Source organism: Camellia sinensis, chromosome 6, assembly GCF_055761805.1.
Source record: "Camellia sinensis isolate YWXY chromosome 6, ASM5576180v1, whole genome shotgun sequence".
Lineage (NCBI taxonomy): Eukaryota > Viridiplantae > Streptophyta > Magnoliopsida > Ericales > Theaceae > Camellia > Camellia sinensis.
Window position 1 is genome coordinate 185419638 of NC_138966.1, and position 72089 is coordinate 185491726.

Here is a 72089-nt window from a genome sequence, read left to right on the forward strand (position 1 = left end):
GAGTAGCCAGTATGAGCAGTGTTTTGCTCTCTACCCAATTATTGGAAGTGGATGGAGCAAAATTTCATGCACTATAATAGTGTGTGTTGAAATATCACGTGAAGTTAAAAGACTAGCACTTAGAAGCTGCAAAATCTATTAACACTATGTGAAAAGATTAGCGTTTAGAAGCTGCAAAATCTATTAACATTAAGCGACAAGATTAGTGCTTAGTGGCTGCAAAATCTATTAGCATTGCCAACTTGTCTAAGTCTGGATACTTACTGTTTCCACACTTGAGTGTGAGACATGAGGAGGGGCTTCTTTGTATGATTCCTTTGCTAGAGTAACGTTTTTGAATAACGTTTACCACTAAGCGCAAACGTTGCAGGATAATAATGAAAAGGTTAAGGCCGACAAGGTTGTTATGACTCTAAGAATTTGACGCATTCCTCGTGAGAGCATTGTGTTGAATTAGACTCTTTAGCCTAATTCACGCTTAAGTTACTTCAGGAACTGTCATAGTTGATAGCTTATTCTCTCCTTCTTGTGAATAGTAGAATTAATTGCAAGTAACTATGAAGCGAGAAATAGATATGGCAAGAGGAGTATCGTCATCTTTCAACTAGATGTAGTAAAGTGTATGGAGAATAAAATTGACTTGAGGGTGCAGGGGATTAGCACTTACTAGTTAAATTTGCGACTTAGGCGCACTTGATATCTCCATGACATCCTTTTATGATCTAGTGAATATGAATTAGTCGTGAGTCATTACCTAGTTGGGCCTAAACCTTTAAAACTTGTCTTCGAGAACTCACACATTAAGATGATTGGAATTAGTTTATGACATTGGTCATGAATCAGTAGCTTATTATACTTAATCACATTAATGAGATGATGACACGATGGTTTGAGTAGGCCTTCTCGGGCCCACTCGCTTATGACATCCTGCTCTCATGTGAATGTGTAACTTTGTTCGCAATGGGTGCGCACAAGTAAGTAGAAAAGCCGTAGAAGGTCATTTGTTTTGGCGCATTTAGTCCACTATGATATTTGTGACTATATATGTATAACGGTATGATAGCTAAGCCTGAATCTCGACACATTTATAGATTACGATACGCATCTGAGTCAAGACTATTTGATCTCCCATAAGTTAAAAGTTTTGAGATGATTTTTGACATTGCACATATAAGGTTGAGATCAATTAGATAACAGTTTTCGTATTTTTAGTTTTGACCAAGGTGGCGAGTATCTATTTGAGTTATTTTAGAAAACTCTGTGAAGAGAAATCGATGCTTAGGAAATTGATTATTCCTAATACTCAACAACACAATGGTGTAATAGAGATAAGGAATTAAGTTTTGTTAATGTTAGGTGGATGATAGCGCAAAATGTTTCCCAATTGGGAATTGCACTTTAGTTTGTTGCCTATATCCCTAACTAAATGCCCTTCATATCAGTTTTTACACTCCATTTGAGTAATGGGTTAGCGGAGAGCCATTTATGGGCTATCTGTAACCGTTAAGCAGTTTATCTTTATTTTACTTCTCATAAGGTTGCGAAGTTAAGACCTAGGGTTCAATAGCGCATTATTGTATGCTGTCTTATAAACACATAGGGTCGTGTGGCGCATTATTGTATGCGGTCATGTAAACCCTCTGGGTCATGTATATATAGGTAAGCAGCTTTATGGTAGTGTAACTAAGTCACACAAAGTTTTCTTAGTAAAGGTGACGTGAATAGAGTTTTGGAACTCTATAAGATAGAGAATTCTAAGCATAGTGCTTTATGTAGCCTAGTTGAGAATGGAAAGAAATTTTTAATATCCTAAGGACAGTGAGAGCGGTGTGCCTACTAATGGATTACTCCATTAGAGAAGAATACTCTACATTCTTAGTTGCGTGATAGCGAATGTGAAAATTTTCCACGTCATCACTGGGTGATTGAGAGGGAAACATTCATGATTGCTCCGCAAGATGATAAAGAGTCTAGGATAATGTCAAAGGCTCTAGTTCCCTGTTTTTAGAAAGTAGATTAATGTTGTGCAGTTTAAGAAAAAGTCTTTGAGGATTAACTATTTCTATAATTTGGTTGACTTCCCATTATGACGCGAAACTGTTCTAAAGTTATGCGTAATTTGGATAGTCATTGTTGAGACATAAGGCTCGCTAGATACAGAAAAGTCGCACCATTGAGAAAAGTGTAGACTATGAGAAGACTTCCTCCTGAGGAGTGAGGTTATTTCGACTTAGGCTATGATTGACATAAGTTCGGAACATTGATTTGTGGACATTGTGACCCAACTTTCTCGTTAGAGAATTTGATAAGTAGATCTATAGAGATTTACCTTCTGTTTTTATGGTGAAAAGTTAGGAGTGCAAAAAGGTTGCTAGTTCCAATAAATCTTTTACAGCCTAAAACAGTTATCCAAATAGTGGTTCTTAGATTTCATCAAGCCATGATAGACCAACGATGATCGATGAAGACCATTGAGGCATGATCAATGGTCCAAAAGAAGTTTTTTCTTACTTAGTCATTATGAGCCAGGAATTTATAAGGTTGTCGCCACCTAGGGTGGGCAGTCCTCTATTTTAGATATGATGGACATGGGTGATGTAATTTATATGCTCGGATGTACGATCCTTAGGGATTGTTTTGGAAAAATTCTCGGTTTGTCTTCAATGACTTACATAAGGAATTTCCTAGAACGATTCTAGATGCAAAATTGCAAACCCATTGACTTAGCTATCAGTAAAAGCCAGAGCCTTAGCTATTGAGTGAATCCTCAGATTGTCTTTGGGAGAAACAGATGACCTATATTCCTTGATCTTTTCTTTGTTGTGGGAGCCTAAAGTACGCTATGTGGGCGTATTCGGCATGATAAGTGTTATCTTTGGTAAATGGTCAACTGAGTTGTTTAGACATTGACCTTGCTCATTAGACTGTGGATAAAATGCTTTACTAGTAGTATATTAATTTGCTCCTTGCAAGATTCAATTCGCTAGTTGAGCGCATTTGCGCTAGTTGGGCGTATTAAGAATGAACGCAAATTAGTCACCAAAATATCTTTAGAGAGGTTATTGCGCAAGAAGTAGTGATCTTAAATCACTTCGTGTAAGGCGCACATGGTGGATTTCGTTGTATATACTTATCGCAAGAGGTGCTGATAAGGCTTACGTTTGGAATCTAGAATTGTGATCTTGAATCACTTCATGTGAGGCGCACATGGTGGATTTCATTGTATATACTTATCGCAAGAGATGCTGATAAGGCTTATGTTTGAAATCTAGAATTGCGCAAGCTGGGGTCAAATTTTTTTTTTTAAATCGATCACTTATTTTGAGATGATAGGATGTTGACACTATTATGGTTTGTGTCATAATGATTAGCAGATGATGATGTCAGCAGGCAAGATTAGCTTACTCACACGAGCAATCGCCCTTGGCGCTTGGGAGCAAGTAAGGATGAGACTAGTGATTTATTTTTATTTGGAGCCAAGAGAGGCTTAAATAAATCCACTATGCATGTCGCCTTGGTTACAACCAAGATGGGGTCGTGTTAAGGACCAAACATGAATGTTAGTACCCACTTTCCATGTTGTGCCTATTATGATTAGCCAGATGCGAGATCTCATTTGGCGCCTAGAAGGCGAGCAAATAGAGAATTCGGGTTAGGCGCTAGAAAGCGACTAGACTAATATCTGTACGGTGTATCGAGTATGACGTCACTCTTTATGGAAGAGTTACTCCACCGTAGCATATATTCATACTATATGTGCTTGGCGACTGAGTAATGAGGTGAGAGAATGGATCCCTGTTTCCTCACCGTGTGAGTCTTACGTGTCATTATTGATATGACTTTCATTTATGTACCCTTTTGTGACTTTTGACTATGTCATAAGATAAGGGGTTGATGTTCTGCTACTTTGGTATGTTGCCTGCGGTCATGTATGATTAGAGATGTTTTTTGGACCGGTGTAATTAGATGAGTCTGGGGTATATGAGACACTATTTCTGTTCTTTTTGGGTTGATGTCTCTATGCTGGCTCATTTTGAGTTTCTAGTATAGAGCTCCCACATGTAGGTGTTCTCAACAGTCGCACGGTGCAGTGGCTAGTATGAGATTGTTCATTTTTTAGGGAGATTGAGATAGAGATGTGGCAGTGTCATGCCAACTTATGTGCGAGTGAGAAATGTTAGAAATTGGGCGCCCATGTGGCATGACCCTTTTCTGAACCTTTTGAACCTTATCCAAATAAGTTTGAATTTGAATTCAAAACTTATTTGGATAATCACTCAGGATATCTATATCTATCATATCAACTGATATGGATAGATTTATTATTATCCTCTATAGCTGATCTAATATGAGATATGGGTGATTAAGAGAATAATAACGTATGTCGTATGTTTTACCCATATATTGACTCTCTCCCAAGATACAACGATCAAGAATCATTTTGTACTGTGACTTGTGTGGGTGATATTTATTCTGTAATATCACTCCATTGCTGGGTTAATTTATCAGATTTAGAAAGTATGTGATTTACTTACAAAATCCTTCAATTCAAACTCTGCAGAAAAAGATATGATCATAATTTTCCATCCACTGCGTTTATCTTTGATTTACAATCATCATATCTAAAAGCTATCTATACCTTTCCAAAGCGTTTACCTTTGATTTAGGAGTTATTTGGGATGATCTAAATAAGTGCACTTTTTATCTTTTTACGAAAAGATATGCAGAAAAGTAGAGAGGTGATGTGATGAAAAAAAAATAAAAAGATAAAAATATAAATTATTTCTCGTATGCCAAACTTGGCCTTACAATCATCATATCTAAAAGCTAGGGGTGTGCGCGGTGCAGGTCGGTGCGGTTTGAGAGAAAAATAGAAACCGTATGGCGGGTGGCGGATTGATAAAAGTGTCACTAGAATTTGCCATTTTCCTTATCAAAAACCGGCGGTTCGGTTGGCAAATAATGGCGGATTTGCCTTGGCGGTTCAGGCGGATTGGCGGTTTATAAAAAATATAATTCAAATTACAAAACTTAAATCAAAGAGTAAAAAAAAGACGAGAGACATCGTGATGTTAAGCATCTTGCGAAGCTTTCTTCTGATGCAGCAAGTGTAGCAACAACATGATAATATCAACGACTATGCCATCAGTTCATTACAAGTATCTGTGGAAGCTGCAATGATCAAATACAATACATAAAATTCCCCTCGAGCATTAATGTAATACTATATTCTAAGGTATAGAACAACAAGCAAATTTAAGTAAAAAAGAATTTTTAGAATCCTATAAAACATGATTTAATAGCGGTGCGGGTCGGTGCGGTTTGGAAGAAAAATAGAAACCGACGGATTGATAAAAATGTCACTAGAATTTGCCATTTTTCTTACCAAAAACCGGCGGTTCGATTGACAAATAATAATGAATTTACCTTGGCGGTGCGATTCGGTGCAATTTTAGCGGTTTCGGCGATTTTGGCGGTATTATGCACACCTCTACTAAAAGCTATCTATACCTTTCCAAAGCTAAAGTGCGCAAACGTAGATTAATTTTGAAAAAATGATTAAGAATTGACTTTTTATTTATTCTATTTTTATTTTGTGACCTTTTCTGTCATTAGCAACACTCCTACGGTTGATTGATATATCTACACCTGAGCCAAAGCTATAAAGCCTACGAGTATCAGAGAATTGAGTGATTGAAATGAGTAGTGAGTTTGTATTATGTGTTGTTTGTGTATAGTGTGGTCATGTTAGGCATCTTCAACCGTCAACCGTGTATTAATTTTTCAACAATAATATCTCTCTAAATTAAAGTGTAATAATGAGTTATAATGACATGAAAAGTCAAATAAAAAAAAAATTACAAGACACAAATATCACTATCATAGTGAGATTCACATCCTATTAAAGTTATTAAAACTCCTTCATTAGAGTTTTAAAATATTTTTGTTAATATTTTTATTAAATTTAAATAATTTTTTTTTGATATCAAGTGTTTCAACGAAGAGTTTTATAGTTTCATCAAATTATCGGTCGACCGGACGGACGACCGACCAGTCGATCGGCCAGTATAATTTTGTCACAAATTTTTTACCTTGAGGTGATCATTTGAGAAACATCCGAAAAAACATCCAGTCATGAAAATCTAATGACAATGAACAGTGATCTGATTAAAGGCACATCGATTCTCAATTTGATAAAATAAAAGTGAAATCTTAAATTTGATACATATTTGATGAAACTAACAGAGTAGAAAAAGAAGTTATTTTTTTATTAAATTTAAATTTAATAAAAATTCTAAATAACCATTAGTGATGATCGGAGTTGGATGAAATTAATCAATGAAGTTATATAAAAAATTTCATTGTATAAAAAGTATTTTCGTTATTTTTGTTAAATAAGGATAAAATAGTCTTTAGGTTTTTAATTAAATTGGTAGTCATTTATTCTCGCGGAAAGATTTTATTTCTAAACACCTAGTTACCTCACTCCATACGCTTAATCAAATATTATTTTAATGACAATTATATCATAAATTAAAATTATTATAATAGACATTCACTTATGCTCATAATATTATATCCAAATATTCTCTATACATATCTTTTAAAAACAACAAAAAAATCTCAATGTACATTTTTGAGTAAAAAAAACTAAATCCTAATTTCTTCATTATTTGTTACCTTTTTAATTGTTTCTCACTTTGCTTGCTACACACTTTATACTCCTCTATTACTTGCAAAGCAATACTCTCAAGTAAAAATATGCTTGATAACAGTAAAAACAATAATGAAAATTTTAATTTTTTTCATGTAGAATTTTTTTTTTCACGATTAATTCAAAAAATCAGTGTCAAAATATTCTATTTTATTTGGAATTTCAGTTTCTATAAGCTACTATTAATGTAGCCGCAGAACTCTATAGGCTAATCTCGCAGTCAATCAGAGGCTGATACTTGGAACTTTCATTACAAAGCAAAACTACTGGAAAAAAAACTCTCCTACAGAAAAGATCCTCCTTTAATTGTTGCAGGCATTGACTCATCAAAGTATACATCTCGACGGATGATCACTTTTTTCGGTCATATATATTTTGAACTACCGTGTTGAACAAATCAATCTATTTTAAAAATTAAGTGTCAAATAAAAAATAAATTTTGAAAAATCAGTGCTGACTTTTCAAAATCACAACTTGTTAAGGAAAAAACGAGGGTTTATTTTAATTTATCAATGCACTCAACAGAGAAAATAAAATGGTACCAAATGCAATAATGATATCGAAACAGAGTAATAGCTAACTCCAATAGATTTCGGAACTAGAGTGTCGAATGCAGGAGGAGGGGCTTCAATGGAGTTAAGAGTACGATTGGAATAATTAGTGTGGAAAGAGGGTTGAAGTGGTGTGTACAAGATATGAGTTAAGAGTATGATTGGAATAATTAGTGTGAAATGAGAACAAAAATTAATAATTAAATTACTAAGTGTGTGCATTGAGAAAAGATATGCATTGAAATAACTAGGTGCGTAGAAATAAAGGTTGCGTTTGGTAGAATTTTGTAAATATGATTTGAGAGTATAAGTTATATTTTGAGTTTGTGAGTTGTGGAATTATGATTTGAGTGTAGAAAATTTGTTTGGTTATGGTTTTTGAATAGAGTGTTGAATTGAGTTTTGAATTGAGTGTGGAATTGAGTTTTGAAAGTTTGATTTGACATGTGAAGTAAGAAAATTTGTTTGGTTATAAGTTTTGGAAAGAGTTTTCAAAACTTAATTCAAATTGTTATAACTCATAACAAAACACATTACTTTCACACTATTGAAAATTCTGATCAACACTTATAACCAAACTCTTTTTAAAATTCAATTAAAAAAATTTACTATTAACAGAAAATAACATTAATCAATTTTTTAATTGAAAATACTACAAAGGAATAGGGATGGCAATTTGAACCCGGCCTGACGGGGACCCGATCCCCCAACCCCGATTTGAATGGTTTTTCCCCGAAAAATACCCCCGCGAGGACGGGGATGGTATTCGAAATTAAATCCCCGTTCAGTTTCGGGCCGGGGACGAGGATCAGTGTTCAAGCCCCGGCCCGTCCCCGTCCCCGTCCCCGGCCCCGAATTTTCCCCGAAGTAAAATTACCATTTTACCCCCTTATATATATAGAAAAAAATCAACCATTTTCCCCAAACACAACACAGCAGCAGCACCACTTCTCTCATCACCGATTCTGTCGTCTATCTCTCTCTCTCTCTCTGTCTCTCTCAAAGACGCTCTCTGCCGATCTCTTCTCTCTCTCATCGAGTCAAAACCCTAAAACAAAACCCTCTTTGTCGCCACCACCGTGGTCTCCCTCCGAGAGCAGTACAAGCCCTTTGGATGCGATTCACCAAATCGATCAAACTCACCATGGTGGCCATCTTCTCAAAACCCCAGCAAATCTCAATTCAAAACCCTAGAAACTTCAACACGAAGAGCCACTCTCTTCTCTTTTCTCCTCTGTCCCTCTCGGTCTCACGCTTTCTCTCTCAGATTTGATCACACCCCGTGAATCACCAACAGATCTTGAATCACCACATCACCGATCGGCAACAGATCGTGAATCACTCTCGGAATCAGATCGTGAATCAGCCCTTAGATCATGATTCATGGAGTGAACCGTGAAGCTCTCTCTCTCTCTCTCTATATATATATATTTTAGATGATGAACTTGTTGATGATGAAATTTTCTGAAACGTTTCTGAACTTGTTGTTGTTGATGATGAGTTGTATTTTCTGAAACTTTTTTCAGATGATGAACTACTTGTTGTTGATGATGAAATTTTTTGAAAATTTCTGAAACTTTTCTGAATTTTTTTTTTTTAGATCTGTTTTTAGATTATGAACTTGTTGTTGTTGTTGTTGTTGATGATGAGTTGTATTTTCTGAAACTTTTTTTAGATGATGAACTTGTTGTTGATGATGAAATTTTCTGAAATTTTTTTTTAGCCGGGGAATGCTCGGGGTCGGGGAAACCCGATCCCCGTTGGGGGCGGGGGTGGGGGTAGTGACAGATTCCCCGTCGGGGATCGGGGCCGGGGCCAGGGAAAATTCGAGCATCGGGGATCGAGGACGGGGAGTGGGATCCCCGGCCTGCCCCGCCCCGTTGCCATTCCTACAAAGGAAATAATTTTTTTCAAAATAAATATTCAAAAAATTTAAATCATAAATATTTAAATAATTTAAATAATCTAAAAAATTTAATAAGTAAAAAAATAAAATAAATATTCAAAAAATTTAAATCGTAAAAATTTAAATATTCAAAAAATTTAAATAATTTAAAATGTTAATATTTTAAATTTAAAAACAACTTCACACTCAAATCGTAACCAAACACATAAAATAAAACTTAATTAATAAATTATTTTTAAAACTCATAACCAAACACATAACTCGAAACTCTATTCTACTTTCACAACTCTACACTTAAATTGTAACTAAATACATAACAAAAAATTAAAATATTTAAAAATATTTTTATAAAATAGAGTTTGAATTAATTTTTATAATATATTTTAAAATTTTAAAAATTAAAATCATAATATTTTGAAATTAAAATATTTTAAACTATTCAAAAAATTAAAAAAATCGTAACATATTTAAATATTAAAATATTTAAAATCTTAACAAAATTAAAATATTTTTAAAATATTTAAATATTTAAAAAATTAAAATATTGATTTGAATTGAATTTTGAAAAGTGTTTTAAATTATGTGTTTGGTTATGAGTTTTGAAAAGTAATAATTATGTTTTGAATTGAGTTTTAAGAAAAAATATGTAGAATTATAATTTAAAAGTTTAAAACAAACGATACACTCAAATCAATAAGTAAAACTATAATTTGAGAGGTTTACCAAACAGAACCAAAATTTCCCATTCTTGTGCCATTGGATAAGGCAGGTTACATTTCATCCAATCAGTGAGAAAATTACTTTAACAAACAGTGATTATTCAACCTTTTGATACATAAATCACCAATAAACCCACCTATGATGTACCTCGTTTGGCATTTATTTTGAGAACTCTGTTTTCACCGCCCCAAAAAAAAAAGTTTGGCAAAATTGTTCTCGAAAACTGATTTTGAGAAAATTTGCCAAAAACAGATCGCATTACAAACTGTTTACTAAATTCTCAAACATCAAAATTATAAGAAAATGCAAATGACAGGAAAACAACTAGGTTGCAAGTCCCATTGTTTGATTCTCACACACACACACACACACACACACACACACACAAATTACAATAAAAACAATGAAAAAAAACCCATAAAGGCTCTAAAGCTTCTTGATTAATTTGAACTACTAGCAATAAAGCACATGAAGGACATAATGATACAGACTTGTATGTGAATAATGGTTACATAAAATGGAAATAAAGCACATGAAGCCGACAGAAGCAAACAAGAAGGTTCAACCAATCCCATGTAGATTTCAAAAGTGTTACTTGTAAATGTGTTTCCAAGCATATCATCTAAGGTAAGCAACACTTTATACTGACTAGGAAAGTCGACATCGTTCGTGTTAACAGTTCATTTTCATCAGTTTCTACCAACTCACGTGATCCCTTCTAGGTTTTTGTAACAAGTTTCTAGTTCAACCAAGCAATATGGTGTCAACTGGTGTCCATTTGTTGCCCATCTGGAATTTCTTGTTTGTCCTCAACACCAGCATTGTCAGACTCCGTTTGTGTTGGAGGAGCGGGCAATACCTCTGCCACCAACTCTACCAGTTCTTCAACACTATCTCCCAAACGCGATTCACATTCCTCTATAATCTGCAAAACAACGGAGAAATAACTGAAAAACAGATTTGCAGACGAGCCCCTCTTGTCCACCAGAAACATGTTTGCCACTTATTCACAGAAGCAAAAGAGTACGATGATTACATCAACTAGCATTGGCTAGATATTCATTCACACAGTTGATCATAATTACTTCTTATAAAAATACAATAGAACATATACACTTCATTAAAAAACTAAAAAGCAAAGCATCAAGAAAATACTGAGACTATAATTTTTTAACCATGTTTAGTGACGTGAAAGGAAATTGTAACAGCATTCTATAAGAATTACCGGGTCGATTTCAACCACAGAAGAGGGTCTAATGTTGACGATGTTGAGAATCTCGGCTTTCGCTAGGTTGTACTTTTTACATTTTTCCAGAAATTCTGTAATTCTCTCTCTCGTCTGATTGCAAGCAGCGCTCTGCTCCAAATAATCAAAAACCTACAATGCAATAAAAAACAACAAACCACATGAAGATTCCCAATACTCTATCCTAATAGAAACAAAAATAAGATTTTTTGCAGGTATGCAACTTTGAATTCTGATTGTGCAACAGAAACAATAATCCGTGTAGAATCCTTTGCAGCCCCTCTAGATCGTAAAAAATCAAGCACTTCGAAATTGGTAAGTGCGCCAGCATTGGCTCTTAGTCTGCAAAACATTCAATGAAACAAATTACAATCACCCAAAAAGTTCAAAGATGAAAACAAAATTTGTAGAGAGCCAGCTCATTATTACAAGAGAAATACATTAGCAGAACTAAAATCAATCGGTTCTAGGGGATGATCCATTTAAAGGTAATTACGTACATCTTCATCACCGAGGAAACAAAGATCAAGACCAACTAGCTTTGAAACATTATCAATCTCCAAATATCCACGAGAAGGAGTCAATTTGATACATACCTGCAAATTTGAATTGTGTATAATAAATGAATGCAAATCCAATGAACATACACTTATAGTCAAATAATATTTAAACAAAATGGTAATTCCATATAGTTTTGAAGATATAAAAGTAGCTGAACAACTTCAGAATTAGGTATTTGTGCTTGAAATTTATCCTAGATATGGACTGCAATGTTGTTAATATTTGGGAACTTAGAAGTAATAAAATTTTGAATGCTTTGATTAAACTCTAGGCAGATAAACAGGCCTGTGTACAATACACTATAAGCCTATGTTTGGATATTGGATTTGTCAAGTAGAAGAAAATGCAAAGGAAATGAAATTGGTCATACATATTTAATTTTTTATTGGTAATTGAACAGAAAATAGTTTTTTTGACTAAATTTCAATTAATTTTTTTCTCACTCCCTAACCTAACCCAATTATAAAAAAATAAAAATAAAAACAGCTCTTTGACTTTATTTTCTTTATTTTTCAGTTCACGAGATTGAATGGCCAATTCTAATATAAAGGAAATGAAATTGATTTTCTTGACTATTTTACCTTCTTTTACTCCATTTTATTCAAACTCTCTCTCTCTCTCTCTCTCTCTCTCACACACACACACACACACACACACCCACATTCGCACCGACACAATGACAAAAAGGCTGGCAGATTTTGGGGGTTTTGCTCGAAACTTGAAAATCAGCATTGAATGTTGTTGAAATTTCAATAAAATCGAAACAGAAACAAACATAAAAAGAAGTTCATGGAAGCCCTAATGGATTCAAGGCTCTTCAAAAAATGCTGTGTGTTCGGTTGATGGATTTGGGAAAGATTTAGAAAAGAGGTATATGGAAAACAACCTTCCAAACACACACATGTATATATGTGGAAAAGAATACAAGGAGAAGAGCGACGGGTCGGGCATACCTTAACGGTGGCGGAAGCAACCGTTGCAGGCGGCGGCGGCGAGTGGCGATATCTTTCAGTAGCTCTACCACACGCTGTCGTCTGGGTTAACACCAGTGTCTAGCCTAGCTTTCAAGATCAATTTAATTTATGTTAAATTACACTCAACCCCCTAGATGTCAAAAAATTATAAAACTCCTCAAATTTTTAATGAAAATTTATCACAACAATTTAGGGGGAAGTAAAATCTGATTCTAGGCCCTCCTTGATGAGATTCAGGAATCACATTTTCAAATATTCCCCTTGTTTGGTTTTAGAAAATTAAATTTACTTTTCAAAAAATTAAATTTTTTTATTTTTGGTATTATTTTTTATATTTTTAGTCAAAAATTTTAATATTTTTTAGATACACTTAAAAATGATAATATTTATGAAAAAAATCTTTAAAATTTTATCAAATACAAAAATAAATAAATAAATAAATCAATACATTTTCGTATTCTTATATATTTATTAAATTTCAAAAATATTTTTCACAAATATTTTACTTTTTAAGTGCATTTAGAAAATAAAAAATTTAATTAAAAATTTTAAAAAATTTACTAAAAATAAAAAAAAATCAATTTTCAGAAAATCAATCAAAACCAAACAATTAATTTCACTTTTAATAGGATTTTGTTTATTATTTTACACTTAATCTAACAAACAAACAAAAAGCTTACAAATTTAGGACAAAGCCAGCCTAAGACTCTGGGTACTCAAAGTAAAATCTCAAATGAGATTTTTTTATATTTAAATAATACTTACTAGTTTGTTTTTTTCACATTGTACCATTTTTTTAAAAAAAATTAAAACTCATTTATATATATATATATATATATATATTCTTATAATTAAGATGAGTATTATAAACTTTATTTATTGGTTTTATTTTGTCACACTTTTAGATTAAATAAAATAAAATAAAATTTCTTGCTGGGCTTTCGGACAAAGGATGTGTGATAATTAACATTTAAATATCTTGGCAGACTAATAAGGAAATTTTTTTTTTTCTTCTCATGAAGTATCCTAAACCAATTCACAAGAGATAACAAAGCTTCTTTGATCATCACTCCAATTCTGCAACAACTAGAAACTGGGAACAGCGCAAATGCCCCTCAAAAATCAAATTATTCAATAGTCCAAAATTATGATTGGAGCATGTGCACATGGTGTTCCTATTCAATGAGAATGTATTAAAAAAAAATTAATGGAATTGACTTTATCTTTCACTCAACTGATTAAGATGAGTTAAGTCGACTCCACCCATCTTGTGACTACTGCTCTTATTAGTCTAAGAACACCATGTGAACGTGTTGAACTGATAATTTGAGACATTTGAATCCCCAAAAATAAGTAACTACATGAGAATTTAATGCTCGGTAGTGTAAATTCACCATAGACATTAAAAAGTAATCACAATTTCTATTCACCATTGAAAGCTACTGGTCTCCAAAGTTTGTGCTCAGTTTTATTTCTATTCACCAGTGAGAGTTTTAATTTGAATAAGTTTGGGACTAATACAATTAAAATATAGAGGATCAAAATAACATAGTGCATATTTTCAAAACCATATTTAACCCTTGACAGCTACAAGTATAACAAGCAGCAGAGAAAATGAGTGTGATATAGTCCCCTGCAGCCCAATTTCTTCCCATCAGATTTCATTGACAAACTAGCAAGATCTCCATCTCCAAGCTCCAAGCATAACAAGTTTGCTCTGCTTACTATCGAAGTGCTATATAATTTCACTCAAGAAAATCAAATTTTTGAAACTCCACAGGTGCCACCTCATGCCCAAATCTGATACCCACCAAGCAGCTTGAATCACCTTCCAAATAAGCTTTCATGAAAGCAACCATAACCCCTCCAACAAACCTCCTCATGGGCTCTCTAGACTTGCCATTTTTACACAAACAATAACTTGTCTTCCCTCTTATCCCCTTGGTCTCATCATCTAACATGTCAACATGACCATAGTCCTTAGCAACAAAATAACAAGCTGGTTCGCAACATTCCTTGTAAAAATCTTCGTGGTTGATTCCCTTAGGAGCACAAGGAGGGAACAAAGGGTTCTTTTTCACTTCACCTAAACCCGAGCCAATCACCAAAACCGCCATGTCGAGATTAAAGGAATGAGGTATGTAAGTGAGGACTGGTGGGGGGGTTTGTTTCCCTTTGTCCATGCCATCAACAGGGTCTATGCCTATTAGGGCTGAAAATTTTAAGGATGGAGTTGTTACTTTGCCTAGAGCTAGCGCGAAAGCAGCCTTGCCTCCACGACTATGGCCTGACAGTCCAATTTTGGTTAGGTTTGGTTGAACATGGGTTGGAAGCACCTTGTGGAGTCCTGATGGTAGCCAGTCTGTTATTGCAGCCGCGGACTTGATTTCATTGGTTGAGTCTGGTCCAGCCACTGTATATAACTGTTGCAGTGCACAAAAAGAAATTGTTATGACAAATGTTTAGCTGATTTTGCACAAATTTGATGGACTAAAATTTGAAACCAGGGCAGAGTCAGGATTTTTGTCAGGGGAATTCTTACTACAAGTTTAGAACTATATACGATTATTTTTTTCTTAATTGAAAATTGAAAGAAGTAAATATTTTGGAGTGAGATAATAGAAACTAAAAACACAATTCAACATATGTAAACACAAATCAGCAAATAAGTAAACTCAATAGTTCAGTCCCTAAATATAATTTACAAAATTAAACCTGCAAAGTGAGTGGAACAGGATGCAGCCAGCAGAATAGATAAATATCTGCTAAGTATGTTTTTAAACAATGTGGAGAAAAAAAGGAAAAAAAAGAAAAAAATACCGTGAAAGGAAACAAGAAAATGCAGTAACAAAATATCAAAAAGAAAGGGGCTTGCATAGGTCATTCCTATCCTATTTTGATTTAAGTAAGTTCAGAGAAGTGGATGTTTTTAGCATATAATAAGATGGACCATCTGATTTTTTACTTCGCTTCATTTGATAACTTGCCCTTTACAGGGAAACACAAAATTTTATCCTAATTCTCTTCTACCAGTTGTAAAAAGAAAAAAATAAAATTTATACAGTGCCATGAAAAACCCTATGAAATTCATATTTTATCATGATCTGTGTGGGACATGAAAGACAATAAACTTGAAAGCCAAAAACATATTATAAATCAGAGCCTTAGGCCTCTGTGCATTGCCATGACAAAATTGATGTAATTGGGTTATAGAATTATTATAGGATTGAAAGGTTGGAAACAAGGAACATGAATTTCTTTGTAACATATCACAGAAAAGATTTATAATCGATTCATAAATCAATAAAAAAAAAAGAGTTTAGATTGTGTCGAAGAGAGAAAAGAACTAACCTGAGGAGCAATGACGATGAATCCGTGGGAAGCGATATGTCGGATGAGCTGAGAGTAGAAAGAGTTGTAGAGAAGATAGCCATGAAGCAAGAGCAGAAGAGGGAATTCACCAGCTGCATCTGGTGTGGCAATCAAAAGGGGCTTTGGAGGGGGAAGAGATAGTGAAGACTTGGTGGTGCAAGTGTTTGGTTCAGCACTCAGAAGAAGAGTTGTGTACTTTCCAACATCAAAGACATTTGTAGTAGTTGGAGTGGTAATAGTAGGAGTAGAAGAGGGTGAAGATGAGGAAGGAGACATGACTTTGGCAACAATCTATGAGAACTTTTTCTATCTTTTGTATGCTCTTTTTTCTTTGCCTTGGGATAAGTTTAGTTTGGTTGTGTGGCCTCTATAGGACCACCCACACTCACCCTTGTTGAGTAACAAATGCTGTGTTGTCTTTACTAGTGGGAAATTAAGAAAGATGTGCTAGATATTTTAGACCCTGTACCCACATACCATCACTATTGATACTTGTCATTGTTATTATCAGAGTCCAACGGTTCCGCTACATGGTGCCGTTAACTCGAAATTTCAAAGCTCGAAATTTGGCCGAATTTAAAACAACGTTGTTTTATTTTATTTTTTCTTTTTTTCTTTCCTTTTTCTTTTTTTGTTCTTTCTTTCTCCTTTTTTTTTTTTTTTTTTTATTTGAAGAAGAAGAAGAAAAAAAGAGAAGAGGGAGCAGCTGGTGAACACTTAGGAAGCACGGATACAGATACGGGATACGGATACGATACGATACGGATACGGCGATACGATAAAATTTGAAAAACTAGGATACGAGTACGGCGAGGATACGTTCGTAAAAAATATTATTTTAACAATTTTTAGTAATGCAGTATGTATAAAAATAAAACCTAAAGCAAAAGACAACTTGATAAAAAAGAAAGATTTTTATAAAACTAAGAGTCTTCAAGGTCAATAGCTTCAACTTGTTCCTCTTCATCAGTGAATATCACAAGACCTTAGCTAAAGCCAAAAAATCATTCTTAAATAAAAATTTCAGCAAACATACTTTTTAAGTCATCAATGATGGCCTAGGAAGCACGAATACAGATATGGTGATATGGGAATGTGGATATAGCGATATGTCAAAACTTGAAAAAGTATGATACGGGTACAGCGGTGATACATTCGTAAAAATTTTTTTTTTGATAATTTTAATAATATAATATGCATGAAAATAAAACTTAAGTGAATTAATAAATAAAGAGAGATTTCTATTAACCTAAAAGTGCTCAAACATTCATAAAACATCCAAAACTAAAAGCAAAAGCAAATGCAAATTAAATATCATCCTTACATGCCAACATCAAAAAAAGAATGAGAGCAGAGAGAAGAAACGTGAGAGAGTGAGAAAGCGAGAGAGAAGTGAGAGAGACAACAAGGATACATCAATTTGACATTCTATTACTTTAACTCTCACTATATTCATCTTATCAAAGAACTAAACAAAATATTATAAGTAATATATAACTTCGAGTATCCGATACTTCAAAATTAAGTATCCGATACATATCCGCGAGTATCCGAGGAGTATCGGTATCCGATAAGTATCCGATACGGATACGTCACTCTTTTTGAAGTATCCGTGCTTCATAGGTGAACACATTAAGATGATGAACAAATCTGATTTGTAATAAAAAAATTTATGTAACAGATTTGATTTGTTTATGTGAGATGAAGTTAAAACAAAAATTATGAATTAAAATTATGAAACAAATCTGATCTGTTTATGTGATCTGATCTGATCTGTTTACTCTTCATAATTTTAAACTTGTGATCTCTGTCCATTAAGAAGATGATGATGAATAGATCAGATCAGATCAGATCTGTTCTTTTTTTTTTTTGGGTTGATTTTCAAAATTTTTTTTGAAATAATAATAATCAACAACAACATCTTCATCAACATCATCACCATCAACACATGATCATCGGCGGACATTTTCATCAACAACAACATCTTCTTTAACAACATCACCATGAACACATCATCATCGCCATTAACATGTTCCTTCTCCGCTATCACCGTCTTCCTCTCTTCCTCCTTCTCTGGGTTTGGTTCAACCTTTGAGAGAAAAACAAGAGGTGGAAGGGAAAGAAAAAAAAAAAAAAAAAAATCAAAATCAAGACGACGTCGTTTCCAAAAATCGAGCCTTTCAGGGCAAAATGTTTCACATGATTATAGTTGTTAAGAATTTTACACAAGAAAGTTTTTTAAAAAAAAGTTCTGAAAAAGTATATTAATGTAACGTAAAGTAAAAGAAAAATTATTTTCTCGTGCTTGTTCACTTGGCAACGTAATTTTTCAAGAAAATTATTTGATAGTATGTGAATGTTTGAGAAGTTGTTATTTTAGTAAGTTATTTCAGTTTTTGACTATTTTAGTATGTTGACTTTTTTTGTTCGAAAAAATGATTGAATTTTTTTGTAGTTGAATATGATGTTTATGAGAAAAAAAGAAAAATAATTATGATTTGATGTGACATTTTATCTTGTTAATTATTTTAACCTATTTAATTTTATTTATTTTATAAATTTTAACTCGAAAAGTAAAAAAATAACCTTCACCAAACAAGGCCTATATTTCAAGATTTTTCATTTTTGGGGAGCACCACGTATTAAACGTAGTACCTAATAATTTTTCCAATTTTATATATTCCCTCAAAAGCATGCCAGAACATAGTCCCAGCACTATCTAAAAAAAAAAATCCTAGTCCCAGTTGAGCTTGGGCTGAGCCCACCAAGTCCGGCCAGTTTTTTAAACCCTGTTCTCGGCCTTACCAGTGGACCTAAGTAATGGGCTTGGGCTGGAACAGCCATACCTATATTAAAAAAATATGGGCCAGCCCAGTCAAGCCGAACGGGCTTCAAATATCTCAGTTTAGACTCTATGATTTGAATCCCCTCTACGACGTCGTAACTTGGCATGATTTGAAAAAGGGAATTACACACCATCAAAAATCACATCCAAAGTTCATAGGCACTCCACCTTATTAAAATGGCTCAATTATTTTTCTCAAATAATAAATTAAAAATTAATATTTAAATAATAATTAATAAGTATATAGACTATCTCTAGAGTTATGTTAATCTCGACAAAGTCACATTCATATTAAATTGAATTAAATTACAATAAATTATTAACAATTTACAGATACTAAATATAAGTAATTAAATTAGAGACTTTTTTTTTATGATGACGTAAGCGTAACTTATTTCAGTTAAATTTGATTTTTGGAACTAGAATGAAAGGCCATTTTGGTTATCCAAGGAAGCTCAATGTCAAATGAATGTTTTCCATGAAACTGATTTCTACAAGCTTCTGTTTTGATCCAAAACAAGCTATAATCCAATACCAACAACACCATTGTAGTGTGTTTTCAATATTTCAATCTTAGGAAACTTTTTATTGGGTTTATCATATTATATTCATTGAGGTAAAACCACCTCTTTTACCATGTACATGCTTGGCTTTATTGGATCCAATGTACCACACTACACCCACATGATAATATAGCCGGATGGTCATTTTCCGAACTTCAAACTCCATCTTATTATACTAGAGATGTTAAAAATAATGTTAAAAGTTATTGTTAGTATTGCAAAATATGTATAAAATGTATTGAAATATATATAAAATAAAATAATTATAACTTTCTTTTACTCATTTATGCTATGTGTACATTACGGATATTAAATTTATCAAAGTGAAAGAAAATGAATTAGAAACGAAACTATTAATACATATTCATGGCAGCAATGAAATTAAATGTATCTGCAACGTGCGAGAGGCAGAGACAGTAGAGGTTGAGGACGAGGACATGGAGGTCCTGGATAACGTCAGCAAAGAGGCGACCGACAAAAGTGAGGAAGCCTTGAAGAAAATTCTAGTCTAACAAGGGGATAAAGAGCGCTTCTTTCTCCTCGGCTCAGGCTTGGCCGAGAAAAAGGAAAGGGAGTTAGAAGCGTTCTTACGAGCAAACATAGAGGTGTTTGCCTGGACGCCATACGAGATGTCTAGTATTGATCCCGAGGTTACATGCCACAGACTGAACGTAGACAGGTCAGCAGAACCCGTCATTCAGCGAGCGAGGAGGCCAACATTGGTTCATGTGAAGGCAGTAGAGGAGGAAGTGGACAAGTTATTAGAGGCCAAAGCCATCCGAGAGGTAAACTACCCTACCTGGCTGTCTAACACTATGGTTGTGAAAAAGAAGAATGGAAAGTGGAGGGTTTGCGTGGACTTTACTAGCCTGAATAAGGCTTGTCCCAAAGACAAATTCCCACTCCCCAAGATCGATTAATTAGTGGATGCCACTTCAGGACATGGAAGGATGAGCTTTCTAGACGCTTATAGGGGGTACTATCAGATAGTAATGTACCCCCCTGATGAAGAGAAGACTGTATTTATCACCCTAAAAGGGCTGTATTGCTACAAATTGATGCTTTTCGGGTTGAAAAATGCGGGAGCAACGTACCAGAGGTTGGTGACCAAGATGTTCAGACATCAGATTGGCAAAACAGTGGAAGTATACATCGACGACATGGTCGTGAAGACCAAGGAACCTAAGGATTTGACATCCTAAAAACATATCGGCTCTGACTCAATGCTTCAAAATGTGCATTTGGAGTTGGTTCTAGTAAGTTCTTCGGATACTTGGTTACCATAAGGGACATTGAGGCAAGCCTAGATCAAATCAAGGTCATCTTGGATTTGAAAAGCCTAGAGTTAGCAAAACAAGTGCAGATGTTGACAGGAAGGGCCGCGGCCCTGAATAGATTCATAAGCAGAAGTTCAGGTAACTGTAAATCATTTTTCAGTCTGCTGAAAAAGGCCACAGACTTCTTGTGGACAGAGGAATGTGAAGTTGCCTTGGCCGACTTGAAAAAATACCTGACCACAGCTCCAGGTTCTCTCGAATCCAGTACTTGGAGAGGAGCTATTCTTGTACTATTCTTGGCGGTTTCAGAGCATACAGTGAGTGCAGTGATAATTAGAGAAGAGAAGGGAGAATAAAGGGTAGTATACTTATACTGTGTAAGTAAAATCCTAGCAGGTGCAGAAACCAGGTATTTACCCCTGGAGAAATTAACACTGGCCTTAATGATAGCCTCCAAGAAGTTGAACCATTATTTCCAGGCCCACAAGATTGTGGTATTGACTGAGCACCCCTTGAAGTCCCTACTACAGCAAGGAGATCTAACAGGCAGGGTGGCCAGATGGGCAGTGGTATTGGGCCAATACGATTTAGAGTTCAGACCCAGAGCAGCAATCAAAGGCCAGGTTCTGGCCGACTTCATGGCCGAGTTTACACCTAGTGCCATCCCACGTCGGGCTCCGGTAAGCCGCGGCTTAGGATGTCCAGGTGAACAGAAAAGACCCAGCTGGGGATGAAAAACCCCACAACAGAGCAAAAGAAAGAAGAGAAACTCAAGCCCTGCGATATTTACATCGGCGACTCTTTCCGCCTGTTTGTTGATGGGAGTTCAAACTGACAAGGAGCGGGGGTAGGAGTAGTGTTTGTATCGCCAGATGGGCGATGCTAGAACAATCTATTCGACTAGGGTTTAAAGCCTCAAACAATAAAGCATAATATGAAACACTGATTGCAGGATTGAAGTTGGCAACAACAATGAAAGCCGACGAGGTGGTGGTCTTCTGTGACTCCCACTTTATTGTGAACTAAGCAATAGGCAAGTATGCAGCCCGAGATGAAAGAATGATAGCCTATGTCAAAGAGGTTGTTAAACTACTAGACTTGTTTCAAGACTGCTGACTACAACAGGTTAGCCGAGATGACAACAGTCATGCCGATGCCTTGGCTAACCTGGCTAGTGCAATGAAATCAGGGGAGGCAACGACAATAATTGTTGATTATTTGTCAGGCCTAAGTATGGAACCACTTATCATAGAGTACGAAGTAATGTGTGTGGAGATGAGACCAAGTTGGATGGATGCAATAGTAATATTCCTTAGAGATGGGAAGCTACCAGATGATCGCAAGGTAGTACACAAGACCAGACTGAAGTCGGCTAGGTTTAGTCTGACAGCAGAAGAACATCTTTACAGAAGGTCTTTTACTAGTCCCCTTTTGAGATGTGTGCATCCTTCACAAGTTGAAGACTTCTTGTATGAAATACATGAAAGAGTATGTGGAAGCCACGCTGGGGGTAGATCACTTGCCCACAGGGTCATTACTCAGGGGTACTGGTGGCCCTACATGCAGAAGGATGCTGAAGCCTATGTCAGAAAGTGTGAAAAGTGTCAGAGGTTCCCGCCTTTGATACATCAGCCAGTAGCAAATTTGAACCCAGTATCCAGCCCTTGGCCATTTGCCCAGTGGGGCATGGATCTTATTAGGCAACTACCCCAAGTAACTGGACAAAGAAAGTTCTTGCTAGTAACAACTGACTATTTCACAAAGTAGGTAGAAGCTAAACCCCTCGCGAAGATTCGGGACATTGATGTGAGGAACTTCATATGGAAGAACATCATCACCAGGTTTGGGATTCTAAGGGCAATAATAGCAGACAATGGTATACAATTTGTCAATAAGCTCATCAAAAGCTTCTATGCAAAGTATAAAATCAAGAACTATTACTCCACTCCAAGTTTCCCTCAGAGTAATGGTCATGCAGAAGCATCTAACAAAACTATCTTGGATGGGATCAAGAAGAGGCTGGAATCAGCAAAAGAAAAGTGGGTGGAAGAGTTGCCTAATGTACTTTGGGCATAACGGACTACACCGAGAAGATCAACTAGGGAATTCCCATTTGTCATAGCTTATGGCACGGAAGCAGTCATCCCACTGGAAGTAGACATTCCAGGGATTAGAATTCAAGGAGTAGAGAATGGGACTAATGAGACATTCTTAGCCCGAGATCTGGACCTACTTGAGGAGAAAAGGGAGAGAGCAGCAATTCGACTGGGGGCAGCCCAGCAACAACTTGCTAGGGCTTATAATAAAAAGGTCAACCCAAGCGAGTTCAAAGTTGGAGACCTGGTACTAAGGAAAGTGGTCGGCAACAAGAAAAATCTTAGAGAGGGAAAGCTGGGCCCAAATTGGGAGGGGCCTTATAGAATCATTTCGGTCACTGGAAATAGGGCATATCGGCTTAAAGACAGTGAAGGCAAAGAATTGCCAAGACCCTAGAACACTTGCAACTTAAAATTTTTCTATCATTAGACTTTTTTTATTTTTCGCAATTTATGTCATAATTTTCTTAGCCGAGATAGTAATAAAATTTTTTAACTTGATTTTTTAAGAATGTGAAATTTGTGTAAAAGGACTGATCAGTCCCTTGGCGATGTTTCTAAATGAAACATGATGAATAACTTAGACTTATATGGCAGAGTTGAATCATACTTGCATATAATAGAGTTGAACTAAGTTGGCAATGTTTCTAAGTGAAACATGACGAATAACTTAGACTTATTATATGGCAGAGTTGAATTATACTTGCATATAATAGAGTTGAACTAAGTTGGCGATGTTCCTAAGTGTAACATGATGAATAACTTAGACTCTTTATATGGTAGAGTTGAATTATACTTGCATATAATGGAGTTGAACTAAGTCGAATTGAAACTAGACTTGCCATGTCGGCAGAGTCAATCTCGGATTGGAACTAAGCGCATTTCAGTTAGATTAACAAAGAAACCAAGGTTGAGAACCTCGGATAATCTTCGTTTGAATCTGACTTTGACGAAAAATATATGTATTTAATGTGGACGTAAGTGAAACTTAAGTTCACATTAGGGGGCAAAGAGCTGGAGAATGATAAGTAAAAGTTTAAAGTGCTTGGGACTTGTTGAAAGTTTATAGAAAAATTTACAAGTTAAAGTTGGCTTAACACTTGTTAAAATTTTCATACAAATTTACAAGTTAAAGTTAAGCCGAAGCAATATTGAAAGCTATACATACGTACTTGCCGAGATGACCAGGTTGCCAAACTTGGGAAGTATAGAAGACAGAAGTCTTGATAGAAGGCAATAAGTGAGAGTGAAGTGACAAGTTTAAAACAACACTTGTAAAAATATTTTACAATGTTTTTAAGTGTTACGCCAAGGCCGAGATAAACAATAAGAAGTTATGTCCGAGGTACTTTACTCTGAAGAGGTTATACAGATAAAGGTATACTTTGAAAACATGCAAAATTATTCTAAGTATGAAAGTGGTAAACATGCATAAGAGAAAAGAAGGCATTCAAACACTTAGAAGAAAGGAGGAGACTTGCATTCAAAAAAGATTACTTGTTTAATTACATAAAGGGCACATCGGCCAAGTATGAAGCTAAACATTTGTTCAGACAAAACAAAATACAACTGAAAGAAGAGACAGTACAAAGAAAAGATAAAACATCCTAAATACTAGGATTGATTTGTGATTTCTCAACCTCGGATAGCAGTGTCGCATTCTGTTTAGCTGCTATCTCGGTGTCTATCTCCAGCAAAGTCCGATCCAGACTCTTTTCGGGGTATTGGACCTCGGTCTTAGATGTGGTTGGTTTGGGGGAGACGCCCTTGGAAGCCAAGTCATCCTCTTCATCGTGAGTCAGGTCTATTTGCTCATTAAGGGTGGGAAACTTGGCATTAGTGGCAGCCTCCTCTTCAACTTTGTCGGCTTCATCATCCTCGGCATCGTCTTCGGGCTCTAGATGGAAAGGCACCTGAAGCTGATTGATGTCTCGGAGATCGGAGTCCAGGGGAACAGTCAACTTATTGATCGTCGCCGTCAAACCCAGGTAGTAACCTCAGTTGCAAGCCAAGTTGGCTTGCTATTTATATTGATCACGGATGGCGACCTACCCCCCTTCAAATGCTTTTTCATCAGCAGCCTTTACCTCAGCCTCCTTAGAGGCAAGGGCCTCTTGAATCTTGGCCTCTACGTTAACTTTCTTGGCATTGGCTACTTCAAGGTCGGCTCTGGCGGCCTAGACTTCATCACTGGCAGTTTTGGCTTTTTCCTCGACCAAGCTCTGAGCAACTTTGGCATCTTTAGCTTGGTCCATTAAAGCTCAATTGCTAGCCTCGACTTTGTTGAGTAAAGATAGTAGTTTGGCTGTTTCTTTGGTCTTTCTTTCCAACTTCTTTCTCATAATCTCGATTCTGACAATATATGAGTGAGCATGCTGAATAGCCTGGAAGAAGTAAAACCGATTAGTGAGATTTTTTCAAAGTGTAGAAAGGGCTATAAAGAAATGAGCATAAGAGGATTACCAAAACCGAGTGTTGCATCATGAGAGTAAAGTTCTCATACTCATGTAACTCGGCCATGCGGTTCATGTCTTTGGACAGAAGAATAGCTGTTAACAGGGCCGCGCTGACTTCGAGATTTGCCGCACTGTCACCGGCAGTAAAGGGTTTGTCGTTAACCATAACCTCGGGCTCCCAGGTCATGGTGCGGGGATAGCTGGTGCCTTCTGGGTGGTCGGTTCTCGACTTTTTGGCCAGTGGGGCTACTGATGATGGAGCCTCGGCTGGCATTTTGTCAGCAGAAAGGGCGCTCTTTTCGGCCTCGACTAGTTTCGAAATAAGCACAGTGTCCTCAGAATCGATCTGAGTCACTGTGGCCTTTACTTTGGCTTTCTTCAATCGTTTTGGATTTGGAATCGGTTGGGAAGGGGAGAACGAGGATTGCACCGTCACAACCCTGGAGATATTAATGAGTAGGTCTTCAACAACTATCGGTTTGCCCCATCTCTTCAACAGTGGCGGCTACAGTTACTTTGGTACCAAGGCGGATAGCTGGGAGCGTAGTAGGTGGGTTTTCTGGGTCGTAGACCGATGACTCAGAAAGTCGGCATTTGCGGCTGCGGGTTCTACCAGCTGGAGCGCTAGCAGGAACACGGTGACGACATTGGCACTGATGTGGAGAAATTAATTGGGGAGCCGAGGTGGATGGTTGCTCTACAAGACCAGAGGTTGATCTCTGATCTGGCCTTGATGATTATTCAACTTGTGGAGTTGTTGCTGAAGAGGGAGACTTGCTCTTCTTGGGGACGTTGGGCAGTGCGGATTTGTACGTCGATATATAGTTGAGCAGTAGGGGGGCTTTGCGCTGGTCAATTGGCAAGTTCAACAGCTTCTTAAAGTCTTTGCTGGGGAAGAAGGTTTTGCAGAAATCTTTTGATGGCTGAGGGAGAGCTACAAGTACAAGAATCAGACATTAGAACATATAAGGGGAATAAAGTAATAAGACTTAAAAGCATGTAAAGTGACACTTGGTTCTTACCATCACCCTCTTTAAACACAGATCGACTCAAAGGATAGAGGTGGAGGTCGTCATCAGGTGAGAATTCCCAGTTGCCCGAGACGATGAAATAATCATCTCTGGCACCTTTGTTGGAGTCTAGGAGGTCGGCTATGAGTTTGTAGGCTGTGGATCTCAGCTTAAGGTAATAGACGTAGTCTTTTTTGGATTTCAGGCCACATATAGTGTAACAGTATTGGATATCGGCTAGTGTTATCCTAGCATTTTCTCGGCTAGCTAGAGTAATTATACCATTAATGACTCTATAGGAGTTAATGGCCAATTGCATTGGGTTGAGCTTGCAGTAATGAAAGACTTGTCGGAAAAGGATGTTTAGAGGGAACCTAAGTCCACACTTTATGAAAGCAACTACGGGGAAAGGCATGGAGTCCCCATCAGGCATGATGGAGTCCTCCTCCCCTGCCAGCCGAAGGTGAACATTGGCTGGGATAGAGAACTCTCTCCTAAAGTACTCTAGCTTAGAAGAGGCGTCGACTTTCCACCTGAACATGCCCATTATCTTGGCCAAAGTGGGTCCAATTTCAGGTTTTTTGGTAAGAGGTTTGGAAAGTGGCAAATTATCTCAGCTAAACCCTAGAGAGCACTAGAGTGAAGGTTTCTGAGAATCTAAGGGGGTTTTGGTTCAGTTTTCCTAAAGAATAGAGTTCTAGATCAAATCCCAACCTAAATCTATGTAGATACATGAATCAAAGGCAAAATCTGGAAATAAAGCAAGAAAAACAGAAATGAACAATGATTCAAACTCAAGAAAAAGCTAAAGAAATAATGTGACGCCCCAAAATTTGGGGACATCATAATAAGATTTAAAACTTAAAATCAATTTTCTTAATTAAGAATCCTCATCAATGTTGCCACCAAATTTACCATCATCCATTAATTAACAACACCAAAACTAAAAATTCTTAAATTACAACTCCAGTCAAACTTAAAACTTTGCCTTAGTACACAAATAAAAAAAACTCGAGAAAAACTAGAAAACTCAGAAAAATGGTTCATGGAACTTTGGTACGCTTCAAGCTAATCAGGGTTGCATGTTGCCTTCCAACACCTCGGTGTTTCCTTCGGTTTCTTCGATACCTGGCATGAAACGCTAGGGCAACGAGGATTCCAATGAGCGACGAGCTCAATAAGATACTATAACCCGAAATACCCACCCCGATAATAATATCCACAATGAATAATGCGTAGTAACAGAATAACAGGTTGCATTTAATAAGCATAATAGGAATGCCATCAGTTGAAATAATAACAATAGATAATAAATAAATAAAAATGACAAACAGAGGCAGTATTTCATCATAAGGAAAATGCCCACTTTTCTTTTTAAATTCTCATAGATTTAGTTTACCAGATAAGTTTAAGTAACTCCCTGCGGAGCACTATTTCCACTCAACCGCTAAGCAATGGCCATGGGTAATTCTGACTCCCCCTTGGTCAAATATTCAAATGTTACTTACTGTAACTACGAATGATGCCCACGCAACAGGGTTACATACCCGAGTCGTGACATCACGGTCTGCCCCAAGGGAACGGTCTATGTTGTGACACCCGCACCACCAACCTTATATCGCCTACACCGATAAGAGCTGAAATACCTTCTCGTGCCATGTTAGGGTTCGCAACTCACTTGCGCAAGATTCTAAACCGGGCTCACCCCATCACTTTTAAAATTTAATATATCATTGGTTAAATTTCGTGTTTCTTTACTTATTGAGATATTCACAATAATTCAACATTTAATTACCAATAATGTTATACCAACTCATTAAAATTCTCAACATAAAATATTACACATGTTACACAATAGTAAACAAATGTACAAAATTTAAATAAACAATTTATTTAAAACATGGTATAAAATAATGATGTAGATACCAAAAAGAAGAAATAAATCATAATCACACACATGCATGGATTTTTAATCTACAAGATTAGATTAGCACAATATTAAATTTTAGTCCAAAGAAACAATTGAAGAGATTATTTTTGATTCCTCCTTAATCTGCCAAAATTTTCAGAATGTATATCTTGCAAATGAAATTATAAATAAATTACTTATACAACTCTAAAATTCATGTAAATCTACAGAATAATCAATAAACATGTTATGGCCATTTTTTGGAAAGAATTTTCCAAAACTAAATTATAAATAATTCTTAAAAATTCCAAGAATGTTCATGACACAGATTTATCACATTTTCTTAAATTAATTCCATACTTAAATTTATAAATCAATTACATAATCTAAAAATTTATTATGAAACTAGACTTCTCAAATTTCATTTTTTTTGCTTAGAAATTACTAGATTTGGTTTAATATAAATTTTTTTAATGATTTTTTTCAAACACATAGTGAAATCTGCCTATAGCTCCAAATTTGGTTAAAATTTTGTATAAATTCGTACAAAACTCAATAATTGTTGAAAATTTTTGTGGATGAACTAGATATCATTATGAACAACTTTGTAGAAGAAATCATCTTCAAATTTTGAGTATAAAATTGTTTAAAAATTCGTACAACTTTCTGATAGATTTAAAGGGCCAAATAACATCTTCAATAATCTTTTTAATGGCATAAACTACACATGCAAGTCCAAATTCCACAATATTATCATAATTTTCAGACTACCAATATTTGATAAACCATCATACATTTTCATACAATTATAAATAAAATTCTATCTACAAGTTTAGACATTTTATCATATATATATAATCTAAAAATTTCAAATATAAAAAAAAATAAGAGGGTTGAGAGGGTTTTCTTACAATGTTAGGTTGCTAACGATTTATCGCCCGAATTTGATTTATGATTCTGATCGTAAGATATGACCGTCTTGGCTCCATGATCGTCTTGCTGAAATTTCACATTAATCAGATGCGATCTCACCGTTGATCTTCCATTGGATTCTCTTAGAACTTTTAGTTGTTGATCATCATCTTAGACTCCGAATTTGCAAGATCTAACCCCAAAAATGGATTCTACATGTCGAAAAACCTAAGGGTGGTCATCTCCAAAGTCAAAGGACCACTCGATTAACCTAAATATACTAGGATGCACCGTAGCACCATGGGCCGAGAAACGCTGGATAAACATTCAATTCATCTTCTCCGACAGCCGCAGCATGCACGACAGAAAGACCTAGAAATTTAGTTTCATTGTCACCAGTTCAAATACTTGTATCTTCTTCATCGTAACTTCGTTTTATCTTATTTTTCTGTCATTGGATTCACCTCACGGCCTAGTTTTTTGTTCACTACTCACATGCCTCGTTCCGTCTCTTTTTACGTGCCATCGGATCTCCAAAATTTGACAAAAAATAAGATTATTTTCCTACCGTCTCGGACATTTTTTTCGAACCATCTTTCGGACTCTATAACTTTCTTAATTCTTAATGGTTTTACTTCATTCTTTCGCCAATCTCTTCAACTTATTTCGTACTTCATCTTACATGGCCTATTTTTCTCACTTCTTCCCGAAATGGATGGTTTTGGCATGCCAAAAGTAAGCCAAAAACCAACTTTTAAAATTCAAAATAAACTTCTCTAACTTTGTTTCTTTCTCCTCCATCTTCCTTCTTCTTCTCTTTCTTCACCTACAACACTTTATGAATGGTGGTTCTAGATGATAATGGAAATAGGTGATGGTGGTGGTGGCGGTCCGACAGTGTGCCGGTGGTGGAGAAGGTCGTGGGTTGGTGATAGTGTGGGTTAAGGCCGTGGCTATGGAGGTCGGGGAAGGAGGAAAAATATAGATAAAGAAGGAGAAAGAGAGTTTTGAGAATGAGAGGTAGAGGGAGAGAGAAAGATGAAACAGATAGAGAGAGAGCTATACAATTGGAAGAGAAGCAAAATGAGGAACAGTATAAGAAGATAAAAGAAAATGAAAAGAAATAAATAAAAAAAAAAGAAATTGAACACCTGGTCAGCATGTTCACCACGTTGTAGGTGGAAAGCGAGAAAACCTGGGGAGCAAACCCATGGTTTTTGATTGGGTTTTAGTACAAAAAATATTAGGTTCCAGTGTAATTTGATTACAAAAAAAATATAGAGAAAAATATAATAAAAATATCATACGGTTCAGAAATTAATATTGAGTAATAATATAAAGTCAAAAATATTTTATTTTATTTTATTTTGAATAAATTTTCAGTATAAAAATATACAAACTATTAAATTCAAAATATTGTGAATAATTATTTAAGAAAATTAAATATATATATATATATATATATTATTTTTTTATATAAAAATACAGGGTTTCACAAATAAAGTGTGTGCAGATGTGTAAAAGCCAAAGACAGTGGCAAATTACAAAAACATCAAGTGTATGAGTAGTTCGTGTGTGCATTTGTAGACCCAGAGACAGATTGGACAAACACAAAATCGCAAACAAACATGCTCAACGCACGAATGATGAAATTTAAAACACATGCAAAGATTCAAGAACACGAATGGATTCACAATGGCAACAAACAAAGCAATAGAGTTTGAAATGAATCAAAGACTAAAAAGGGGGAAAACAGTGACTCACCGAAAAGAATAATGTCGGTATGAGGTACGCTGAAGTCAGACAGTGACAGTGAATGGAGCAGAATGGTGAATGCTTCGCCAAAGGGGATGAACGGAGCAAGTTGCAGAGCTCGAGAACTTGGACAATGGCGGTTTGGAAGAGAGAAAGCTTGAGCAAAATCGAAGATGTAAAGTGAAAAGACAGAAAGAGAGAAAGTACTTTTGTTAAAACACGAAAATGCGGCAAAATCACAATGAATATGCCTTGGACGACGTGCCTGTCAAGCGGCACGCGTAGAAGTGACCCGACCTGATAGCACGTGTTAGGTACGAATTAGTGAGAGAAGGACGCGTGACAGAAACGGTTGAGAAAACCATACGTGACAGCTCATGCACAAATAGAACTCTTGGAGTTCTTGATTTAATGGAGCGAGAACCTCGGCTAGAGGGACGATCTCGATTAAGGAACTTGAAGAACTTGGTTCTTGGTGCTTGCTCATTGATAAAGTAGACTGCATAGTCTTGGTCATGTGAAGTCGACGCGTGATGATCTCGGTCATGAAGGATGGCGTAAGTCTTAGCCGACGTGCTATGTGGACAAACAATGTAGGTTCCATCATCTCAGGATGCCGAGGTAATAGAACCTAGGGGGCAGTTGTGGGGACATATTTTGTGAATGACAACAAGTAGCCAAGGTGACACCGAAGTGTCAGTCGAGGTGCTACGTGTCTTGGTCATGGCGCCGAGGCTATCTCGGCTAGGCCGAGGTTATCTGTGAAGACACCGAAATCTGAGATAAACGGATAAGGGACAGGAGTCATAGAATTGGGGAGGACCTTAGTATGGATAAAGATAAAGCTCTTACGGAGTTTATCTTTATCTAGTTGGGAGTTCAAGATGAGCATTGAACCAAAGTCCATTGAAGCTAGGCTTCTACCGGGATCAGGTTAGTGCTAGCTATAAAAGTAAAGCACCCCCGTAGGTCTAAAGTATGCTTTTGGTATTCGAACTTGTGAGTTAAGCATTGTTTGCAATCTTTGAGAGATAACTGAGTACTGACTTGATCGTTGGAGTGCCCCCAGGTGGTCGAACCATTGTCGGAGTCTTGTCTTTTTGTGACAGGTTGTTCAGGCATAATCTATTCTGCCTGTGCTCTTCTGTTGAGTTCCTGTTTGGCAGTGTGGTCGGAAATCAGCACCCACATACATGCTTGGCTTTATTGGATCCAATGTACCACACTACACCTACATGATAATATAGTTGGATGGTTATTTTCTGAACGTCAAACTCCATCTTATTATACTAGAGATGTTAAAAATAATGTTAAAAGTTATTGTTAGTATTGAAAAATATGTATAAAATGTATTGAAATAGATAAAAAAATAAAATAATTATAACTTTCTTTTACTCATTTATGCTATGTGTACGTTACGGATATTAAATTTATCAAAGTGAAAGAAAATGAATTAGAAATGAAACTATTAATACATATTCATTATTATGTAATCAAACAAAAAAAACTTGATTTTTTTTTTTTTTAAATTTTTTTTATCAAAACGTATTCATCTTTCTTAACCCAATAAAAAAAATATGTTTATCTTATTTTGCTTTAATTTCTTCTTCTTCTTTTTCAAATAAATTTTAAATCCAAACATACAGTTAAGTAAAATGATTTTTCTTTTTCTTTTTTTAAACAAATAACTATGGGTTTACTGTTTTTACTATATATCTCTAACGAGTATGTATCATATGTAAGCAAATAAATATTTAATGCAATATTTAGGAAAAAGTTATGTACCTAAAGAAGTATTTTGAAAATCAAGTTTATGATGTAGACTGAAATTTAAGATGGTATGAATAAAATTTAAAACAATTTAGTACACACATTTAATTTTTAATATAATCTCTTGAGTGTGTAATATTATGTTTATCTATTCCATATTATGTATTATGCAATGTAAGCATTGAAATTGGTGTGAATTCTGATTAAGATTCTCTCTATTCTATTGTTGTAATGAATGATATCCATTACATTGTGGTCTTTTGGGAACACAGCTAAAAACGCTGCGTTTAGCACCTCCAAAAACGCAAGATGAAAGACTAAAAACGCAGATCACCATTTGGCAACTTTAGCAGAACGCAAGTTGTGAAATGATGGTACTACCCTCCGTGGTTAGAAGTTGAATCCTAGGGCAAAAACATCTCATTTGTGTTGCTGCTCTTTTTATCACTTCCCCTTCTCACCGTTACTGCCGAACTGTCCAAGAATCGGAGACGAAAGTATCTACCGCTGAAGCTGCCTCCAGAGTCGTCGTCCTCGTCCTCGCCGTCGGTAGATCTACAGCATTAGGTAAGCATGGAACCCATGTGTCGTGGTTGTTATTTCGTAAATGTATTCATCAATCTCTTGCACATCTGCTTTCTTTAATACTTGTATGCTATAATTGTTGAGGATTTTGGCTTCCACTTGAACCCTCACTACCTTTATCATGTTGTATTTCGAAGTTATGTCGTCCGTGTTTTGTAACCATAAAACAACAACGCCCTCCCTACCTCTGTTTCAGCTACTCTCTTCCCCCATAGCTGCAGTTGGGTTGGCATCCGTTACACATAGAAAGAAAAAAAAAAATTAACTGGGAACTTATATGAGAGTAGCAGAGATGGGGGTTATGAGAAACCAAATGAGTAAACAAAAAATTTCATCTTCATGTTTAGTAAACTAAAAAACAAACCAAATGAAGTAAGTAATGAGATGTCAAAATTTCATCAACAGCACAAAAGCTACAAATCCAATGAAACTCGTCTTACAAATTCAATAACTTTGCTTTATGATCTGGGTGCCTAATATCCCACCAATGCAGCCAACTGGAAAAAAAATAAAAGCAATCAATGAGGAGACCAAGAGGAACACACCTGTACATACACGATTATTGCAGTGTAGAGAGAGAAGAGAAGAGAAGATGGAGTGTTCATCCCCAAATTACAACAACAACATTATTTTTATTAGAATAACCCAGATTGATTTTGTTATATATGAAAACAATTTTATCTCATGTTCTTGTGAGCTTCATGTGTTTTGCTTGTAGCTCAATTAAGCCTTAAACATCTAAATACTTTCATAATTTTGTGTAATTCATTTATGATGTGTAGAATTACATAGATAAACACTTTGACATACGTGTGTAGTTAGAGTGGAGTACTCCATATGTGGGTTTTGTAGGAGAGAGAGAGAGAGAGAGATATAGTTGTAACTTTCTTCCTTCTTTTTTTTTTTAATGTTAAATGTCTCTTTTGCTTAGCTGCTTTACATGTTTGCCCCTCCAATCATTGCTAGATTTGTTAGGCAACACATGCTCAAAAAATGCACATTTGACCAACAGGGCAAAAGGAAAGAAAAACCAAGGTCTTAGCATGTGTGTGTTTAACCCATGTTTCAATCAATTATCTTCATGATTTGTTCACTTACATGAATGTTGATCTCATGCAATACTGTCGTATTTGCAATGTCACTGTAATTACGTGATAATAAAGATCATTTGTTATGTTTTTTTTAAAAAAAAAAAAATTAGAATAAGGCACATCAACATAATACATAGATTAATAGTTTGAGTTTAAAATTAAAGTGAAATAGTATTAAAAATATTGTGTATATTTTAAACTACACAACCTACAATGATATCATTTGGTTTTACCTTTGAACCTAATTCATTGACTTATAGCAAGACCATTGTCCAGAGATTCATGGTAAATAATTTTAATCCCTAATTATCGTACACTATCTCGTAGGTCATAAGGTGTGGATTTTCAAGTGTTTACTTTGTCCACACTTTAAAACAAGATAGTGACCTAGCCTCTATTATTGAGTGCGTGTATTTGTGTTTATAATTCTATTTTAGATGAGAAGCTTATTCAATCTCATACTCAACGTGCTAGTTGACTCTAATACTATATGACATGAATTCTTTCATTAAAACTTTACACAAGGGGAGAGCTGTTTCTACAAAAAAAAATTTATATTCACATAATGGGATAGAACTATTAGAGAATTACCCATACTATTCACAGTACAAAGGTTGTCAACTAATACCCAAGAAACACAACGACTGTAACTAACGAACCTGAATGTGACAAATAAATGAAAATAAGCAAACCATTGATAAAACACCGTCGACCCAACCGTAGATTCTGTTTTGCAACTAAAAACAAATTGACTGGTTGGCAACAAAAAAAAATTAAGATTATAGACGAGATGGCGTCCCCCATGCCAACTACCACTTCGTCATGGCCACCGAGAATGTGTGCATGTGGCTTTGGACATTGCGTTGTCAAGATTTCCAGATCTGCCAAAAACCCAGGCGTGCGTACTACGTTTGCACTAGTCGTATGGTGCGTTTGTGTTGACCCTCTCTTATGCAATTAGTCATGTGCTTGTTTATTTGTCGTTATGGCGCATATCATGCAGTCTAACTATGTATTTCACTTTTGTACGACAGCGATATGTTGCATGGGTTGGTTGGTGTGACGAGTTTCGCAGCGAAAGATTTGCTACTGACCACCCACCTAATGTTGTCAATACGAGGTTATGTGCGGATATTATTCATATAGATCAGAGCCTATGTATGCTTAGGATTATCATCGGTGTTTTGTGCGTCATTGTTTTTCTATTGTTGTTTCGTATGTGATCCATTGTCATGGATGTTGTGACATGTACGTTTGTTTTTGTATCACATATGTTGTTGTTGTCAGTACTATGTTCGTCCTGTATGATCTAATATTTCTGCAAAGTGTTATAAAAACTGTCTTATTCTATTGGGGTGTTGTACTAGTATACGTAGAACTTATTTAATTGTCTATGGACTTAGGTTTCAGATGTGGACATGAAAAACATATACTCTAATTTTGTTAAACTGATGCATCATTAACTGTACAAGTAGGATTGCATTTCTCATAACTCCAGCTATACCATTCGTACTTGCCATGGCAACGAATCGTGTGTCACCCTGTATCCCTTCCAAGAATCGAAGTAAGGCAGCTACATCAATCGAACAACAACCAATACACAAATGCCAGTTCGACAATGACAATACAAAGCTATTTGGACGCGGGTAATCGACAACTGTGCGGATTGTCGATGAGTGGGTATAAGAACGTTGTGAACAAGTTCTTGGACAAAACTGGCCTTCTACATTCGGCCAAACAAATGAAAAACAAGTATGCCAGCTTGAAGAAAGATTGGGTTGCGTGGAAAAAGCTGAAGAATGCCAGCCAAGGCTTGACAGGACTTGGGTACGACCAAGAGACGGGTTTGTTCACAGCTCCTGACCATTGGTGGGCAAAAATGCAAGCGGTACATTGTGCAATAATTTGTTTTCCTTTAATCCTGTACTATTTTATGATTTGTAATGCAAGATTTTGCTTTGGGCACTAGTTTCTAAAATCAAAGCAATTGCTAAATATGTTGAAGTTATTGTCCAAGATAATTGTGTCACGTTTACAATTATTAGTTTTAATGTTTGCATTACTGGTTGGTACATTGTTAAAATTCATTCTTGTGCACCGCACAACTTTGCATGCGTTTACACTTATTTGCATGCTTTCCATTATTGCCTCTGAATAATTATTGGAATTGATTATTTTTTATGTAACTGGTTATACAATGTGAATGTGTGTATTCTTTTGTCTCAGATGAACAATCGATATGCTAAGTTCAAGACAAAGCGTCTAGAGCACTTAGAGCTTATGGAACGGGTGTACTCTAGTGCAACTGTGACGGGTAAACATACAGGGCTCCAACTAAACTGTGCGATGATGATGCTACCGCGGCCATTGCAAATGAGGATAGCGGCATGGTACCTCTCAGTGTTGGAACACCACCACATCCGAGCCATGATACTGTCGGGGAGAACGTGGTGGATAGTTCCTTGTTCGACGATGCTCCCCCGCAGTCTGCCGCTAAAGAATTAACCAATGCAAAATGTCGCAAGCGGCCAGCACCTGGTATTGTCGCTAGTATCATGGACAACCTTGTGGTGGCTGTCAACAAACAAAGCCAGGAATTGAAAATAACACAATATGTTGTCACAGGGAAGGGTGAGAACACTGTTGGGGATTGTCTTGCAAGGCTAATGAGCACGCCTGGATTAGAGCCAGGTGGTAAGTTGTTCTTATTCTCTTGCGGCATAATTGATTCACTCGATAATCGCGACATCATCATGTCCCTCCCCCGGGATTACATTGTCAACTAGTTAAAAGAGAAGCGTGCCTGCACGCGGGCCAATGTTGGTAGGGAACGTGAACGAGACGTATATTTGTTCGGGAGTGATAGTGTTCTAGTTTGTTATTGTTGTCAAATTTACTTTTTTTAGTTAAGAAGAAGTTGCTGCAAGGTTGATATCTTTTGTCTTTATGTTGGTCGATGGGAGGAGTAGGTTTTCATCCATAGTATATGACGTGGGTAATGGCTGCAAAGTGTACAAGCTAGTATATGGCTCTATTGTGTCACATGCTGGTCTTCTCAAATGAAGAAGGCAATGGATTCTAGTGTATGCATAGAGTACTACCTTTCAGATTTGTATGTCATAGTGTGTACGGAATTGCAACATTTATGTGATACTTTCTTGTGAAAAGTTTAGTATTTATTTATGTGGTTATTCATTTATGGTTCAATTTTTTATTATACTTATATTGCTATATTAATTTATTTATTTAGTCATTTACATTTTCTGTAGGTATTTATTAGTTTATTTACTTAATTTTGGAAGTTGCTACGTTATTTATTTATTTTTATTTTCTGTATTTATTTACTTATTTTGCGTTACATGTGTTGGTTTATTTATATTTCTGTAATTATTTATTTACTTATATATTTCAGTTTATATTTAGTTTGTTAAATAAGTACAGTTTCTGTAGTTATTTATTTCTGGTTCTATTTATAATTCTATTTACTTACAATTTGTAAATAATTTTAATTATGTGTTTAGTTAATTTCGGTTGTGTTTACGTATTTATTTATTTTTATTTTCACACTGTGTTTACTTATATTTCTGTATTAATTTGTTTAATTTTTTTATTTCTAGTTCTATTTATTTATTTATTTACAGTTTCTGTATGTATGTATTTATTTATTTACTTAATTTTGGTTGTATTTATTTATTAACTTATTTATTGATTTTTTGTTCTATTTATTTATTTATTTATTTATATTTCTATACCTATGTAATTGTTTAAATATTTCTTGTGTAGTATTTATGTATGTATTTGTTTGTCACATATTGGTGCTGCAAAAACAAACCGTTGCGTATATTTGCTAATGCTATCTCAAATGAGAATGGAATATGTTAGCAACTTTTCAGCATGTACATGAATCACATGGTATTATCAAATTGTAGTTCATCATGCATCACATGGAAACAGTTGCATGTGGTACGGGCACTTGTGAAACAATTGCTATATATGGAGATAATGGTCTGTTCATCTAGAAACAAAAGCTTGGTGGCCCTTAATCAGTTTAATCGTTGTTATCTTCCAAATTTTCATTTTGTGGAGAAATTGCTGAATTTCATTTTTGGTTCAGTCCACAGTGACACAACCCCGCCAAAGGTGTGGTACGTGCTTGACATTAACATCTATTTACACAACCATTTAATGTGTTTTTTGGAACCCAATTTATGCCAAGCAAATGTTGGAAACTGTAAAAAGTGGATACTGTCAACAAATCTAGAAAATTTGGTTCAATTTTTTTTTCCCCGATATTAATGGTTCCAATCCATCTTATTTTATAAAGTGTATGCAATTCTTGTATGAGTTTTTTTGCTGTGGTTTGCAGCGTCCATGGATCCGCAAGAGGGTACTAGCTCTGGAGTCATACGCAATGGGCAAATAAATGCGTGGATACGAGAGACGATCGGAGAAATGGAATCAACGGCATTAATGATATAGGTGGAAATTGCACGCATTGCTAATGAGTATGCGTATGTTGACACGACTCAATTTCACACATCATCATTGATTGGTCGATTGTGGATGAAAGAGATGCTTCAAGGTCAGAATGAAGCATTTCAGCGAAATTTTCGGATGTCAAAGGATGTGTTCTTATTGTTGTGCAAGACATTGGTTGAGGATTTCAGTCTCCCACTACCACAGCGTCCCCATGGTATGGACGTAGTTAAGAGTGAGCGTCGGCATGTTCATATTCGTGTTACGGGGCTTCTCAAGTTGGGATATTGAAGACCGTTTCAACACTCAGGAGAAACAGTATGGGGTCATGTAATATGCGTTCTTAAAGCAATAAAGTTGTTCACACGTACACATTGTTGACCGACGAGGTCACAACATAACAGACATCCGTACTTAGAGTCCCGACAAAAATATTTGCCATTTCGGGTGAGTTTAATCATTTACCAAACATTTCATGAATAGTAACCACATCTTTGTTAACAAGGGATGACATTTTTTGGCATCATGTGTTCGTCCCTGTCGCTTACGCAATTGCTGTGTGTGCATGCCCAGGACTGTATTGGCGCGCTAGACGGCACACACGTGGAGGCACATCTCTCGCCGCAGGAGACAGTGCCATATTTTGGCCGTAAAGGACGGGCCACACAAAACATACTCGCGGTGTGTGATTTCGACTTGTGCTTTACTTTTATCTCTTGCGGATGGGAGGGTAGTATACACAACGGTAGAGTTTTTAATGAAGTAACACAGGACCTGGCCAAATAGTTCCCCACCCCAAAGGAAGGTTAGCTGAATTAGGGGTGTTCACATCTTTGTTAGTTGTGTGCATTTCATTGAAGTATGATGTTACTAATGCAAAATTATCTTATGACAACCACAAAAATATTACCTTGTTGATGCGGGGTACAAGAACCAAAAAGGCTATTTGGCACCATTTAAGGGATGTCAATACCACCAAGAAGAGTTTTACGCTACTGGACGAGCAAGAAATGCAAACGAAGTTTTCAATACGGTGCACTCCTCCATATGGATTGTAATTGAACGTATGTTCAGAGTATGGAAAGCACGCTGGGGATTCCTAGATAACATGCCTCGATATGATTATAGGAAAGTGCAAGTGCCACTGGTCGGGGCTTCAATAACACTATATAATTTTATACGCCACAACTCCGACAGTGATGAAGCCTTCAACAAAGTTGCCAATGTAGAGACATTTACTTTCAACGACATGCCAAATGTTGAGGGTGCTGGTGATGACGATGATGGTGAACCAGAGGGCGATGATGACGTACATATGAACAAAGTTAGGAAATCAATTTAGAATGAGTTGGTGCGACATCGGCGTCATCTTGGGTTATAATCCTATTCGGGCTTTACCAATTGACAGGAAAAGTGCAATTTCTTCGCAAGAAATTTGATAAATTTAATTTTAGTGGGAAGAATTTAATTTTGTTAATGTGATGTGTAGTGCAACATTGAATAATTTAATATTTTTAATAATTTAATAATTTCAACTGCGTAACATTAAAAGGTGTTATATTACGTTTCAAAAAAATAATTCAAACAAAAACATGGGTCAAAATGTAATTTTCATAAGTTGGGTAAGGGTATTTTGGTCATTTTAATGTGATGTGATAACATAAACAAATATTAAACAAAAAAGTCAAAAGCCAGCTTTTTACCAACTTCCCAAATCACTTTCCAAAAAAGCCAAAAAGCTTGATAAAAAGCCAAAAGTCAGCTTTTTACCAACTTCCCAAAACACCACATTATTTAAGCGTTGTGAAATAATAATGAGAATTTATTAATATTTTAAGTTTAGAAAGAATCAAGATTGTTTGGGATAATCTAAATAAGTGTCCATTACATCAATAAAGGGTAAGAGCATCTCCAATGCACTAGGTATATAATACTTGTTAGTTAAAATGCCTAGTGTGATTCACTTTTTTCAATTCCAATGCACTAGGCATATGATTAGGCATTCTGCCTCAACTCATATTCAGAGCATCTCCAATGCACTAGGCATATAATACTTGTTAGTTAAAATGCCTAGTGTGATTCACTTTTTTCAATTCCAATGCACTAGGCATATGATTAGGCATTTTGGCTCAACTCATATTCACTAGCTACATGTAGCTAGCCTTCAACGCTAGGCAAAATGTATTCAATCATTAGGATCATTTCCCTCCATCTTTGTTGTTGATGTGGCATTCTATAAAATTAATAATATTTGGATAAATAGCTAAAATAAAGAGCATGGTTGGAATAAAAACATAAAACAGTTGATAGGCAAAATAAAATATATACTTTATAGTAATATTTAGATAGGTAAAATGCCTACTACCATTAGAGATGCTCTCACTAGCTACATGTAGCTAGCCTTCAACGCTAGGCAAAATGTATTCAATCATTAGGATCATTTCCCTCCATCTTTGTTGTTGACGTGGCATTCTATAAAATTAATAGTATTTGGATAAATAGCTAAAATAAAGAGCATGGTTGGAGTAAAAACATAAAACAGTTGATAGGCAAAATAAAATATATACTTTATAGTAATATTCAGATAGGTAAAATGCCTACTACCGTTGAAGATGCTCTAATGTAACCAAAAAAGATAAAAAAGATAAATCAATGTATTTTTTTAGTTCATGCCAAGTAAGCTCTCATTACAAACTCTTAGATAATATAATGGAGATTTTCCTCCATTATAACTTTGGAATGGAGAAGATCACAATCTTGTGATTCTGCCATACTACTTTTGTTACCAATTTTGCCTCCCATAAGTAGGATTGGGGGTCCCTGCTATGGAGAATTCATAGCTGTGACTGCTGTGACGTAAAACGCCACCGTTTTAAATTTTTTTTTTTTAATTAATGTGAGGGTTTATTAATTCTTCTCTCACTATAACAAACAAAACAATAAACCTAGGGCCGCTGCCGTCTTCACTGTAAGCAAAAGGTCTCTATTGACATGGATTGAAATGTTAGTTTTTATTTATTTATTTTTTTATTTGTCTGCCAAAACATTTTTGTACAGGGCCACCACCGTCTTCACAGTGAGCAAAAGTCTCTATTGACATGGATTGAAAAGTTAGTTTTTATTTTTTATTTTTTTATTTCTAACATTTTTGTCTTCTCTCAAACAGATTGAACAGTGTTCTCTATTTTTGCTTCACCGTTCTTCTGCTGGATTTACAGACCATTATTGTTCAACAAACTGGTATGTATATCTATATATATATTATATGTATATATGTTTTGTATTTTGTTTTGTACAGTATGTTAGTGGGTTGAACAAGTATAATAGTTTGGTTTGTTTTTTGTGAATGGATTGAGAAACACAATTGTATATTATAAGAAATTTTTTTTATTATTTACTTTGTTTTGTACATATTATGTATTTTTGTATAAATATTATATAATTTTTTTAAGGAGTTACAATAATTTGTAATTCATAATTATTTTTTTTTATAGCAATATTATGTATTTTTGTGGAAATATTACACATTTTTATAACAATGTTATTTATTTTTGTAATAATGTTATGCATTTTGTGGTCTAAAAAAAGTTTCAATAAAAAAATCTATAATCTTACTATAAAATGCGAATTTAATTTTTTAATCATAAATTGTTATAACTCAATAAAAAATGATATAACATTTGTAACAAAAATACAAAACATATATCAAAAATTTATATAATAAGAGGGCATATGGTTCACATCTTTAAGCGTGTCTGCCAAAAGATTCCCTATATTATATAATATACTAATTCTAATATAATTTTGCAATTGTATATTATAATCTACTAAGATACAATAAATTTCCAATGTTACTGTACAAATTACACATCTTTTTTTCCCTCTCCCCTATCCTTTTAATTAATTTACATTATTAATTGATTTATTAGATTTCATTGAATTGTTTAATTACTCAACATTTAAAATTAATTAATAACTTTTTTGCTCAGATTTTTGTTTCGTTTAATATATATATATATATATATATATAATTTTTTTTTTCTCCCCATATTTGTTAGTGTTGAAATGGAGGATAGTATAATGGATGATGGTGGACTTGAGGGATGCATTGAAGAAATGAGAGAGTTGGCCAAGGATAAATCACTATATCTTGGTATGGAGTTTCTATCAGAAGAAGCTGCATATGAGTTTTATAATGAATACGGAAGAATTGTGGGGTTTAGTAGTAGAAGAGATTATTGTAACAAAAATCAGAAAGATGGTGTTATGATTAGTAGAAAGTTTGTTCGTTGTAAGGAGGGAGAGAGGGAAAAAGATAAACGGCACACGATGATAAAAAATCCTCGAAGTGAGACAAGAACAAATTGTAAAGCATTTATGCATATATCTTTTAAACGGGACTTGTCGAAGTGGATTGTGTCGAAGTTTAATAGCAACCACAACCACCCTTTGCATCTTCTTCAATGTACTTATTTGATGTCGTCTCAGAGAAAGGTATGTGATGCTCAGGGTTTAAATATTGACATAGCTGATGTAACGCCCTAAAAAAAATAACATTAAACCCATCAATATAGACATGAAATGGTAATGAAGATGAACATTCTTCTATTCATCAGAGTTTCATTACAAAAAGTATTACATGTTAACAACAAAAGCAAATGCCCTAAAGGCTTACAGCTTTCCAAGCTAACACTTGGTTACAACAAAAGAGTACTAACTCATTTACACATTAAGCCCTTGGCTTGAATATACATGTAATACATCAAAAGGGAAAAAGACAACAAAAGTCTGCCCGCCTCTAGCCTCCCAAGCTACGTCCTTGGAGGTGGCATGCTACATGTACCTGAAAATGATGTTCCCATATAGGGTGAGCCACAGCCCAGTAGAAATATACTAAACCAAATATGAACAATGACTAAAAGATTAGCAGTTGATAGATGGCTAACACTGACACTTTCCTTAATCACACTTTACATTTTTATGACGTACAAGTCCATATTACCATTCATTTTCCAATTCCTCTCAAGTTCTCAATTTATAACCATGGCTCAGAACCTGGCCAAACAACTCATATGAGACAGTAACTCATATCAAGCACCTCCCATTACATAACAGATAGCATACAAGCTATAATACATACTAACAGATAAGCATACAAGCTATATCATCACTTCCACAGATATGCATACGAGCACTATCATATTTCCAATGACAAGCATATGAGCTCTGTCAACACATTACTAGATAAGCATATGAGCTCTATCTACGGAGTCCATCCCCTATCTCCTCCCAACAACATACGGTTTAGAGGTTCATCCCCTATCTTCCCCTAAACCGCGGAGTACATCTCCTATCTCCTTCAACACAACATAATGCATATAAACAATAATTATATACATCATCAACCAATACATAACATTTAATGTATTCATTCAACCGTCATACTCAATGACACATTCCGGTGATTAGTTTTAGTTTGCCTAATCATCATGCATTGTCTACAACAATCAAAACTATCCTCCACCGATAGCCCAAAGCAGTTATTTCTAAACAGAAAATAAATGCACAAATGGATATTAAATCAACATTCCAACTAGGTGAGTGATAAATAATCCTACTACACCCTGTTTATCCCATGAATTCCCAAATCAATTCCTCATTTCTCATAATTAATTATGTAAATTAATTAACCAATGTAATTAGGGCATTTTGCATAATTTACATTACAACCCTTAGGTTCCATTTTCATTAATGTCTTAACATTAATTTCACATTTTCCATACCAAACATGCATCTAGGTTTGATATAGTTAAAACCCCAACTCTTGTAAATTTACACAAAAGCCCCCAAACTTTCACAAATTACTAAACCAACCCCAACATCTCAAAATACTAAAATTTAAAGACAAAGCTCATAAAGAGGAGTAGGATATCCCTACCTCAAAGTTTGAGCTCCAAAGGAGATGAAGACCAAAACCAAAATGCTTCAAATTCTGAAATTTTCAGATTAAAATGTAGCCCTCGACGATCAACACAACTTTCGTAAAGACCAAAAGTGAGCAAACAACTCCTACTAGATCAAATCTAAGAGAGAAGGGCCGGTTTTAGAGTGAGAAGCTCTGAAAATGGATTTTTGGAAAAGTAAGAGAGAGAAAAGATCTTGAAAAAGTGATCCAAAAGTCGGATCTCGGATTTATATAAAAGTCGCCCCGCTCGAGCGTCAAACTCCCCGCTCGAGCGTCACTCACAGACTCCCGCTCGAGCGTCAACAATCCCGTTCGAGCGGCGGATACACACTCCCAGAACTTTTGCAGACAAGTCTCTCGCTCGAGGTTCCAACTCCCCACTCCAGCGGCACTCACACACTCTCGCTCCAGCGGCCAATCCCACGCTCAAGCGTCGAACACTGCACAGGAAATACTGGATGGGTGAAACTCCCGCTCGAGCGCCAAAACCCCCGCTCGAGCGGACAGGTCAAAAGCTGGGCAACTAGTTTTAGTTTCTAATCTCAACCAACCTGTAACAAATCTGCCCAACACATCCTATAACTCAAATACAAAGTAAGAAAGGATGTACACCAGGTAATAATCAACTACTATCATCCACGGACACATGTCCGGATCATTGTACAACAAGGGTAAACCCGGGATTGCTATAGCTAATGAGAGTGGAATATGTCTTAAGGCTTCACATGATCTTATTAGTGCTATAGCAGGAGGGAAGGAATTTGTAGGGTTCACGCAAGAGGATCAGAAAACCTACTTATGTGCAAAAAGACAGCGAAAATTGCAGTATGGTGAAGTAGGGAGTTTGTTAAGATATTTCCAGCAGCAAGTGGCAGAAAATTCATATTTCTACTATGCCATTCAGTTGGATGTAGATGAGATGATTACTAATATTTTTTGGGCTGATCATCAGATGATAACAGATTGTGGGCTTTTCGGTGATGAGGTGTCATTCGACACAACTTTTCGAACAAATAAGGAGTACCGTCCACTTGCTTTATTTTCTGGCTTTAACCACTTTAGAATGACAGTGATTTTTGGTGCAGCATTATTATATGATGAAACTGCAGAGTCATTTGAATGGTTATTTGAAACATTTTTGGATGCAATGTCAGGAAAAAAGCCTGTTAGTTTTTTCATAGATCAAGATCAAGCAATGGCTAAGGCAATTTCACAAATCATGCCTGAGGTTTTTCATGGGTTGTGCACTTTTAACCTAATGCAAAATGCTTTGAAGCATTTAGGTTACTTGTTCAAGAGTGGTTCAAAATTTAGTAGCGATTTAAAAGCTTGCATTTATGACTACGAGAATGAGCATGAATTAATTGAAGCTTGGAATTCTTTGATTGATAAATACCACTTGCAAGAGAATGAGTGGATGAAAAAAACTTGGAGAAAAAGAGAGCACTGGGCGCATGTGTATATGAAGTGGGTATTTACTGTAGGAATGCGAAGCACACAACTTAGTGAAAGTCTAAATGGAACATTAAGGGGATATTTGAAAGGTGATCATAACATTGTTCAATTCTTTACTCACTTCAATCGGATTGTTGTAAAAAAGCGGTATGAGGAAATTTCAGCAATATATGATTCTAGACAAAAGTTGCCAAGAATGAAATTGAAAAAGTCTCCCATTTTAATCCAAGTTGCGAGTTTGTACACCCCTCCTATCTTTGATTTATTTCATTGTGAGTTGGATACGTCCCTTTGTTGTCAAGTGAAGCAATTCCATGAGTTAGAAGGAGAAGTTAAGTACGTGATTGGCTTGTATGGTAATGGTGAAGAGTATATTGTGGATGGTAGGGTGGAAGTTATTGGGCTAAGAGGAGAAAAAAGCTGTCAAGAAATACATTGTACTGGTAAGAAATTTGAGAACTTTGGAATTTTATGTAGTCATGCAATCAAAGCACTTGATAGAATGAATGTTATGAAAATTCCCGAAAGGTATATATTAGGCCGATGGAGATTGGATGCAAAAGATTGTGAAGTTGAAGAGAAAAATGTTGTAGTGGATGAGGATGATCTGAAGTTGTTAATATTAGTACGTTATAGAGATCTTTGTCCAAGAATGGTGAAACTAGCAACTCAAGCATCTATGCACAAACCTGCCTATCAATTGGTTGATGAAGGAATTAAGGAATTGTGTGTAAAAGTAAATAATATGATGAAGGGAGTCGGAAATTTTGGTACCAATGAATTAGATGTGGACGACCCCAACTTTGCACAAGTTAAGGGCATAAAGAAGAAAGATGTTGGACACAAAGGAAGGGGTAGATTAAAACCTTGGCATGAGATAATGAATAAGAAGACAAAAGTTATTTCACAACCTACCCGCCTTAGTAAGGTATTACCTACGTACTTTTGAAATTTCAAATGACATGCATTTATTTTTATAAATTGTGTAAAGTATTGATAACTTTTTGAATTTCTTTAGACTATTGGTCAATCAAGCAACACTAGAAATGTTCAAAATTCAACCTCAAGCCAACAACAGGTTAGCTATTGTTTTATGTTATTTATTTATTATTATTATTATTATTTTTATAAATTGTGTAATGTATTGATAAATTTAACAACTTATGTAGATTATTGGTCAATCAAGCAATATCACAAATGTTCAAAATTCATCTTTAAGTCAACCACAGGTTAGCTCTTGTTTTATGTTATTTTGTTTATTTTTTAGATTACATTGTATTAGTGTATTTACTTTTCATGGTGTTTTATGGAGTAGGATGGTGGGAGTCTCTATTGGCCACAATTGATAACTTATGGGTATAATCTTCTCACACATGATACTAATTCATACTCACCAAGGTATCGACAATCACAACCTTTGTTTTTCCAAGCATCACATAGTCCACAAAGTTCTCAAGTAAGTAATATATATATATATATATATATATGTTTGTAATGTAATTTAGTCCATAAAATTTATTCTAATGAATTTTCTTTTCTTTTCTTTTTTTTTTATAGGGAATATCACTTAATCCGGTGGGACACAATCCAATGGAGACCGAATTTAGAAATGAGAGTTCTTTTGATTTTTCTATTTATTCCCAACCGCCTCCACAAAATTGACATGGGGATCCACTTTGTAGTTTTTGTTTTGAGAATTCAAATTGAAGGTTTCTAGAATTTTGTTTGGATAATTTAGAATGGTTGAGACAGATTTTGGGATATTTGGTAGGAGATTTTGAAGTTTAAATGTCTCAGAATTTTGTTTTATTTTTTTTATATAGATGTTGGATGTGAATTGAATATATTTTGGCCTTAAGTTGGTTTTTTTTTTTTTTTTTAAGTTACATTTTTTTTGCTGATGGTTTGATAAATTGATTTGTTCAAATACAATTTTTTTTCCCTTTCAATTTCACTTTTGATGCATTTAAGTCAGTTTTGAAAAAGTCAAAACATGTATGGTTTGTTTGATTTTAATTTTAAAATTAATCTTTTTAAACAAATACAATTTGGTTTCATAAATTGATTTGTTCCATGAATTATTTTTATTTTATTATATTTTCTATTTATAAAATAAATTTTTTTTAACACAAACTCACCCCCTCCAACTTTACAGGACCGCAAATAAGGAAAATGCTATGGATCTGAAATAAATTATCAAATTTTCTACAAAACCTCTCACATGAGTGTGAGACCCACACACATGTGATTTGTGTGGGTCACACGCCCATGTGAAAGGTTTGACAAAAAATTTAATAATTTATTTAGAATTCCCAGCATAACTCTACAAATAAATCATAAAATACTATTCACCATTACTAGCCTATATTTTAGACTAAAATAATAATTTGAAACAATAATGGGTTGGGAGTATAAAAAATGTTTATGGAACCAAAATTTTTTCATTCCAAAGAGATTCAATAAAATAATAGAAAAAGATATTAAACAATAATGAGAGCAATGTCGCGTAACTCGAATTTTATCTTGTCCGAATGGCTTAAATTTTGGTTTACTAGTCAATTAACTGGTCATCGCAAAAAGGCTAACAGTTGTGATCAACAAGATAATAATCACAATAGACAAGTGTTATATTGATCATCTTAGGGTCCGTTTGGGAAGAGCTATTCTCGACTTTTTTGGCTATTTTAGCCACAAAAGACAAAATAGGTTATTTTAGTCACAAAAATAAAACATCACATCCAATCCAGAATCATTACACTCTTCTCTCACAAAAAAAGTTAAAAAAGCCAAAAAGTCCTTCACAAACTAAGCTTTTTAGCCCAGGCTAAAATAGCCAAAAAAGCTAAAAAGCCAAAATGTCAACCCACTTCTCAAACGGAGGCTAAATGATCATCTAACCAATTGCCCATACAGTCAACCAACAAATACAAATTCAGGCCATTTGAACAAGATCAATCAAAGTAGCAATCTTTATTCCAATACAGATTGCCACCCAATCAATTACTAAAGATTCACCGTTACCGTTATAACCAAATATGAATCGCCGTTATGACGTCACACTTCCCGCGTCTCCTCGCCGTTTATTTCCAAACGGCAAATCCAGATTTCATAGTTCTCAACATCACCTATGTACATAGGAATGACAACGGGCCCGGCCGCCGGGGATCGCACTCCCCGTCCCCGATCCCCGAAGGGCAAAATATCCTCATACCCGCCCCTGATCCCCGGTGGGGAACCCATCACCCCCCCTCCCCCCCCCCCGCCCGCCCCCAACGGGGATCGGGTTTCCCCGATCCCGAAAAATCCCCGACAATCATCAACCATAACAACTCAACTCTGAAAATTCAGATCTGAAAAATCCCCCGAAAAGCCTCAATCATCAACAATTTAACAATTTTTTTTTAAATAACTCAACAATCATCAACAATTTAGTATGTTTGTTTATATCACACACACAGATCTAAGAAAACCCTAACAAAAAAAAAAATAGAGCTGAAAACAGAGTAAATTGAGGGGAGAAAAACGAACGAGAGAGAGAGGGAGAGTTGAGAATCTGAAACCCTAAACTAAACACACATATATTATATATATAATACAGGGTAACGGCACGGGAGAGAGAGAGATCTGCTCGTCGTCGGAGGTGGCGTCGATTCAGATCTCGTGGCATCGATTCAAACCGTCATCGTCAGTGAGTTTGGTGAAATTTGAGTGAGGGAGAGGGAGAGAGACAGTAAGAGGGAGAGAGATGAGATAAGAGGCACATCAATAAGTGTGAGAGGAGGGTTTGGTTTTGAGTGAGAGTGAGTGAATGAGGGAGAGGAAGAGAGAGAATAAGAGAAAAGGAGATGAGAGACACAACACTGAGTGTGATAGGAGGGTTTGGCTTTTATATATACATATATAGAGGGGTAAAATGGTAACTTCACTTCAGGGATAACGGGGACGGGAACGGGAACGGGAACGGGGACGGGACTGGGACACTTATCCCAGTTCTCGGCCCAAAACTAATTAGGAATTGATTTTTAAATACCATTCCCATGTCGTTGGAGATATTTTTTTAAAACAAACAGCTCAAATCAAAATCAAAAGGTCGGATCTCCACCAAACTGAGTTCAAATTGCCATACCTATAAGTACACGCAACATATATAGAGAGAGAGAGAGATTATTACCCACCCACTCACACGATTTGTATTCCTCTCTGTTTAATCCAAACCAATCACAATCTATATAAAAAAAAAATCATTTAAAAACCACAAATGATAGTTCAGTACTACTAAGCTTTTTTCTGTGCAACAATGGCGATTCAGGAGAACACGATGATGAAGAGTGGTGACCTTGAAGCCGGTGAAAATGGCCGATTGTATCCCTCCATGACTGAGAATCCACAGCTTCGGTGGTCCTTCATTCGAAAGGTTTATTCCATTCTCGCGATCCAGTTACTTCTCACCGTCGCCATCGCCGCCATCGCTGTCTTCGTTCACACCATCCCCAAGTTCATGCTTCACACCACTCTCGGCATCGTTCTCTACGTTCTCACTCTCATCGTCCCCTTCATCAGTTAATCCACAAATCTTCAACTTTCAATTTCTTCGCATATATGTATATATATATAGTTTACCAAGTGTTTGATTTTGTGTTTTTGTGTAGTACTGTGCCCATTGTATGCGTACCACAAGCAACACCCGGTGAACTTGATTCTTCTGATGATGTTTACGATTGCTATCGCATTCGCTGTGGGATTGTCATGCTCGTTTTCCAAGGGTAAAAATGAATCAATTTTCTGTTTATGTTTCTTTATGTGAATTGTGTATGAATCAATCTTATATTGCCGATACTGTTACTGATATTCTTGAATGAATTGACACAACAAAATTCAACCTTTAACTAAGTTAAGTAGTTGGACTAGGTTTGTGTATGTATCAAATGTATGTAATATCTGTGTATAAATTGTGTGTTTATTATGGCGGATAGAATTGTTGCTAAAGGTTACATCTGATCTACATATTGGTGGTGTAAAGGTATTCTTTCTAACATTATTTTGTGAATGAAACCTTAATTAACCTCTGTTTGGTTGCTGAGAAATCTGAGAAAAGATAAAGAATAGAAAAGAAAATGAAATGTTTTATGGACCTATTCATTAGGAAATATCTTTGCTAGACCGAAAGTTTTATGTTAGATGATTGAGAATTTTTTGAATTGATATAGAGATAACAAATTACAAGTGAAGAAGTTACTCCTTACCCATTTTATAATGGTTGGTACGTAACAGGAATAATCGTTTTGCTGGCTGGGATTCTAACAAGTGTTGTGGTTGTTATCTTGACACTATACACATTCTGGGCTGCAAAGAAAGGCTATGACTTTAGCTTCTTGGGACCTTTTCTTATCACTTCCCTCATGGTGCTCATTGTTTTTGGTCTCATTCAGGTTTGTAGGAATTTTCTTTCTCTTCTTTTCCCTGATGCAAGTAAATCGTGTTGGACTTTTCAAATTGTTGTTTGCTAATTCTCTCCCTACAAAATTGTGGTTTCAATAAACAGATCTTCATCCCTCTAGGAAAATTGGGGTCAACAATATATGGAGGCATTGGAGCAATCATATTTTCTGGTTTTATCATATATGACACCGACAACCTGATCAAGCGCTTCAACTATGATGAGTACATCTGGGCTGCAGTCTGCCTTTATCTGGACATTATCAATCTCTTCCTTGCTTTGCTTGATGCCCTCGGTGGCGGTAGTGGTGGCAGCAGCCGTAGTACTGACAACTAGAGGCTCTGCTCATATTACTGACCTTCCTCTCGCTTAGCTTACCATGTTCAAGTGCTGATTAACAACCTTGAAATTTCATTTCCTACTAATGAAGTATATGGTTACACAGATGCAAATTTTCCTCAATTAACAGGATGGTCTGGCATGTAAATGGCGACTTGCTGATATTGATTTTTTGAACTGGTAGCTTCATGTTCAGGGTATCCAGATACTGCAAAAGTTTAAATGGATGAACACACTTGGTGTTATAGGTGCTTTTAATCCTCTCTCTTGTCAATTGATCTTATTGTTTTTTGTGGACTAATGTCTCCCATAATTCCACGAATTTATAAAAGTTTCACATCTACACTTCTCTATTTGAAATTCAAAATGGTTACAGAAAATTTTAGTACTTATCCTGTCTTCATAGCCATGAATGGTTGGTTTTGCAACCTTGTTAAATGAAACGGAGATATCCATTTTATCTGTGAAATAGAGAGGATAAAAATAAAATAATTGTTTTGGTTTTGGGCAGGATGATTAGACTAAAAAGTGCCAATTTAAACTATTTGTTAAAAAGTTAATTTGGCAAAACTATTAGGTTATGGGAAAATTATCAGATTATATGATGTTTTTAATTTGAGATAATCTTGTTAATGCTAAGGATTCTATTGTGATTGTGAGGCGAATTCACGTAAGCGTAAAAATAATTAAAATTTATACCATTTCATGACAAATGAAGCCAATGAACAATTGAGATGTTGTGTGTAACATGCCTTGCATATCAATTATGTAAGTATAGGTAAATGTACTAAATGAAAAATAATGTGCCTAGTGACAGTGACCTTAAAATTAATGTTTGGCATGGTAGCATTGAAAAGTTCTTTTTATTTTATTTTATTTTTCTTCCTGGTAAATAAGGGTTTCATAGTAGGAAAAGATTAATGCATAGTTCTGGGTTATAATATCCCCATAGCATCATACATAATCATATGGAAAATACAATTGGTTGGAGGGTAGGAGAAGACATGAAAATCCACATCCACCATGAGTGTACGGGGGCCAAATATCCGATGTTATCCGTACTCCTCATGTCCAAGATGTGTTTCACTCCGATCGACCTGAGAACACAATAATGGTGAGCTACTCGGCAGTGTGCTACTAGAAAATCCCTCCGACGGTCAAGTTAGCACACTCAGAGAGAGAGAGAGAGAAAAGAGAGAAGACAAAGTGGTAGGTGAGCTCTGATTAGAGGATGTTCCAGACCTGAGTATGGGGGCGTAGCACTGCTTATATAGTTTTTGCGCGTGCTTCTGCGTCCATTCCCCTCAGGACACGTGGACTTGCTTTCCTCTCACGTTTCCCTACGTGTCAACACCAATACAGCTAAGCACCACCTAACGAAACCGCCAATCGGTATTAACATGTATGGATAGCGAAATCTCCTTCCTGTAATCTCACGGCGTCGCATAGTACTCCCCACCGAGTTACGCTGAGCACGACACCACACGTCACCTCACGATCGTGTTACTTGTCCTATTTCTTTGATAATTCCACACCGTGGCTTAGCCGAGCTTCTTCAGTTATGACTGAGCTCCTGCTCGGTTGATCTGATCTTCAGAGGACTAAACCCGTCTAACTCAGCAGAGCGCATATCTACACCGGGCTAGCGGTCTGTGGTTACTCTTACTTGATCAGACTAAGGTCTCGGCCCAGCGCACACACAATGTTTGCATGAACTTACCTCGGCCCAATGTCAATTTATGAATTTCCCTCTTAATTGCCCCTTAATCTCGTCCGCGCTACCGTGACCAGGATTACCTTCTCTGGCCGAAGTCTCTCATCTGCTCAGTCGTCACCCTTAAATCATTCGCCGCACTGACTTTCTCGCTTGGCTCCATGACTTGCTCGATCGGCATTTCAACTTTCCAGCCTGTCTTTTCTAGACTGACACTGGTCTTATCAAACAAGTGTCCTATGTTCATTAGCCTCGTATAGGCAACCCAGCTGTCTCGCGCCATCTCCTCGAATTAAAATTTTTGGCGACCCTTCTCATTCCATATATGTTGATACGCCTCTTCAGTCCCCCATATCCATTGTTCATCATCTTCTCCAACGGCCATCTGTAGATCCTGAGCACCCAAGCCCCAATTTTCTGTATTCGCCATCTCTATCAAAGCATCCGTTTCACCAGCCTTTCGTTGTCGTCGCCCCCACAACACCCTTCGTCGACTGGAACGTCGTTTGCACCTTCGATTTGGTAAGTTTTTAACTGTTTCTTTTGTGTTTTTCCTGTATTTTCAAACTCCCATCATCACATTCACTCACTGAGGAACGAAAAAACACCCCAATAATAACATGAATGGAATAGGGTTAAGTTTTTTGCGCTGTTTTCGACATCCCGAAGCTCTCGTGCCCCCTAGTTTCTCACTGTTCATCATCTCGTGTGATGAACAAGTGCGGATCTAGGCTTAGCTGGGCTCAAAGCACCTTTTTTATCTGAAAGAATAAGTAAACCAGGCAAATTAGCTGTTTGTGGAGTTGAGGCAGAAAACCGGGGTACTCAATACTCAAGTCGTGTGACCGGGCTAATATCTAGCCTGCTTGCACGATCGAGCTCACCAAATAGGCCAAGCTGCGAAGAGCGCTCGATGTGACTGAGCTAAAATCAGGCTCATATGCGCGACCGCGCTACCACTTGCACTTGATTTTTAACTGCAGACTCTTAGGGGTCCAGGCACACCAACACAAGGGCTCTCAAACACCGAGTAGCCATCGTTCAAAACTTTGCCAACCTAACACTGCCATGCTGAAACAAGCCGGCCTCCCATGGAGCGCTACCGCTTCCTCGTTAACACGCCGGGCGCACTGGTCGCGTTTCGTGAGGAGTACGACGTCCCTGATTAGTGCAGAAGATATTTCTTCCCGGGGCAGGCTGGATCAATGCCCCTTCACCGTGCTATCAATTGTCGATGGAGGTCTTCGTTTCCCAGTGCAACCCTTAATCTGTGAATTCCTTAGGCATACCGGGCTAACACTGACTCAAGTTTCGACAAACACCTACCGAATAATAAACTGGGTTGTCGAACTGAATCACCAGCTTGGCTTGAACCTAGGCCTGGCCGAGATTTTATGCCAATATACCTTCGGCCACACGGCTGATGGGTTTAATTATTACTTGAAAATAAGGCCGAGCAAAGAGAAACTAGTAACTAGCACACCGGATAAAGACATGCACGACGATGACTTCTTCTGGGTGTTAGGGAATTACGAGACAGCTGACGTGCCTAGTTGGTACATTAGTAAGAACTTCGGTTCAACATGTAAGTTATGCTCTTTGACTGGTCAATTAACTTGTCTTTACTATTCTGTACTAATCGTTTTCTTCTTACAGCTATTGAAACCTTGCAAGCAAATTACTTCAACCTAAACAAGGTTGCCATTAGAGCCATGTTGAGGTACCGTCACCAAGATTGTCACGACCTTCTCGGTTACGTGCCGAGCTACCAGTACTCGGCTTCCCGCAAAAGTAGGGTTACTGACTTCCTGCAAGCACCATCTCCATTACCAGATCCAACATTTCCGGACGTGCCCTTAATCTGGTTAACCAAGGAGCAAGAAATGGCCAAACGGAGCCGAATTAAGAATCTCATCACGGCCACATCAACCGAGCTGCCGAGCATCCCCTCTCATGCCCCTACTACCGGTCAAACATCTGGGACTGTGATCACCCTGGCCTCGACTGCCACAGCACAAGCCAGCAAAGAAAGTCGCCGAGCTAGAAAGAGGCCTCATTTTGTTGATCCAACGGCCAATCTCATTGCCGAGTTAAGCACTGAGCAGCTAGCGAAGGGTTCTGAGCCAATACCCCCATGGCGGCCAGAGTTAAAGCACCGGGGTAAGGATATCCCGGTCAATGCTTCGATTAAGGGAGACAAAGAGCATCTCTTGGCCTACGATCTGTCGAAGGCACTGCTTCTGTCGAGCGACATAACTGGTAGCGATCATGTGCCTAACACCCGCCTAGTGAAATCTGTGGTCAAGTCTATGACCAGGGTAAGAATTTGGCAAATTTTTCAAAGTGTTACCCCCGTTAGTTTCTTGTTTGAACTAACTTTCCTCTGCTCTCTTGCAGGCCATCCAGAAATAACACCTTGTCATGGACCGGATTCACAGACTCCGGCAGAAGGTAACCGACGTCTCCAACCTGGCCAAACATCTGGGGACCGAGCTGGGGCGATCCAAGTCTTCCCTGGAGATGACCAACGCAGACAACACTAGATTGCTCGGCCAACTTGGTACTGCCGAGCAGGAAAGAGACGATCTCCGTACCGAGCTGGAAACATTAAAGAAGGCTAGGCAAAATGAAGTGGACGAGGCCAACAATCTCGGCTTCAAGGAGGCCGAAGAGAGCTATACTAAACAGGTCAAGGCCACCAAGGACATATTCTTCAAGTCCAGTTAGAAGGCTACCTGTGAGAAGCTCAACCAAAGATGTGAAACCGAGGTGTTTACCTTTCCTCCCCTTGTCTTTCTACAGGTCTATATGGTGCCTTATGCAAATGACGTCTTCAACTCATTGCAAGAGGACACTGAGGATGAAGCCAAGGAAGGGACCGAGCAAAAAGGGGGTCAGAATGAGGTCGGCCAAAAAGAGCGCGGCGAGGCAGCTACCTTGGTTGACCTGGAGGTTGCCACAGAGGGAACTGGAGACGAATTCGCCGACCTCTCTGTAGCTTGAATTTTTCGCGCCCCCTTTCGGAAGTTTGAAAGAAGCCCTACAATTCAGACTCCCGTGATTCTGAATCTAATCTCATAAGTGCAATGTGAAATTGATAAACACCGAAGAGTCCAAATCAGGTAAATCTTTTGGAAAATCGATTTTGAATAAAAAAAAATGCCAAAATTCGACTGCATTGCCAGATACAGAGACGCCACCTAAATATTTTATTTTGAAAAAATTTAGGAAACCCATGACTCGTGCCAAAGGCCACGTGTCTATCATCACCAAGATTATCTCAGCTCGGGAACTTAGGTATGAGAGGAGAAGGTCATGAATTGAGCACCCTCGCTCACCCGATCAAAGATCGGCCTCTACTAATCATGATATGATTTTAATCAACATTATATGCTCTTGTTCCGGTTTATTAGGCTAGCATTTACTATGTGATGCGCGCACACACAATGTATAGACTAGTTTGCTCGAATTGGAACAATTTAATTTCATATTTGTTTTTTGAAAAGGATTTGATTTTGCCACTTAACAAAGTGGGTCACTTGACAAAGTGGACTTAAACGTACATTCATTGAATTATTCCAATTCAAGCGGCAAGCCTTTATCCACAGGCATTCAAACAGTTTAGCAAGTAAGCACTTAGCCTCATGGCAAGCATGCTAGACATGGCAACATCAACATTTCAAGCAAGATGCTAAAGTATTAAAAACTCACCTAGTACTCCAAACTAAGATAAAACAAAAGAGTTAAAAAAGTATGCATGATTTCTAACTGTACAAGATGGCTAATGCAACTAAAATAAGTACAGCCACTTAACATGTTATTTGCAACAATTTCATAGCATGCGTTTAAACATGTATTCAACGAGGTAATAAAACAACAATGCAGTTAGAATGATGAACCGAGCCTCGGTGCATATAAGCCAAATGAATGGATGAAAACATGCGATATGCTAATTGGAACGCGATGCCCCTAATCTAACCATCAAAAGTGGATAAATAAAAAGGAGAAAGACGTGGGATTGGAAGACATACACATTATTACGACATTTTGCTCTCACAAATGAGAGTCCGAATGAATAAACTAAGCTAGCTAGAAACTAATTAAGCTAAAGCTAAAACTAATTATTACAAAACGAAATAAATAACTAGCTAAACTACTTAGCTAATTATTATAACTACAAATAAACTAATTAGTTAACTAACTAACTAACTAAAATAATTACATCATAACTAGTTAACTGCTTAACTAATTAAAGAATTACAACACAATTGCAATTAATAATTAAACTAAGTAATTAACTACTCTGCCTCGGGAAATGAGAGATATTCATGCGCATGTACAATTTCCACCCAAAAAGACCACCGTTTTGTTTCCGAATGCCTCTGTTTGCACAGTTGAACATTTCCAGAACAACTTTGCTCCACTTTACCAACACCCTGCTGAGTTTTGCATCAGTGGCCAGCCGGCCAAAGATGAAGGTTGCCGGCCACTAGTCGACCATGGAGGTGGTTTGCCGACTACCTGCCGGCCACTGATGATTAGGTTCATCTTGCTTCAACAAAAGATTAACAGAGCATATACAGGGTATTTTCAAGGATTGTTTGTACAACTCACCCTTCCTTTTCATGAACAAATTCAAGGAGTTGTGAACCTAAGCCACAAACCACCAATTCAAGCAATTTTATTGCATGATGGCTTGTGACTCAAGAGTGCAAGTTCAATAAGTGCAAGAAAAAAAAAAAACAAACCTCCTCATTTTCATAAAAGATCAAGGGAAGTGGTTGACCTTGGAGACTTGGATCATTTCATCACTAGCAAGTATGAAATGGTTAAAGCTTCCATGTGTTCAATTAACGTCTGATTGAACACAACAAGACACAATCAAATTCTTATCTTTATACAATTTTAGTTTCAACTTTTAGTTATTCCTTTTAATTACCCTTCCGTTCTTTAACCAATTAAGTCCATTGGTGAGTTAAGTCCACTAAAAGAGAAAAAATTGTCAAACAAGGGGTAGTTTAAGGCAAGAGAGAGGTGTCATGCCGTTGATAATGAACCCCTAAAACAGGATTAAACCATTAAGCATGGACCTCAATCTCAAGCTTAAACAGCCCCAATGTTGAAACAACCCTCAAAGCAAACAAAGAGTAAAGAAATAAGGGAGGCTGCAGATATTATGCTTGCTGAAATTAAGTGAGAAAAATACTAAAACAATGCAATCAACTCAAACAAGTGGTGTCTAAAGGCCAAAAACACCAAGCTTGTGAGGACACTTACACTAGAAGCATGCAAAACAAGACTCAAATGACTTAACCAACCCAAAACAGAGTTAAAATAGTCCAAATCAAAGGTTAAAACATGCTGGAATTAAGCTACAAATGGCTAGAAAAATAAGCTAACACGTAGAGCTATCTAGGCTAGCAAACAAGACACAAGAAGGGGAGACTAACCCCTCCAAATTTGGACTTCAAAACATGATTTTGGCCACTAAAAAAGCTCTGAAAATCAGTGTTTAAAATCTTGGAAAAAGATAGTAAAATGGTGGGAAACACAAGGACAAAAGCCTTCAAAACAACGTATAAAAAAGGGCTATCAACCCCTCAACCTTTAATGGCCTTAAACCCAAGCTTCAGCCCAAAAAATATAGTTTTGACAGCCCAAAACAATAGAAAGACATGCGGAATAAAAGCAAAGCAAGTAAGCAAATAGGTAGAGCCTTATACCTCTTGAAGAGAAGAAGCAATTCCAAACAACAACACAAGCAAACAACACCCTCTAGAACTCAAACCAAGCTCAAAAGTACCTCAGTTCAAAGGTGAAGAGATTTGTTTAAGGGTGTATAAGCAAAGGTTGAAGAATTGGAGGCTAAACTGTAAAGATTTGGTAGAGAGAGAGAGAGAGAGAGAGAGAGAATTGTAGAGAGAAGAGAAAATTTTAAGCTCAAAATTTTCTAACCTTCAAAACAATATGAGAGGTATTTTATAAATAAAGAACCAAGCAATTCCCTCAAAAACATCCAGTCCCACACGTAGGTGAAGATGCATGCATCTGTGCAAACAGCTAGCACAACTGACATAAAATATCTACAAAACACACTAGTGGCCGGCCGGCCATCAGTGGTGGCTGACAAGCCACATCAGTGGCTGGCAGCCTTTAAGGATGGTCAGCAAACCACCAGAGGTTGCAGGCTGGAAAGACCAAGGCATGGTACAAAAATGAGACAAAAAGGGTGCAGGGTTTGAAAGGCTCAAAGTTGTGGCATTCCGTTGAGGACTGCGAGCACTGGATGAACATTTAGACTTGTCATCGGGTGTGCATGTGAGGACGTCCAAGTCGTAAGGGCCATCAAAATAGAGAGTCTACACTCTCCCCTCTAGCTTAGTCATGTATTCTACATCTTTTTGTTTGAAACTTTGGTAACCGGGCTACGAGCCCCTCTTCTTGTATTTAAATTCTCACTTAAATGAAAATTTTACCAACTTATCTCTTGTATTCTTGCAATGTATGTTGTGTTTCTTCCTTGCAACCGTTCAACACTTACTGGACAAGCATTCGATAAATCAACTGGGCAAATCATCATGGTCAAATTAAAGTTGAACCAAATGTCAATATTTTTTAACAATGCATCAACTCTTTGAGTCGGGTAAAATCACCTCGGCTGAAAGCTTAGAGTTGACCAATTGGTTAACTCCATTGATCAAGCAAAATGATTTCGACTAAAAGTTGAGAGTTGAACAATTCATCAACTCTAATGACCGAGCATAATCATCTCAGCTAAAAGTTGAGAGTTGAACAATTCATCAACTCTAATGGCCGAGCAAAATCATCTCGGCTAAAAGTTTAGAGTTGAATAATCCATTAACTCAAATAGCCGAGCAAAATCATCTCGGCTAAAAGTTTAGAGTTGAACAATTCATCAACTCAAATAGCTGAGCAAAATCATCTCGGCTAAAAGTTTAGAGTTAAACAATCCATCAACTCTAATGGCCGAGCAAAATCATCTCAACTGGGGGGGCAGTTGCCCCCTGGTTCACTGTAATCCAGTAATCACAACAAATTTTTTGTATATAGTAATTTGTTTCTATTATATATAGCTTTCATGAATTCACATAGTGACTGACAGGATTACATTAGTAAATGGATGGGAATGCTTGTCTCTTACAAAAAATTACATTTAAAGATTGAAACTAAAAATAATACAACTTCAGGTTGGTTGCGTTCCATAGCTGGGGTATAGCTTTGCCATCCAAGTCTTCTAGATGGTATGCCCCTTTGCCCGCCAGACCGGTTATCTTGTAAGGCCCTTCTTAGTTTGTCCCTAGCTTCCCTTCGCCCGGCACAAGAGTGTTACCCATCACCTAAGTTAAGACCCAATCCCCGACCTTGAACGATCTGGGGTGAATTGTTTTGTTATACTTTCTGGACAATTCTTGTTAATACACTGTAACATAGATCAGCACCTTTTCCTGGCGTTCTTCTGCAAGGTCCAATTCTAGGGCAATGGTTTTGGCGTTTATTTCGGGCTCAAAATTTTCGCTTAAAAAGTTGAGCACATCTTTGACCTCGGTTTTACATCCTTTTGACTGCAGGCTGGAATTATGGAATTCTATCTTTAGTTCCTCACAAAATCCGCTGAACAACCGTCCATCAAATTGGGTGCCATTGTCGGAGATCAAAGCCTTGGGGACTCCAAACTGCGTTATCACGTTCTGTTAGACAAACCTCTTTACATCTTTTTCTTTAATTGTCGTCAAGGGCTCGGCTTCGACCCATTTAGTGAAGTAGTCTGTCGCCGCTATGAAGAACTTGCGGTTACTCGGCACGGTTGGGAGTGGTCCTGCTATGTTAAGCCCTCACATTGCGAAGGGCCAAGGACTTGTGAGAGGAAGGAGCTCTCTGGCCGGCTGATGAATTTGGTGGGCAAACTTCTGGCACTTCTCTCATTTTCTCACATATTTCTATGCATCTACTTGCATGCATGGCCACCAATATCCTTGTGAAATAGTGCGATAGGCTAACGATCTCTCGTCGATATGGCTTCCACACATTCTTTCGTGGATCTCGTAAAGGAAAGCATCGACTCTGCTTGGGCGAACGCACTTGAGGTATGGACCGGTGAATGACTTCCTATACAAAGCACCGGATAGTGAGAGCCAAAACTGCTCAGACTTCGCCTGGATTTTGTGTGCATCTTTCTTGTTGGTCAGCATGATCCTTTCTTTAAGGAAAAGGATGATAGGGTCTATCCAAGAAGGACCTAGCTCGGTGCAAAGAACTTTCGTCTGCTCTGAGTCTTCAATGCTGGGTCTTGGGAGGAATTCAATTAGGAAAGGGCTGGGGGTTGATTTGTCGGCCATGGAAACTAAACCGGCCAACTCATCTACCCGGCCATTATCTTCTCGGCCAATTTGTTGGACTCTTATGACTTGGAATCTCTTGATTTGCTCTCTTACCGAAGTTTGGTACTTAGCCATTTTGTCATCTTTGGCTTCGTATTCCCTAGATACTTGGTTTACAACGAGTTGGGAGTCACTGTAGACCATCAGTTCAAATGCTTGCATTTGGAGTGCGCTTTTCAATTCGGCTAGCAACGCTTCGTATTCAGCCTCGTTGTTTGACACAGGAAATCCTAGCATGATGGAATGTTCAATGGTCAGTCCGTCTGGGGAGATCAAGACTACTCCCAGCCCAACTCCATGCTTGTTTGAAGTGCCATCGACAAAACGTTTTCACATTTCGCCGATGAAAAGCTTCCAACATTCTGCGGGGTCTTGGGACATTTGAAGGTTCAGGTGATCAAAGTTGCTCGGTTGCTCGATTACTTCCGCGGCAAGTGTGCCGTTGATGATTGCAACAAACATGCCTTCGTCCCCCCTTGGCGATGCGACGTTGATCCAACAGGTTATCCTGTTATTCCCAAATCCGATGGCGCATTGCCAGGTTGAAGTGGGCCTTCAAGTGATGGGTCTATGGATAGAAGTACAACTTTAATGTCGCCTTCAACGTTCGGTTGGATGGGGGGCTGTACAATTTCCGTTGTGCCTACCCCTACAACCCGGTTGCGCCAGTAAGGTCCACTAGGCAAACTAGATGAATGCCAGGCGAGAATTTCACAACGAAGTCGGCCAATGCTTGAGCTTTAATGGCAGTTCGGGGTTGAAACTTGACGTCGAATTGCCCCAACTCGACTGCCCACTTCAAGATTCGGCCGGAGAAGTCTGTCCGCTCAAACAAGGCTTTCAAAGGGAATTCAGTCAGAACCATGATCGTGTGAGCATGAAAGTAGTGTGCTAATTTCCTTAAAGCCATCATCTGTGACAAGGCGAGTTTCTCCAGCGGTAAGTATCGCGACTCCGCCGGGAGCAAGGTTTTGCTCACGTAGAAGATTGGTTGATGTTGGATGCCTTCTGCCTGAACAAGCACCGCACTTATGGCATATTAAGAAACAGCCAAATAAAGATAGAGTTCTTCGCCGTGCTTCGGCGTGACCAAGAGTGGAGCAGAAGATATGTATGTCCTTAGCTCGACTAGGGCTCTGTCACATTTTTCATCCCATGAAAACTTGGACTTCAAGGCTCGAAAGAAAGGGCGACAACGATCGGATAACTGGCTTATAAATCGGTTAAGTGCGGCTGTCATCCCGGCAAGATGTTGTACGTCCTTTACCGAGTTGGGTTGTTTCAATTCTTATAGGCCTTGATTTGGGAGGGGTCCGCCTCAATGCCACGATTGGTGATCAGAAAGCCCAAGAATTTCCCCGACCCCACGCCGAAGGCACACATCAACGCATTCAAACGCAACTGGTGTTGTTTAAGAATGTCAAACATCTCCGCCAAGTCAGACAAGTGGTCGGCCTCATGTTTGCTCTTCATGACCATGTCATCGATATAGGCTTTCATTGTTCGGCCAAGCAAATGAGCAAACATCTTCGTGGCCATCCTTTGAAAGGTCGCCCCGGCTTTTTTTAACCCGAATGGCATAACCCGGTAGCAGAACAATCCCCTCGGCGTTGTGAAAGAGGTAACCACCTGGTCAGGCTCATGCATGGTGATTTGATGATAACCGCAGTAAGCATCCAAGAAACTCAGTCGGTTGTGTCCGGTCGTCAAGTCCACCAGTTGGTCGACTCTGGGTAAGGAAAAACTATCCTTGGGGCAAGCTCGGATAACCGTCTTGTAATCGACGCAGACTCGCCATTTCCCATTCTTCTTTGGTACCACGACCGTGTTGGAAACCCACCGAGGGTAGTGCACTTCTTAGATTACCCTCACTTCAAGCAAGTTTTTGACCTCTTCTGCCATTACCTCTGCGTGATGAAGTGTTGATCTTCGCGTTCTTTGAATGACAGGCCGGGCATTCGAAAAGGCGTTGAGTTGGTGGCAAATAAAGTTTGGATTGACGCCAGGCATGTCGTAAGGCATCCATGCAAACACTTCGATATTCGCCACCAAGAACTCCACCATCTCCAGTCGTTCTTGGGCGGTCAGGTTGGATCCCAATAGAAAGAACTTCTCAGGATTATTTTCGTTGATCTATACCTCCACCAAGTCTTCAACAGCATTTTCTTCAACCCTGGTGCCCATATCATCCAGGACACTCTGATCTTCTGGTCCTTCGATCATTTGCACGAAGCCTTTGGCTGCTCGTCTCCCATTCACAGCCATGAAACACTGCTTGGCCATGACCTGATCGCCCCAAATCTCTTCAATCACCCCCATAGAAGAGGGGAACCTCATAACTTGGTGATAGGTCGATGTCACCGCTTGCATGGCGTAAAGCCATCCCCTGCCTAGGATCAGATTGTATGTAGAGGGCACCTTTAACACCCAGAACTCCACCTGCTTAACCACGGATTTGGATTTGACCGGTAGGATGATGTTTCCCATGGGCCACTCTGATTGTGAGTTGAAACCGACTAGTGACGAAGTCGCTGAGGCCAAGTCTGTATCTCTTAGTTTGAGTTGCTTGAAGACGTCGTAGTACATGATTTCGACCGAGTTGCCTTCGTCGATCAGAATATGCTTAATGTCAAAGTCCCTGACGCAAAGGATGACCACCAGCGCGTTATTGTGCGGCGTTTGAATTCGTTCAAGATCCTAGCTTGAAAAGTTGAGCACATCTTTCACCTCGATTTTACCCCTTTTGACCTCAGGCTGGACAGACAGAACTTCCCTCATATGCTCTACTTTTTTGATCATCCCTCGGAGCTTGCATACCCGCGCTGGCTCAGTGATACCGTAGATCACGTTGATCACGCCTTGTGCGGGTGCTTCTAGGGTGGCCGAACCATTTGGCTCGGCCAGAGTGTAGGGCGTGGCCTTGACTCCTTTGTCAATGTAATGGTCCAAGTGACTGGCGGCCACCAACTCCTTCAAATGTTGTTTCAGAGACAAGTAGTCCTCGGTATGGTGCCCTCGCTCGCCATGAAAGGTGCAGCGATACTGTGGATTGAACCCCCTCTGTGCGTCGCCCAACTTAGCCGAAAACCGGACATACATCTCGTCGTGGATTTCGCTAAGCATCCGGTAGATTAGGATTTTGAAAACCATGGTGATGCCTGTCCAGGCATTTAACTTTCTCTTCGTATCTTCCGCTGCATCACGAGGGTAATCAGTTCGGTTGGTACGGCGACCTTTACCTCGGATGCTGCGGTCTGCACTGCGGTCTGACTCTCTTGTGTGGTAACTCGGACGGTTTGCCTCCTATCCGACTGTGTGAACCTTTCCAGCCACTCCTTTGTCCGATGCCATCGGATTTGTCTTCGCGATGGTCGCAGTAGCATCATTCTCTACTCGGATGTGCTCGTTAATGCACTACATCAGTAGCTCCATAGTCGCCGGTTGGTTCATGGTGAGCGAATCCCTTAGCCTATGTCCAACTGAGAGACCGCGCTTGTATTAAGTGATTGCCAGGTTGGTCGGGCAATCAAGGATTTCGTTGAAGGTTTCCCAATATTTGGCGTTGTATGCTTTGAGGGAGTCGTCCGATTCCATCCTGATGCTCAGAAGGTGGTCGACTTCCTTTGGTGTTTTGGTGTTGGTTTTGAATTGGGTTACGAATGCTTTTGCCATTTGCTGCCACCTTTCGATACTTTCCTCCGGCAGCCTCTCAAACCATTTGAGGCCCAACTTACCCAAACTTGACGGAAAAATAAGGCACATAAGAGCACCGTTTCGTCAGTATCCGGCCATAACCTGCCGGAAGTGGCTCACATACATGTATGGATCGATTTTTTCGTCATAGAGCATAAACTTGGGCTGGTGGAAGCCTGTAGGGAGGTGTGGTCTTTATCTCAAGAGAGAAGGGAGTGGCACTCAGCCTCGCCAAGCCTATGTCCAAAGGGACATGTACAGCTGGGAGTGGTGGCGGCATGGTGACTTTTTCACTGGCGCGACCCCCATGGGATAAATGCTGCAGCGCCGACACCCTTTGCACCTCCTGCCGGTGCGCTCATTCCTCTAAGATGTTTCTCAGGTCCTCCAAACGGGCAGAGTAGGAATATCTCGACGTTGTCGATGGTCGTGAGGGACGGTAACTGATGTGTCGCGCGCAAGACTTCTCTACTGGCGGTTAAAGTCACCAACCCCATAACTTCTGGTGATGGAGAGTCACCAACACCCTTCCCTTTGACCTGCCGCTTCAGCGCCTCCATCTACGCCGCCATCCTTCAAATGATGACGTCTTGGTCTCTCAGCCTATGCTCCAGGCACTGGGCGTGCAATTCTCTTCGCTGTTGGTGCCCGTCGGTACTCCGCGAGTGGTCAGTGCTCATTGAGCACTTGTCTGGCGCATCTCTATAGAGCCCTCTAGGAGAGGTCTCCAGACCAGCCATGGTAAGGATGGTGGAAAGACCATCTCTTCTCCGAACGGATTCCGAAGTAATGCTGTTGATAGCGAACAGTGGAACGTCATCGTTGTTCGTCATTGAAGATGATCGGAAGGGCTTGGATGACAAGGTTTTGTCTGTCGGAGTGATTCCCACAGACAACGCCAATTATACGGGGGCCAAATATCTGACGTTATCCATACTCCCCGTGTCCAAGCTGCATTTCACTCCGATCAACCTAAGAACACAATAATGGGGAGCTACCCGGTGGTGTGCTGCCGGAAAACCGCTCCGATGGTCAAGTTAGCGCACTCAGAGAAAGAGAGAGAAAAGAAAAAGAGAAGACAGAGTGGTAGGTGAGTGTAGACGCGCTCGGAGAACTCCCGAGAAAATCTCGTTTTGTTCTCTAGCTACTATAGTTCGGACTCAAATGTCATGGTTCTGAATCTAATCTCACAATGTGCGATGTAAGACCGATAAATCACCAAAGAGTCCAAATCCGACAAATCGTTTTGGAAAACTAATTTTTATAAAGAAGTGCCAAACATGAACTGCTTTACCAGATACGGAGTCGCTACCTAAAATTTTATTTTGAAAAAATTTAGAAAACTCTGACTCGTGCCTAAGGCCACGTGTCCGTCATCACCAAAGTTGCCTCGGCTCGAGAACTTGCGTACGATTGGGGAAGGTCATTTAATGAGCACCCCCGCTCGCCCGATCAAAGATCGGCCTGTACTAAACATGATATCTTGTTTTTGAGAACACATGTACTCTTATTCCTGTAAATTAGCTAATCTTACTATGTGATGCGCACAGCAAACAAGTATAGACTAGATCGCCTAATTTGGAACAAAACATCGCATATCCGTTTGTTTGGAAAATAGTTTTTGAAGTTTGCTACTCGCAAGTAGGCTAAAATGTGGATTTCAATGAATTGTTCCAATTCAAGTAATCCAACCTTCACCCACAGGCATTCAGGCAGTTATAGCAAATAAGCAATTAGCCTCATGGCAAGCATGCTTTCATGGTAGTCAATAACACACATGCAGTATGCTAAAGCGTAAACACTCACAGCGCACTCCGAGCCAAAACAGAGAACTAGTTAGAAATCATGCATGATCCTAGTTCATGTTAAGATGGCTAATGCAACACATGCGAAAATGCAACTAAAATAGGCTCGGCTATTCTAGAATGGCATATGAAATGCAACTTGATACACATGCTGTTAAACACGTATTCAAGTAATGTATTGAAAATACAATGCAGTTAATATGATGTGCCGAGCCCGATGCATGCAAAACAGATGAATGGATGCACGCATGTGAAGCATAAGGTATGCTAAACAAAAAATGCCCTAAAACTAACCATCGTAAGCGGTTAAGTAAAAGGGAGAAAGAAATGGAGGTTGGAAGACATACATCACACACACGCACACTTATTACAACAATGCGCCCTCTCGAAGGAGGGACCAAATAAGAAGCTAATTAAACTAATTATTACACAACAAATTAATTAACTAATCCTAATTAACTAATTATTACAAAATGAATTGAATAGCTAACGCATTAACTAATTAATGTACAAACCAAAGCAAAAGCAAGCTATCTAAGCATGGCAACTAAGGAAAGCAATAAAATAGGAGGTTCTCAGAGGGAGAAGACTGGATGCATGCTCGGTCGCCTCATTCGGAAATCCAATGCGATGCCTCGATTTGCCGCTGTTTTCATTTGTTCTCAGAACTCTGCACCAAGCTCCAGAAAACTGAAACTCCACCTTGGGAATCCTGTGGGAGGGTGGCCGACCACTTTTGGTCTCTAGAAACACCTGCCAACCACTTTTGGTTGTTGAAAAACTAGAAAAGTGGTCGGCCAGCTACTTTTTCTAGCTGGTTGGCCAGTTGTTGCTGCTGAATCCCAATTTTCTGCAACACAGAGCAAGAAAGGGCATGGCAATGTATTTGCAAGATATGTGTGCACAACCACCCTCCCTATCATGTCATGAACTCAAGGGAGTGTGGTTCTCGACTCTCGGGCCACCAATCGCGCATTTCCATGCATGATGGCCGAAAGGCGAAGTTGCACAATTCAATATGAAAATGAATGCACAAGTAAACACATAAAGCCTAAAACTCTATCATGTATGAATGCACAAGTAAACACAGCTCACACTTTTTCATTTTGAACACGCAGCTCAGACATTTCACTTTTTGAACACGCATCTCAAACTTTTCAAATTTCTGAACACGCAGCTCAGACAATTCACCTTTCGAACACGCAGCTCAAACTTTTGATTCTGAACACGCAGCTCAAACTTTTTCAAACTTCTGAACACGCAGCTCAAACTGTTGATTCTAAACACACAGCTCATTCATTTTAATTTTGAACACTCAGCTCAAACTGTTGATTTTGAACACACAGCTCATTCATTTCACTTTGAACACGCAGCTCAAACTGTTGATTCTGAACACACAGCTCATTCATTTTAATTTTGAACATGCAGCTCAAACTGTTGACTCTGAACACACAGCTCATTCATTTTCATTTTGAACACGCAGCTCAAACTGTTGATTCTGAACACACAACTCACACATTTGAATTTGAACACGCAGCTCACACCTTTGAATTTGAACACACAGCTCACATATTTCATTCTGAAACTGAATACATCTATTCATTCTGAATGCAGGTATCTTCCCGTTTCACACGGGGTTATGGATCCATCCTCGCGAGGGAGTAGTTCATGGAGCTCCCGAATGCTGTCCGATACATTGTAGACGAGGCAGGGTTTGGCCTATTTTGTGCAGGATTGTCACGTCATCCAGCGAGTATGACCCTCCTGGGTGTACTCGTGGAGAGATGGTGGGACACCACCAACTCCTTCCATTTCTCGGCCACCGGGGACATGACGATGACCCCATATGACTTCTCCATGCTGATGGGCTTTGACGTGGAAGGCCAGTCGATCCCATATGACGTAGATATGGGCGAGTGGGAGGCCGCTTGGATTTATTTGCTCGGAGCCCGTCCGCCGATCGACGGATCATCAGGTAGGGTCAGGTACACCTGGTTCTCTGAGCAGTACACGGGGACTTTGCCCCAGACCATTGAGACCGTACAGCAGTACGCCTGAGGATTTTGGATGTTCCTTCTCGGGATCACACTGTTCTTCGACAGGGGGAACACAGTTGGGCTTTATCTGCTCAGTGCTCTGGTGGACCTATCACGGGTCCGGCTCTTTGATTGGGGTGGCGCTGCCCTCGCTACCCTTTACTGCTACATGAGCGCAACCTCCCATGAGCGGGGGACCATAGTTGGAGGCTATTGGCGAGCCTGGGAGGTACATTCTGCCCTCTTGATTTACAGTTCTGCTTTTCATTATCTATACACTGCACACTGCACACATTGCATTCTGTATTCTACATTCTACACTCAGCATTCTGTATTCAGTATTCTGTATTTGCTAGACATTCTGTATATTGTATACTGCACACAGCATTCTGCACTCAGCATTTTGTACTCAGCTAGACATTCTGTCTGTGCACACAACATTTTGCACTCAATATTCTGTATTCTGATAGCCGTTGTCTTGCCTTTCACAGTTGTGGATTTATGCGTACTTCCCGACGCCGGCCCCTGAGCTAGAGGTCGAGGCACCCCTTGAGATCCCTTACTCGCATAGATTTGAGAGTCGGTGTCGGCCCAGGCCCCGAGAGACTTTGCCCTTTCTCCGACTGTTCTTCGATACTGTACGGGCGACGGAGGTAATCCAGAACTCTCAGTTCTTCATGCTTTCCGCTTTGATTTATCTTGCATATTTATGACATCTAATCAATTTGTGCACTTGCTACCCACAGGTGACCTGGCAGCCTTGGATAACCATGCCAGGGAATCCTCGATTTCTGTTCGTTAGGGCATGGGGCACTTCGCGATACAGGGTTCTGCTTGAGGGACCGATCGGCAGAGCCTGGTTCCTCGGAGAGCGGTTCATGCGCCAGACGATGGGCAACTCCGATCAGGACGTTCCCTCATCGCCTCCACCAGAGATGCGGTCCGCAGGGGATCTCACGTCCCGAAAGACAGAGGACCTCATGCTGGGTATTGATACAGTCCTTTTTCTGGAGGAGGGGGATTACGCGACATATCGCCATACGTACCTGATGCCTCCACTGTCAGGTGTCCATATCCCCAGGAGGAGAGCTGCTGACATACCTTCCTCGAGTCGCGTCCGAGCCGGAGACATTCCTTCGACCGACGGGGCAGGCTCATCGAGGGGCGGGATCGGATGGATGCCCTCGACTTGCCAGTATGTTGGATGGCCAGATCTTCCGACCAAGCTGACGGGCTAGCAGTATGGGACTGCTTACCCGATTTCACTGGAGCCTCCGATGCCCTACCATCGATACGTCAGTGACACTAACTCACTACCGATATGTTTTATAGTTTTCGTTTATCACTAAGATATTTAGACATTCATTCATTCACTGATGACTTGAACTTACATGTGCAGCCTCTCAGGGAGTATACTGAGGGGTTACTCGGAGTGGTGGCTTCACTCGAGGGCATGGTTCTGAGGAGGGAGACGATGCTTTGTGCCTCCGGCATTCAGGTACTTTTCAATTTCCTCGTATTTACCATGCTTCTGATGACATATGGAAACTAAACATTTCACTGTATTGCTTCATTATATGTGTAGAGCACATCTGACACATCGCATTCACACACTATATCTATATGCACCCACTCTATGTAATGCTCGCATCTGCATCTGATATACATATTGGCTGACGCATTCAAACTGCCCTTTTCAGGTCCCGCCTCTGTTGATTGGGCCATCCAGGCCTTCTCGAGCAACTAGGAGAGGAGTCTCAGCACGCGGCCGAGGAGGACGCAGGACGCCTGTCAGACAAGATGACGAGTCTAGCGAGGAGAAGGAGTTGGCACATCCACAGTCAGAGACATCTGTAGGCAGGGATGACGACTTTCATTCCAGTGCTGAGAGAGGAGGCGACGCCGAGGAGGATTTCGAGGACGGTGACTCCGATTCAGATGATGGTACCAGTGCCGATGGCGCGGAGGCTGCTCAGCCGAAGAGGGTGAAGAGGCCCTCTCAATCTTGAGCTTGACGGCATTGATGCAGATGTTCCTGCTTTATTTTCCTTTTTATATGTAGTTGTAGCACATTGCACAGCTTAGGTAGTTTTATTTTTTTCTAAACTTGTACCCTTTTGTAAAATGTTGCAAAAATGAGCTATGATGGAATGAAAACGGCTTTTCATTCAAAGAGTGTTGTATTTGTATTCTGAGCATCGCATTGCACCATTTTGCACAAAAATGAAATTTGAATGAAAATAGAACAACGTGTATTGCCAAGTCAGGTAATGAACCGACGCAATAAACTAAACAACTCAACTCAAAAAAATAATTCGTTAAACGAATTAACAACTCGATAAACAAATAAGCAACAACTCGACAAACAAATGAGCAATAACTCGATAAACAAATGAGCAACAACTCGATAAACAGATGAGCAACAACTCGATAAACAAATGCATTTTAGACAAACA

General features: G+C 38.1%; 4 protein-coding genes and 1 long non-coding RNA gene across 5 annotated transcripts; 3 read left to right on the top strand and 2 right to left on the bottom strand.

Moving 5' to 3' along the window:
- Positions 1–10296: 10296 nt before the first annotated feature.
- LOC114315682 (uncharacterized) lies at positions 10297–12892 on the bottom strand. The gene is made up of 5 exons (XM_028262301.2): positions 12653–12892; positions 11639–11734; positions 11363–11480; positions 11118–11270; positions 10297–10817 (listed from the first exon to the last, which is right to left on the bottom strand). The coding sequence occupies exons 2-5, from the start codon at positions 11644–11646 to the stop codon at positions 10656–10658; spliced, it is 441 nt and encodes a 146-aa protein (XP_028118102.1). The 5' UTR covers positions 11647–11734; positions 12653–12892; the 3' UTR covers positions 10297–10655.
- Positions 12893–14116: 1224 nt separating this feature from the next.
- On the bottom strand, positions 14117–16527 carry CLH2 (chlorophyllase 2). Its single transcript, XM_028262300.2, has 2 exons — positions 16025–16527; positions 14117–15096 (listed from the first exon to the last, which is right to left on the bottom strand). Exons 1-2 carry the CDS (start codon positions 16319–16321, stop codon positions 14419–14421), a joined length of 975 nt encoding a protein of 324 aa, XP_028118101.2. The 5' UTR covers positions 16322–16527; the 3' UTR covers positions 14117–14418.
- A 16503-nt stretch (positions 16528–33030) lies between these two features.
- On the top strand, positions 33031–37416 carry LOC145792486 (uncharacterized). The gene is made up of 3 exons (XR_014331885.1): positions 33031–33205; positions 35349–36202; positions 36541–37416. It is a non-coding gene; the product is annotated as an uncharacterized LOC145792486 (long non-coding RNA).
- A 2482-nt stretch (positions 37417–39898) lies between these two features.
- Positions 39899–47872, top strand: LOC114315726 (protein FAR1-RELATED SEQUENCE 5-like). The gene is made up of 8 exons (XM_082876800.1): positions 39899–40099; positions 41957–42030; positions 42849–43284; positions 45474–47138; positions 47229–47288; positions 47380–47439; positions 47526–47666; positions 47768–47872. The coding sequence occupies exons 1-8, from the start codon at positions 39899–39901 to the stop codon at positions 47870–47872; spliced, it is 2742 nt and encodes a 913-aa protein (XP_082732926.1).
- A 2459-nt stretch (positions 47873–50331) lies between these two features.
- On the top strand, positions 50332–52339 carry LOC114260037 (protein LIFEGUARD 2). Its single transcript, XM_028200087.2, has 4 exons — positions 50332–50769; positions 50860–50973; positions 51482–51639; positions 51753–52339. Exons 1-4 carry the CDS (start codon positions 50508–50510, stop codon positions 51981–51983), a joined length of 765 nt encoding a protein of 254 aa, XP_028055888.2. The 5' UTR covers positions 50332–50507; the 3' UTR covers positions 51984–52339.
- Positions 52340–72089: the final 19750 nt, after the last annotated feature.

What these genes read in the sequence shown, in the direction of transcription:
- LOC114315726 (XM_082876800.1), top strand. Translation starts at nt 39,899, where the DNA reads ATGCCTCGATATGATTATAGGAAAGTGCAAGTGCCACTGGTCGGGGCT. An exon ending in AACCTACCCGCCTTAGTAAG is followed by an intron (nt 47,139 to 47,228) that starts GTATTACCTACG and finishes GAATTTCTTTAG; the next exon opens with ACTATTGGTCAATCAAGCAA. An exon ending in CAACCTCAAGCCAACAACAG is followed by an intron (nt 47,289 to 47,379) that starts GTTAGCTATTGT and finishes CAACTTATGTAG; the next exon opens with ATTATTGGTCAATCAAGCAA.
- LOC114260037 (XM_028200087.2), top strand. Translation starts at nt 50,508, where the DNA reads ATGGCGATTCAGGAGAACACGATGATGAAGAGTGGTGACCTTGAAGCC. An exon ending in TCTCATCGTCCCCTTCATCA is followed by an intron (nt 50,770 to 50,859) that starts GTTAATCCACAA and finishes GTTTTTGTGTAG; the next exon opens with TACTGTGCCCATTGTATGCG. An exon ending in GTCATGCTCGTTTTCCAAGG is followed by an intron (nt 50,974 to 51,481) that starts GTAAAAATGAAT and finishes GGTACGTAACAG; the next exon opens with GAATAATCGTTTTGCTGGCT.
- LOC114315682 (XM_028262301.2), bottom strand. An exon ending in TTGCACAATCAGAATTCAAA is followed by an intron (nt 11,271 to 11,362) that starts GTTGCATACCTG and finishes ATTGCATTGTAG; the next exon opens with GTTTTTGATTATTTGGAGCA. An exon ending in CTGTGGTTGAAATCGACCCG is followed by an intron (nt 10,818 to 11,117) that starts GTAATTCTTATA and finishes GTTGTTTTGCAG; the next exon opens with ATTATAGAGGAATGTGAATC.
- CLH2 (XM_028262300.2), bottom strand. Translation starts at nt 16,321, where the DNA reads ATGTCTCCTTCCTCATCTTCACCCTCTTCTACTCCTACTATTACCACT. An exon ending in TCATCGTCATTGCTCCTCAG is followed by an intron (nt 15,097 to 16,024) that starts GTTAGTTCTTTT and finishes GCACTGCAACAG; the next exon opens with TTATATACAGTGGCTGGACC.